The sequence below is a fragment of the Mercenaria mercenaria genome, chromosome 14 (assembly GCF_021730395.1).
Source record: "Mercenaria mercenaria strain notata chromosome 14, MADL_Memer_1, whole genome shotgun sequence".
NCBI lineage: Eukaryota > Metazoa > Mollusca > Bivalvia > Venerida > Veneridae > Mercenaria > Mercenaria mercenaria.
The window spans coordinates 13,533,381-13,605,469 of NC_069374.1; the positions used below are offsets into that span (position 1 = coordinate 13,533,381).

General features: G+C 32.3%; 1 protein-coding gene across 2 annotated transcripts; it reads left to right on the top strand.

Annotated features, from left to right (window-relative positions):
• Window positions 1–21,057: 21,057 nt before the first annotated feature.
• LOC123526424 (uncharacterized) lies at window positions 21,058–40,937 on the top strand. Of its 2 annotated transcripts, none has more exons than XM_045305560.2 (4): window positions 21,058–21,522; window positions 36,454–36,615; window positions 38,011–38,173; window positions 40,625–40,937. In XM_045305560.2, exons 2-4 carry the CDS (start codon window positions 36,481–36,483, stop codon window positions 40,687–40,689), a joined length of 363 nt encoding a protein of 120 aa, XP_045161495.1. In that variant the 5' UTR covers window positions 21,058–21,522; window positions 36,454–36,480; the 3' UTR covers window positions 40,690–40,937. The 2 variants fall into 2 exon arrangements, with proteins under 2 accessions (XP_045161495.1, XP_045161494.1); XM_045305559.2 differs by having other exon boundaries at window positions 21,066–21,522; window positions 38,011–38,176.
• Window positions 40,938–72,089: the final 31,152 nt, after the last annotated feature.

A 72,089-nucleotide genomic window follows, 5' to 3' on the forward strand; every position in this document is an offset into this window, starting at 1 on the left:
TTGAAACGTACGGTGCACTTTAATCATGTTCAAATAACTCAAAACTAAAAGAAAAATGCACACGGACCTATATATTTTATTTTACAACATTATAGATCATTATGTTTACTTACGAGTGTGAGAAGTTTTAATAAAATCTACATTGAAGGAAACATTCGCGGAAATGTTATGAAAGTTATATTATTATTATTATTATTATTATTATTATTATACCAGATTTATATTGCGCCCTTTTCATGATCAACACGTTCAATAGCAAACGCAGCCACACAAGGTGCGAAATTCAACCTCTACTAGTACAGACACAGAGCGATCCGACCAGAGGGAGAGAGTGAGATAAAACCCCTAGAACAGATAGAGAGAAATCAATTTTAGACATAGGTTTGTCCGACTAACTTAGCCTACCTCTTTGCGAATAGACAGTCTGGTTATTTAACGTGCCCGGTGTAAAGCACCGATACACGCGAAGCCGTCTTTCCTGGGAAGAACCAGTTCAGGCCTCTTAGTTATGTGGGAGACACTCAAGGGCATCTCAGAAATTTCCAGTGCCTGGACCGGGATTGACAGTCAAGCGTGTTACCACTAGACCATCGGCCCATCTAAGTTGTTATTTTCCCATAGACTCTCATTATGAAATATTGCGTGAGGTTTCAATTTTTTAAACCAGTGTAGCAAAAATCAAGCACACGACCCTATCTTTTCTATTTACTGAATTTTCTAAGTATATGAAGTTTTGAAAAAATCAGGGTTTAATCAAATTCTAAATTGTAGAATCCGAACGTGCAGAACTACCTTAAATAGGTTGAAAGCGTTGTTTCTTTCTGTAAGAAATGCGTATAATTTATCTGATAGTTGTCTAATATATGACAGATTTTTAGCACATACTTCATTTGATTATTCACAACTGAATAAAATTCAAAGTATCATCAAGCTTCCAAACTATAATCTAATTTGCCTTATTGATATACTTTACAAACAAAATGAGACATAATTATAATGGAACGTCTTCAACATTACTTTCTACCAGAAATTTGTCCTTGAAAATAAAAACAGTGTGAAAATTTAATGATTCCAATTAAGCTGGTAACAAAGTTACATGCTGAATATCACTAGGGCTTTATAACACATAATAAATTATACAAGACCGCATACTGACTGAAAAGAAAGTTGAAAAATGATAGCTAGTATTAATTTGAAAATGCAGGGAGAAAATCCAACTGCTTTTCTTTGAGTTTGTCAAGAATTCAATTCATTGCTCTGCATGATGTTTTTTCTGTCTAAAGCTGGAGAAATGCATTAGCAAAGGAAACCAAACAAAAAAGAACAATAAAAAGAATAAAAAAATGCTGGTTAATCAAGTCAAGTATTATTCAAGAAATTAAACATTGCTCTATATATCTATTTTCTATATTATTTGATTATATACGTACATAGATCATGTACACATTACAGGATGAATTTCGCAAGTAATATAAACAGGCGTAAAACAAATTCCATACTGTACTATGTAGAAATGCAGTTCCGTATCATGCATGTGACCTCTTTGAATAGTTCACTCAAAATTGAAATCTTACAGAAATAAATGGCGATCGACATGGCCCTTCGAGTATAAAATTTACTGATAAATGACTGCTTTCTTATTCATATACATGTATACATGTTATGATGCCTTTCAAACAATACGGTGCGTGTTATTTGATATAAAACATTTTCGTATTTGAAAATATCTTATAAAATGGTCTTTTATATTAGCATGCGCAACCCAGGTTCTGGCACAATCCGCTCGTGCCGAATACAATATCCCGGATATAGTTGATACTGTTATAATACCATCATATTGAGTAATATTTGTTTTGATTTCGCTTCTCGATTTTGAAGCTATTTAACTATCATGATAAATTAAAACCTACTAATATGCAAATTAATAATACCACTTGAATAATAGCACTTTTATCCGAAACAAAGAGTACAGATGAGTTCGGATATTTATAACGCGGCTTGCTTTATTATAATTTCAAATGATAACTGACACTATCCAAAAGACACATCCAAACAACAAGGACAAAACGAACAAACGAAGAAACACCATGCGCAATACCTTTGAACAATCGGTGCAAAAACAACGCTGTGAAGCTTATGCCATTTAATATTTCGTATCAAGCCTTACTGTCAACCTCCACCGTGCTCAAAAGATCATCCCCGCCAGGTTATTCCCTAACGCAAAGCCCATATGAATGGCGCGCGATCTGGCCAGAACCATTTCCTTAGACTACTGCCTCTATTACCATTGACAGACTGGCCGCGAACCGTCTGCTCTTACTCGGCCGTTGCGCCATTGCCTCATTGGCATACATGTTGCTTTATGGGATTTTTCTATATTTATATTATTTGTCAATGAAATGATTCATTTATGTTTATTTCTTCCCTCCCTACATTTCAGCTTAAGATTATTCAAGCGGGTCTGTAACTTTTCGCATGTGCAATGCATGGTTCATCATATATTTTGATATATTTTTGTCTGCAAACCTTCATTTGAATAAATTCAAAAACTCAATTACATCATAATCTATTGTTTTTGTTAAACGTAAGATTTTTGCCAAAATCAACTGTTGTTGAATCAGATACATACCTAGTTGGTAGGTTATTTTGAGTAAAAATGATTTTAAATCAGACGGTAGGATAAATAGAACATTAGGTTACTGCCTTATAAATTTATAAGAGCATTACTTCCTATCCACTATACGTGGCAACGTTTTTAAAGAAATGGTGATTGTTATTTAAAGTCAGCAGTAATGATGCATTATAACGTGGATAGATTCTGAAGTAAATAGACTAGGTTAGTTTTGCGCTTATGTTTTGTGGTATTCCGCATGACCTACCCTTTTTGGCTTGGAGCTACGGATCCAAACCTATGTATTGTTTCTGGGGGTTTTTTTTGGTACCAAAGTGTGTGTTAGTATGATACGAAAAGCCGGGAAGCTGCCGCAAACCGAGATCAATATGTTACGAATTCAGTGATTGGTTGAAGCAACAAGTGACCTGTGACGTAAGCTGCGCAATGCGGAAATATTGGAATTTTTTCCGATTGCAGTTGCTCTTTTGTTTGTCTATTATTAAAATGGGGGTGTACAGCAATATGAATATAACTACAAAACAGAAGTCTGTATGATAAAATGACAACTTCTAAATTTTGACGTTTACATTATTCATGATTGAGTTTACATTTATCCATTGTAGTAATTGTTAAAAAGATTTAACGGGCAGTTGTGAAATTTGTTAGAGTACACCCCCGTGAATGGATGTAACCTGCCAAAAGGTGTCTCAAAAGACATTTTACCGCCAATTTTTGACAGAACTATTATGGTTGGTTCGATTATTGTTGTAGGCGTGTTATTAAAACAAGTTTATGCAACACTCTGCCTGATTGGACGAGAGTGTCAATTTTTTTCACTCTGTTGATTGTGCTACGCTGAGTGAAATGTAGACAAAGCGTTTATCCTAAACGACGCTGTTCACAGTTTTAAAACTAACTTTGGCTCAGTATATTTAGCAAGAATATTGATATATCTCAAAATGATAAGTTAGTTTAATAAATATGATAAAAATCTGTTCAAATACCAACATATATCAAATTAAAGAAAGAGCTGAATACGGCCTGCGTATCACATGAATAAGTGTGTGATAAGAGTCTTTTATGTAGAGAAGTGCTTTTTAAAAGATTTTCCTTGTTACAATTGTCGTCTGTATATGAAAAGGTTTCTTGCTTTTGTGACTTATTCAGATTGCATATTAAAATGAGTACTTGTTTGCTTTGATATATTTGTTATAAATTATTTAACTGATTTATTATATATGAATATTTTTTTTAGTATGGTATGCAAATATTGAACTCAGTTGAAATCTGTTTCATTATATATATGCTATATAATGACTGAATCTCATTACACTGAAATGAAGGTACGCTGCATACGGTTTATCTATGCGATATGACTACGGTCAAACTTTGCTTATGAAACAGAAATATTGAAATAATTACAATTGTATGTTTTGCTTGACCTTCACTTTTTATAGGCGTGACGTCATTGTCCAAAGATTCATGAATAGCGAATATGCATTTGTTAAAGCGAGATCAGTTGGCCTATTTTAGACATAAATAAAAATAATAAATAAAAAATCCTTTGATTTTTTCTCATGTATTCAAATCAAACTTGATTTGTAGCATCTTTATTAGGCCCGCAGCCAACTTTGTTCAGCTGGGACATTTGACCCCTTTTAGGGGCTGCTAGAGCTCAATCTAGAAATGCGTTTATACAGCGTCTCATGAACAGCTTGGTGGATCTTTGTCATTCTTGGTCTGGAGCATCATTATAAGGTCCTCTTCCAAATTTATTTATATAGGAACTTAGGCCCTATTAGGGACCACTATAGCTAAAAGTAGATATGCCTTTCTTCGCATTAACCACTAAAATGTAATGGATTTTTATCAAACTCGATGTGTAACAATATCGTAAGGTCTCCTGCTATTTTGTTACAAATGGGGATAGGGACCCATTTAGCTAAAATATAAACACGTTTAACGATCTCTTCTCATGAACCGCTTCATGAATCTTCATCAAACTACTGCTGTAATTATTCGTCTAAGGATAAACGAAACAAAACTGCAACCCTACGAAACCTTTGCGAAAAATTAAAAGAGAACCATTTATATTGCTTAAGTGCGGTGTTTAGTTTTGCAATTTGAAAAATGTTAGATGAAAGATGAATGTTAGATGAAAAATTCATAAACTTCTTTCCTTATTACAATTCGCCGACCATCATTTTAAAAGATATTTCTTGTTTCACAATACCACCGCATTTTGTATATCAGTATTTATATTTCTGTGTTCGTATTGTAATTACTGGTGAATGCCACGGCAAATCTGGGTTGTTTTTCGTACGTGCACCCTTTTGTAAGGAATAGACCATACCCTTAGAAAAAAATGGCGGGGAAGAGCAGAACAAGTGCTCCCATGGAAGCAGCAGTAGAAAATCGCAATCATGTTTTGCATAGAATCTTATGTAATGACCCCTACCCCCACTTATCCAGTTATGTAGACTATGCCAAAACCAGCCAAGCCTTTCCTTTTTAAAAAGAAACTTTATTGACTATTGAATAACTAATTGATACGAATTGTGCCTATTATCAGTGATTAACGGATATATCCATATACACTCAACATAAACTCTATTTCTTATCACACCACATGATGTTTATAAGAGAAACTCTATTTTGTACTCATTGTAAAATGCAAAACCTAAAGAAATGCAGAGCGAGTGCTACACTACACAATAAATAATCTTCCAAGTGATATTTTTTTCTGTCCTGTTGAATTTACAAATATATTAGAAAAATGACGGTGCTTATTAATATGTTTATTATGTGGTAACCTTATATGTGTGTGTATATAAACTTATAATTACTGGCACAAAATAACAGTGACTGAGTTCACTTATAAAATCCATTTTCGTTGAAAGCAAAATAGAACAGATTTTGATAATTTGTAGGTATAAAGTTTAACCCCGATCCTTAAGTACGAAAGCAGTTTTAGATCTAATGTTCCACCGTGACATAAGACATAAAATGTGCCCTCATCTGTACGTCTCTTTTGGCCTGTTCATTATATATCTCTAACTTCTCATAAATGCTTTGGGGAACACATTTCTGTGAAAACACATATTTAAGTAACTGTTATTATTTGTTTGACAGTACATTACGCGCCACCAGAGAGCTGTATGACATGGCATTTGCGAGGCATTTCAACTCTTGGGGAACATTTATCTGTTGTCTCTATACAATGATTATTCTGCTAAGGACCTAAGGTATATTGAATATGAATATTTTTATTTAAAATTGTCGTATTATTACATGTACCCTGATAAATCTAAAACAAAGAAATAACTTTAATTAACAATAAGGATTGTCACGATACACTTGACATTATGTTTTTTAATAGCAAAAGCTCTAATACGTAGTAAACCATACATATGGGCATACATTTTTATTAGAAACTGGAGATTTATTTCGTTGTCATTTACGTACTAGTATTAATCAAGTTGTATGAAATATAGAAATGTTAAGTGCTGAGCTTACACTCAGAGATGTTACCAGTCTCAATACTCCGTTTTGGCTTATGAAGGACTGAGATTTGGTGCTCAGTGCTTTACCATTCAACATACCATATTAAAATTTAATATATTTTCATTTCGCGTATTAACATCTTGAAAAGTGTGTTAATTCTCATTTCATGGCAGTGCTAGTTAATATGTTATCTTTTTTAAAGATTACGTAAAATACTTTAAAAACGATGTTCCGACATTCTTTTTTATGTTTAACTTGAGAATGAAATTTGTCTAAATTACGCACCTTCTTTTTGTTAAGATATGTCGTCGTTTATGACAAAGAAATAAGGAAGGCTTCGGGTTAACCAGTGATATTTCAATCGGATGGGAATGCAAGCCGGAAGACTTTCTCACAGAAGTTTTAATAAAGTGTTTCGCTAGTTCAGTATCCGTCAAAGCTTTTGATAATCAGATCCTTACTTTCCAGAAACAATTATAAAGAACGAATCATTTCAAGTGACTCCTGGCGAAATAGTAGTTAAACATTTTAAATCAGAAGGTAGCTTCAACCATGTTTATTTATTTTCATATATGTAAATTCCGTTGGGAAATATGCGTAAATTTTATCTTCTTAATATAAAATTAGAATCGGAAATTTTAATAGAAAAGCGTTAAAGTATGTTGATGCTAATTTAGATATATTTTTACTTAATAGGATTGAAAACGATATAAAAAGTAGAATCAAAATGCCAGTTAAGACACGGAACTGTAAAAGGTAATGATAACGTTTCTAAGAACTTACACACAAAGGACGGAACAATTATTTCCTTCAACAAATTTCTACCCTAGAAAGTAAAGTATAAAGTATAAACGTTAATGTTGACTCTCCATGACTCGATTATTCAATATACATATTTGCGAAACCTAGATTTTTCCATCTTTTTTATATAATCTTATACAGTATAATACCATTTTAGCTATAAAACCATGAAGTTCAAACCATGAAGTTCAAATGTAACACTTGGTCGGATAAAAGTGTTGCCACAGATTTAAATGTTCTTGTCTAATATGATAGCAGCTTGCTAAGCTTCTGCCGTCAGAAACATTGTATAATAAAACATTTCTAAAATTAAATAACTTTTCTGTAGAAACAAATGTTTAAATCTCACATTTCCGAATTCTGATATTCAGAATCAAGAACTTTCTGATGCTTTCAAAGTCTCATTATATTCATCTAACCGAATCGGAGACAAATGTAGAATGAATTCTTGCCTGTGCAGAACATATCGTTTCCATTGTTTAAATAACTATTAATGAAATGCAATTATTGCACATGATTTAACCATTATCTGCGGCATTTATTTTTAAGCGTTTAAATCATCCATAAGAAGGGAATATTTTTTCTTTATGCTGCAAAATTCAATAAGTAATACTTACGTTGTATATCGCTATATTAATATTGTGTAATTCTATATTTTGTTCTGAAATTTCATATATTTCTCCTACATTGGCAATAACTGTTGGAAATAACGTCACGTGATAAATGTAGTTAAATGCCAATAATTGAAGGGATACAATAGAGGGATAATCGTGTTCTTTAGAGAAACGTTTTGTGTTTAACAAAAAGTGAGATAGAAAATAGGAAAAGGTATATAATTAAGCCTCATGTATAAACATGTTGAGAGCTGAAGGCCCAAAACGTTTATAAAGCTTAGGTGACAACATTTTTCTGAAAAATAAATTTTTATACATAATTGCCATTGATACTGTTGACCAATTTCTTTAGGTCCTGCTTCGTCATGGAAATATGTCAGATTCTGTCATGTTAAAGTTTGTTTTTCAAACTTGACTTTGACACCACGAAGAGTAACATGGTAACTCGCCTGTAATTTTGAAAATAGTTCTTTCAAATTTTCTTTTAGACGTTAATATTACAGACAATGCTAATAGGTTAGCAGGATCCTTTTCATAAAACAAAAGGACATGAATGTTGGCAACTGATCAGTCGGAAATACCATGCTTTTTGGACAATTTACTGAATTGAAATTACGCGTTCATTTATAAATGTGCAAGTTCAAAGCAGTACAGAAAATGAGAAGTGGAAACTAAAGTTACAAATGAGGATGCTTGACCTCGATCCTCTAGCTTTATGCATCGTTTATGCGTCAGACACGTTATTGTCGATCCTTTACATTTCTGCATCGTTTTTGCGTGAGACGCGTTATTGTCGATCCTTTACCTTTCTAAATCGTTTTTGCGTGAGACGCGTTATTGTCGATCATTTACATTTCTGCATTGTTTTTGCGTGAGACGCGTTATTGTCGATCCTTTACATATCTTCATTGTTTTTGCGTGATACTCGTTATTTTTCGATCCTTTACATTTCTGCATCGTTTTTGCGTGAGACGCGTTATTGTCTTTTTATGACGGCAAATTGACAGCGGTTTCGAAGTTCAAGCATGCGAAAATATTCTCGGAGATACACGATTGTCTACATGTATACCGCAAGGGCATTTAAATGCAATGATACATTAGGCTAGTGATTCACTTCAACACGAGATCTATGATATTTACATTTACGAGATAAAACGTAAATCATGAAAGGTATTGATTTTGATATGTTGTGACTACAGTTTGTTCGGAAAAGATATACACTGTGTAAATATACGTAAGATGAATATATGTATTTGCGTTTGAGATTTTGTAAGGAGATTTCAATAAAAGATAAAATTGCCATAATTGATGGTATACTTTTAAGACTTGATATGTTCTCGATTAAGTGTGTTGCGTGTCCCCTTTAGCGTTGATGATTAAACAACTGAAACGCCATTTTAATATTGTTTCCGATTTCAGTCAAGTGACGCTATGTATATGCTTTTAGATATCGTTTCTTCGGAAGAAATGTGACTTAAATTAAAACTTTAAAGAAGAAAGAGAAAATAAGAAGTTAAATTGAATTCGCAAATACATTTATTTGATAGTTGCAAAAAGGAATTAAAAGCAATACACTTACATAAAACTGTAGCAGTATTTGAATATGCTAAAGTGCATTTAAGATTGACATGGAATTTGTATATTTATCACCATTGTATCAAAATTATATATGGGAGACTAAAACTGCGTCAGATAAATTCTTTTAATAGCGTCTTTCTGAGACATTCTCATGTTATCGCTAGGTTACCAAACATCAACGGAAACAAGTAATAACGAAATATTATTGAGCCACGCCATGGGAAAACCAATATAGTTCATTTTCGACCAACAGTCTGCGCAGTCTGGTCAGGATTCATGTTGTTCGCTTTGAAAGCCTATTGGAATTAGAGAAACTGTTAGCGAACAGCATGGATGCTGGCCGGACTGCGTGGATGCACAGGCTGGTCTGGATCCATTCTGGTCGCAAATGCACTATGTTGGTTTTCTCATGTCGCGGCTCATATATTTTTAAACTATGATTTTGTTTAATATAACACATATTAAATGGCCTACTCGCAGTACAAGTAACGGAAAGATTTTTCAAAATTAATAATTGCATTTAATTAAATCGATATCTAGATAGCACAAAATGTGCTGGTTTCTAATTTGCAAAACTCCTTTATAAATTTTATTCTGTCTGGCACATGTAAGATACTTGAAATGCACAATGATGATGGCATTAACCAGTATTTAATCTTCAATTAGTTTATTGATGACAACGAGATCAAATTGGGGTTGATTAAAGAAATGAGGCCAAATTCAGGCTTTCAGATAACTTGATATAAGTGAAAAAAATGATCATTTCACATTTAAAGATTTTCAAGTATACCGTACTCCAGTTACAGAGATACTCTTAAATGTTTCTACATAGGGTGCTTCAAAACACGTTCCGCAAGTTTCCTTGTGTACGCTTAATATGCAAAATGAAAAGGGGAATTAACCCTTGTAGTGAATTAAAATAACTATTTTGTTTGCTTCATTAATGGCATATATATCTTCCTCGATTCGTATACTTTTTCAATACAGCCGGCGCATATCAACACTGACTGAATCGCCTCTGGATATTTCTCCGCTGTTGGGTATAATACATGTTGGGATAGTCCAAATTTAAAGCTCTGATAAATGTCATATTTAACATGAAGACGAGTAAATGATGACGTTTGATAGAAAATATTTCGAATGTATCTATGGCAAATTTTGCTTTTGCGCAATGGTTACGTTTGCCTTTGTCTGCACTAAGGGCATTAACTGAGTAAAACTACATAAAATTTAATGTGAGTTATGCCGTGTTTTGTCTACTTATCGCGAAAACGCATAAAATAATAAAATGTATCTGCTCTTTTTTGTGTTATGGTGAATTGTACTTCCTGTCGTGAGCTTAGAAAATAATATTCTCACGAGTGTCTTTCACAGAACAAACAAATATCCTCTATAAATTACGTACGCCGAAAATAAATAACACTAAGACAACCATTTAACATATTGAAATTATATACTATAAATGAAACGTCATAAATACACTACGCATCTTCGTCATCAGAAGCAATACAACAAGATAGATAATGATATCAACTTGTTGACAGCAATAACCACCCGATAATAATGCGAAGTTAAAGAGATTAAGTAATACAAACATGCAATATACTGTACTGTTTATTGTAGAAAACACTGTTTCACCAATAAATGCAATTGAACATCAGTAGTAAATACTTGGCTTTTATGACTCCACTAATGGTATTACTGGAATAAAACTGAAATTAGCAAGCGGAATTGACTGTAGGAAATTATAGGAAAAGTGTCTTTCTGAGGCTTTCATATACTCACCAACATCAGACCAGTAAAGGCCGGATTTTGAGTTTATCTTATCAAGAAGTACATTAGTAGCAATCGTCTAATGGGCTTGTCGGAGACTGAGTCAAACACTTTTTAATATTCAGAGTAGAGATTACAGCAAACCTTTAACCGCGGCATATAGGAATTACAATTATTCATTGACAACTACATGATATAAAATTACAATAATTCTATACTTTCTAAATATAAACCACATATTAATCGTATGTTTTCATTGTCGTATTTCTGTGTTCATTTGTTTCATATATTTTAGAAGTTGTAGATTTATAACACACTTCAGCATATATTTGCCTTTTCTGTTTTATATAATGTTAAAGAACATTCAATTTGTGTTTGTACGAACAGCAGTATCAAAATCATTCATGATTATGGCCATATGTACTTTTTTATTGTTTTATTGATCTGATCTAAGTTCCTACGTTATGGAAATGATAATATTTAGCTCTTAGAATATAAGATCTTCCCATACCTAAACGTGTATGGACAAACACAGAATTCTTATAAACTGTGAAACGTATAAAACATCAGCTTCTGAAATCTGCAGAAATGAAGCGCATTTGAAATATTTGTCGAGTTTTGTTTCAAATGTTCATATTTACAAAAACAAAGACGGAACAGTTTCTTCCAATGCGTTTGTCAATAACAGAAAAAGGACATAATATCAGAAATTGATTCAGGCAACGACAAGTGCTCATTATTGTTCATTATTGTTCAATACTTTCTATGGCTACATTGAAATATTTGTAAAGTTCTAGGATTACGTCGTAACGGAATGCTTTAAGTCCTTGAATTATGAGCAATATTATGTTATATTTACATTCACAACAATAGAATATTTAAAGAAGTAGTATAATCATTATGAAAGTCCGTCTGGCTAGATAGTTATTTACAACTACAGCATATGTAAGTTTAACATTTCTTTGTCGGGAAACTAAAATCATCACTGTTGTGTAAAGAGTAAATACTAATTCCATGCCAGTATGTGTGCAAAAAGCAATCTGTTACATATGTAAAGAAACACACACATCGCAGCCCGATTCACTTTATCCTTGGCAGGATCCTTCTTGAATGACGGGTCAATTAAGCAAAATACAAACATACGTAAGTAATAGATAGTTTTAGCGGCCTACGTGGTTGGTACTCTGACCATTTATAAGTTTTAATATTTTCCTTGTAATAACTATATAATGAGAAGTTTTTTGTATTTTCCATATGACAACAGTAGCTCATGAAAATAAGTAAAATAATCATTTCTGGAAGTTGTATACTATTAATAATCTGTCAACAAAATTATATATATCGTCATTTTTATGTTCGAAGTGACATAAAATTAACATTAAAATATACCGTATAAAAATCGTTTTCGGCGATAAAATCAGATATTTCTAGTCACCATTACCAACCTAGGTGTTACTATAAATGATACATAATATAAATGGTGTTGTCTTACGTATAAAATGTAATCAAGACAATTCCTCGTTACAGACAGGTTGCCTAAACCTTTACGTACTAAAAATTCTCAATCGCAACTAGCTGCTATTGATCAAGCTAACAACTTTTTTTATTGGTATACTTAGTCTATTTACTGCTTCTATGGGATTTTCTTGCACGTACATACATTTCTTTTCTTTTCATTGTACAAAGTCATTGATATAAGCTTTACATGCCATATGTCCGCTTCTATGAAGATATCAGACTTATGGAATCAAAAGGTATTTTCTCCGGAGTGCATTGTAGTAAGCGCTGTTTATTTTGAAGGAACGATATGGTGTAGTTGTATAGAGTCTTGTTTTGATGAAATTCAGAACACAGCAGTACCAATAGTTTTGCTGTTACGCATAAATCTCATCTCAAGATACGTACAGGAGATAAACTAAAAGCGTGCAGTTGTCTTAACAGTCCAGCTTATTGGAGAGGTCTATTAAGGCCTCTCCATAGCGTTGGCTTTCAAACTATGAGGATTTAGACTAATGTACTAATTTTACGGCGTTAGATTTCACTTTCTAGCGCAAATTACGGTGAGCCAGTCTAAAATGGTCCAATGCGCTTGCCCACAAGTAAGTTTTGAAATCCTCTAAGACGAAAACAATTTTTCGTTTAAGATAAAGTACTGTAGTGTAATACTACTGTTACATATGTTCGAAACGGTTCACTTATTAACAAAAAAATATATAGATATATATATTTACTATTCTTTGTTCGCAGTATTCAAAGATATGCATATGAAGTGAATAGGTTAAATGTATTTCGTTCAATTAAATAAATTTATTGTTTAACTGGCGGGTTCGTTTGCCCCCGTTCGGAAGATCTCCCGGAATAAGAAGAGTTCTTTCGAGCTTCTGTGTCTTCCACCCGTAGTCGGAGATGTTAATCACGTGATAAAAACAAGACGGAAATTCGACATATGAACCTTACAAATTGATTAATAAATTTAAAAACAAATAAAATGTTTAGAATTTCTTTTCACATAGCACATTAACAACAAAAATCTCTGAAAAAAAAACATTAAAAAAAAAAGAATGATATAGTTTTCACTTCCGGCAGACTTCCGTTTGATTGGGATTTTCTTCTAAGCTTTTCTAAAGCTTCTCGGAAGCTATTCTCTTGGGCCCAAACGAGCGGGGCTGTTGACAAACAAGCCTGTCAGCTGAGGTTCTTGCAAAAATGGCAAGATGCTTATTTGGCAGCTTTCACCAGGGCCAAGTTCAGTGTACAATTATTGCAGTGGTAGCTTTTGAACATTTTTAAATGAATTCATTTAACTAGGAAATGTTTGGGGCTACAGTCCTCGGACTGGCGGAGGTTAATCATAACCCTGAAGATGACTTATTGATTTTAAAGGTCATTAGGTCCGGTCACAGTGACTATGTCCCTAATAGGTCACAGTCACCTGCAACAGGGAAACTGTTTTTCGTTTATAACACAACCTATGATATATCACAATTGTTATCTATGTCTCTGATATAACTTTAAATGGAGCAACACTGGACCTCTCCTAGGTTTCTTTTTTAAAAGAAGATATTTACTCAATATGGGTGCTGTACTTTTACATCTGTAACCTTTATCCTACTTAAGGAATTGTATATTGGAAAACAGAGGATTATCTATTTTCTCACATACTCAATCCCTTATTTGAAATGGAAAATTGTCTTCAACATCATCTATTTTTTACCAATGAATTAATATACATGTATGCCAAAATCTCTATTATATAATTCCTGCATCCGACATATGTAGCAAAAGAAACAAATCTTGATACAGTGGTATAAAAAGCATTGCATGTATTTTTCCCTCATATTCCTTTTACAAATCTAAAAGAATGAGAAAAGTCTAATATTAGAGAGATTTTATGTGGATGCTTTCCATTAAAGTGGCATTAGTATAACACTTACAATAAAAACAGAGCTTCAACTTAATGTGAACAAAATCGACATTTTATATAAATACTTTATGCCGTCAACAAGATTGTCTTTCGCTATATAAGATGTATATATTACAGCAACCGAGAATCAAACAAGGATTCTGAAAAGTGTTCTCTATCTGTGAAGAGGAAGTCTTTACGACGTATCGTTTTAAAGAAATAAAACAAGAATTTGTAACAGGATTACCAACGTCCGCCGCCTAAGGACATTTTTTCACAAAACATACTGCATGCCAATACAGCATCTTGGCATGAACAAAAAAATAACCATGTGTCAGAATGTCACAATATACGCCCGTCATGTAGATTCTACAGTAAAAAACATATTCTTTATAAGTTTGGCAGACAGTAAGCCAAAACAATGACATATCCAATTCTAACAACCATTATCTTGTTATTTACGTCTGCAAAAAATAGGTGCTCTCATTTACAAACAATCATCAGACTATTGTGTACTTAAACTGAATATAATTGTCAGTATACTTCCACTTCAAACAGAATATGGCCTGATCTGATAACATCAAACTGGTCGTTTATGTAATTTGTATTCGCCTGGTGTGAAAATGAGTTAAATTTATATTGCAACCAATTGAACCCATGGCGGTCAAAAAGGCGTATAATATGCATGAAAACAGTTATGTTAAATCCGATTTTTCATTTAAAGAATTGGTAAACTTTAAGTTAATGACGTTACAAATATACACCTTAATTACTGTTACAAATAGATCTTTAATGAGCGATCTGTGATATGACTTTTCCAATTGGTCTATGCTTATTTACAGTAGTTTATGACAGCATTTCGTTGAGCTAAATACTTTTATACAAAAACTCAACATTCTAAAACAATTTATTTCTTTTTGCATACTCATTGATCATGGCAAAAATCTATCATACCGTGTGCTATTGTGCTTTTTACATGCCACATTATTAAGTCATACACAATAGTATGCCTTTCAGCTAGATATCTTTCTATATTACTGAATGTACGAATATGTAGAGGAAACACGGTAATACATTGTATGTACAGTGTAAACTCGATTGAAACCGTACAGTTCTTCATGCCTTGTTAAAAATTATGTGGTCAGCAATACGGACGGCTTTCTCTGAAATAAAAATTACTATCTATCGCCTCGGGTTATATGTCTCACAGTCAGGCTATATGCCCACCGTAAATCCCGTCAAAAACCTTTATAACTTATAATAGGAGCATAGAATATACGACACACCTTACTAAACAAAGTAGCAATTTTGTTTCCGTAACCGACCCCTCCCACCAATCCCCCTCTCGTCCTTGTGGTATGATATTCATTTTTCAATAAGATATTGTTATTCTGAGTAGCTCATGCGTACGAACATTTTAGTCAGTTTGTAGCATGATTTTGAAATAGTAAAACATCAGCAGGTTACAAAAAGCTGGTTGTATTGCGGTTCTACGAAAACATGTTAGAAATATGTAAAATTTATGGAACTTTCATATAAACTAACAATCGTAGAACGAACGTTATCCTTATCTGTTTTGATGTTTACAAACACATTCCTTTTGTTAAGTGCAAATACATTGTAGTATCAATAACGTTCCCTTACTATTAGACACTATTCCTTATCGTGCAAGAAAAAGCTGTAAAGCACACGTCATTCTAGATATATTCAGGACAACCAGTAAAACGTTTTAAAGCAGTTCTGTACGTTTGAAAAAATATTTCTACACTTCAGAATTATATTTAATCATATTTTTCATAGGATCATAGTATCCGAAAAAAAATTAGCCAATAAAAAGAGAGCTGTGTGCTTGATATTTTGTTGGACCAATTTAAAAATATTGGTCCTCCGGTAAATTTTCACAATGGGCTCCTACGGGGATATTGCTCTTTTTATTTGACATGTTCGTGCATAAAGAAAATCCATAAGATAGATTTTAATGAAACTTTTCCTAGTTGCAGATATACCTATTTTCAATCATATGACCAAATAAAACAGTTTACCAAAAATCAATTAGGGTTCTAACATTTTTGCTTATTTAATGTTATTATTTTGAATTATTTTACATAAAAACCTATCTATTCTAAAAATAACTCTAATAGAGGCAGCAACGCTGACTGTTTAATTTTAATACACCTAACATAATTTATGACCGCCAACTTTTAAGCTATCCGTATAACGGCTACCTGGCATTATCATAGTTTTCCCGGATAAAAGGCGTACTGCGCTACTTCCGGTTAACAAACATGTAGACCTACCGTAAAAGTGCAAAGATATTTTTCAATGTAATTACATGTTCGGAAGTGCATATGGCATACAGAAATGCGTGAAAGTTGTTCCTTAAAACAAAAATCGAAACGAAAATCTTTATTAAAAATCTTTTAGTGTTTGGATACTTACTTTGATATATTGCACTCGAATGACCTCCAGTAAGACAACAAAAATGGAGTGAATTTGATTTAATACAAAAATCTTAATTGGTAATGATTACACTAAAACATACTCGAACACAGCGGATTTAGATGATAAATAGAAAGCTAGTTAAGAGTGTTTACGAAGATGAGAAATTCCTAAATCAATTATCTTTAGGTTATTTTAAGCATAGTTTGACATCAGCATCGTTACTACCATTAATAAGAATAATTGACAACACACCCTGTAACAGACAATATGGATAAAATTCGAATTGCAGGGCTATGTTGTATCATTAGAATTACTGATTACATACTAACTAACGAAAAAGGTAAATTTTATAAATTTCAGTTGAATCTCGCATGGAACTTGAATTTTCAAAATATATTAAAATCAATGTAATTTTAAACCAACGAAAACGACACAAAGCAAGAAAGACTTGTAAAAACACTATTTATGATGTGTTTTATGGTATTACAAATGCCATTAAATCTGCAAGACGTCCCAATCTATCTCATTATGTCTTCGCTGAAAAAATTTAAAGTTCAGCAGCATTTATACAACCGGAATTGACTATGTCTACTGGTAATACGCTCAGGAGCTCATATTATCGTGATTTACACTGATTTTATCACGACTAACGCTGTCAGAAAAGAGCTAATTCTGTTGCTTTTCAAGCTGCAAGGAAACATCTGATACTTTCATGACTCACGCTGTCAGAAAAGAGTTAAATCTATCGCGATAACAGCTGATTCTATTACGATTCATTATGTTAGAGAAGAGCGAACTCTGTCGCGATGCACACTGTCAGAACAGTTGATGTTATTGACCAAACGTTATGTTTAAACTGTTTGGAAGCACATTCTAGTATTTTATCAAACATAACTTTCAGAAAGTGGTAAATAAAAACTATATGAGCCGCGCCATGAGAAAACCAACATAGTGGGTTTCGACCAGCATGGATCCGGGACCAGCCTGCGCAATCCGCGGCAGTTGGTCAGGATCCTTTTGCTGTTCGCTTTTAAAACTATTGGAATATGAAAAAAACTGTAGAGAACAGCATGGAACCTGACCAGACTCGCGGATGCGCAGGCTTGTTGGATCATGGGTCGCAAACCCAAATGGGTTTTTCATGGCGCGGTCATATGATGATTTCTGGAAAAATTTAGAAAGCAACATGCAAAGGTAGTCGACTCGGTTCTTGAGAAGTAATAAAATTTTGATCGGCTTTTTTCTTGTCACTCCCACTAGCCCCGGCTATTATCCATAACCATTAATTGATTCCATGATCTCAAAGGACAAGAAAATATTATAACTGCCTTTATTAGCCGCCACATGGCACATAAATACTGCTAATGTGATAGTTAGTAAAATCTGTTGGAGATCTCTGGAAACATAGAGCGCAATCATACAAAGCAATAACGGGATTCAGTTGAAGAGTTGTTATTAGAAAAGTAAAGAAAGGTTCATCGCTTCTCAACACCCTCGTTGATAATTGTTGTAAAATTTCTGGATCACGGATCGCAAGCTTTTTAATTTTTGTTTAAACCTTAGAAGATGGGCACTATCTGTTCAATTTAAGTTGGGCTATTATTTCAGGATCTGTTTAATACGAAGGAATGAGAATCTTTAAACCCTTAAAGCAGAAATGACTGTGTGAAAACTGATTGATTTTAAAATTGAATTTGCGTTTGTTTGAGTTGAGGATTGCATTTTTTTGAAGTGAAACGAATATCTTTTTGAGGATTAAAAAAAAACAGTTAAGAGAAAAAAAACCGGGAAAATAGCTTTTTTTCATACTTTGTGTTGTTAACCCAATTGATGTCTAGTCCACCGATCCGGACTAGTAGTCACGCAAGTTGACAGGGTTACAACAAAAGAGTATTGGATTACTATTTGTTTGTTCAATGGTTTGATTTTTCTCTACAACGAATGTTGTTGTACTGTCGGTCTGGAAGGAAAGGTCTAAACTTTGTAATTGGAAATGGGCGTTCTTTCAATAAGTGTAGGATAACTTATCTTATTAGAGATCCATACAACTGAAGAATACCTACAAAGTAAATAAAAAAAAAGCTCATTCTTACGGGTTATTAAATTAGTTTACAAACAGCTGTATGACTGATAAATTAAAATGACATGAGATGCACAATGTTCTTTTTGCGATCATCAGTTCTTGTCAACAATAGTTCCATCGCTTCACTACTTAAACAATGCATATGAATAAGAAGACTACAATTTAAAATCATGGCTCATATACTACATAAATGGTAATATATGCTCTAAATTTGATATTTGATTTATAAAAGACTTATCAGTGGCAGAACATTTAACGATAACGAGACTTGCTTTATTATCTGTGAGAATCAAAGCGATATTTTTTAATATCTTCCGATGAAAAATGCGAAGTGAAAGACATTAACTGACATACACGTATTTTTTAAAGAGAATTACATTTTTACCTTTAAGAATAATTTCCATACAGCAAACAAAATTGTGATATTTTTTATGTTTGCACTGTAGACATGAGTTGAATCGGAGTCTTAGAGAAGTGCTCTGAAGGTTTGAAATAATCTTACAAATACAAAATAAAAGGAAGAACAGAGCATTCCAAACACAACCATAAAGTCATGCCTTGTCAAATAGGTCTGCAACAACAAAAACCTGTAACGGAAAAAAAATAGCAGATGGGTTGCTTCGAACATCCAAAAACAAGTGCATTTTGATTATATGCAAAATACAAAAATAGGGTAAGGTGTAGATAAAAGGGTGTGGGTAAGGCTAATAAAATAGTCATAAATAAAAACTATAGAAAGGCCATTTTGAAGCATAGAAAGCAGCGAACCAAAACGATAGCAGAATCCCTTTGGGTAAATTTTAAACATCTGTTCTTAACACTTTCTAACTGCACTCTTTAAATGGTATTTTTACTTGATTTCGCATACAATTCATATATCTCACATTTTGTATCAAGTGGATATTTGGATATTGCTAAAATTGTATACCTCACAATAAATCATTTTGCACTGCTTGTTTTTATTTCATTCATATAGTATCGTGTTTCTTCGCATATAGTGCGTAACTAAATATTAGATATAAAAACATAAATTTAATTAATGAAAAACTGGAATAATTTTGACAAACCCACAAAGAAAACGCTTATACTTTGATAATCTCTGTTGTTACGTTACAAAACTATTAGACCTATCCTTATCATCAATTAGTACATATTTATGGAGCACCCATAAGAGCTATTTTTCATATCTGATGCTAAATTGATATTATTATGACATTAATGTTGCCATTTGTCTGTAACAGTGTAGTTATCACGATTGTCATATTTTTATTTCAACATGTAGATATTCTATTATCTTAGGACGGAAACAAATAGCTGATATTTATAAAAAAAGCTGTGTAAAACTAGCGCGGCAGAATATTTGGAAACAAGTGGCAAAAATTGTGTCACTTATTGCAGGAAGAAGACACAGACTAAGAACACTTCCTCACATTGGTTAATTACATGTGACTACTGCTCAGAGACGAGACAAAGGCACAAAGACGTACATTTACGTGTACTGATGATGTATTTTAACAGACACAATATTATATCAATTATGGTCCAATTACGTGAAATACCAATTTTGTCATAGCGTTCCGTAGAAAGAATATTTAGCAGTTATTAATGACGGTTTGATATCTTATTCAATATGTGTACTCTTTAGATCAAGTAGGATTTTAAATGACCAATAAAACCATTTGAGTACGTTTCTGCATAAATTTGAAAAATTTAAAACAGTTTTTCTTAGATATCTATGTTCGTTCTATTTTCAGATTACGATTTGTAGTCAAAGTTATTGAAGATAAAAACAATAAATATAGATTTATGATCCAATGTAAAAAGCAGTAAATCAGGGTTTTTCTTTATACAATACTTTATACACTCGTTAAGCGTTAAACATTTTACTCAACAATTACACAACCTGTGTTTAGATTAAAGTTTTGACTTTTAAAACGAAATCGTTTAACATTTTTTTCCGAATTGAAAAGACAAAACCCTAATAATTTAAGATAATTCACTTGTGCTGTATAAGTAATGTAAAAGACCAGAAATGATTACTCCCTAACGAGTTTATTCCGAATAATGTACGAGCTCTTGTTGTACAGAAAAGCCAATAACAAAAAACAGTGTAAATTTTACAGCACTTTCTAATAGCTTGGTATAGCTTTAACTGAGCGTATTTGATCAAACTGCGTGCCGCAAATCAGCGAATGAACTATTGAATCTCTGCTCTAAATCATCAGCGGATCTTCGATACCACGCATTTCCCGGTTGGTTGAACCTTCCTTCCTACAAATACGTCAAGATCTAGATGTCTCCTTTTCCGATTGACACGCTATTAATTCTCTGCCTCGGCTTCGGATTTGGTGGATAAAAGTAAAACCCAATGACGACAACTTTCATTGCTACTTTGGGAAATACGTAGTTTAAAATTACCGCGAAAACTGAAGCATCGTTATCAGAGTTATTAATTTGGCGCTGTTCACAGGTGTATTACGGAACGATCGACCAATTAATGATTTTAGTAACTACGCATACAAGCGAGTCCAAGTTAAAGGTGACATTTTACAATTGGTTCCACAAATATATTGGTTGTTAATTACCGGAATTATCCGCTTTCCTGTCGACGTATTGATAATTGACAATGGGTATAAAATAAAAGTGAGTGTATGAGTAGAAATCAGTTGATGTAACGAAGTGGTCATTGGATTCATAAAGACATACTCAGGTAATAGTTTTACAATATTTTTAGGAAATACGACTACAAATTTTACTGGAACGGTTAATGAAGGTTTAATTATATATTATCTTCAGATATTTTTTAGAATTATGTTTGGCTGCTTTGTATTTTTTTTATCCTACATTTCTTAATTCATACGAATGGTAAAAAAATACTTTCTTTGCTTGTAAATAAAATATTTTATTCTGTTAAGGTACTGACAAAATAAAACAAAAAAACACACAAACAAAATAAATAGACTTTAATATTTTTATACATTAAATTTTAGAAAAATGTCACAAAGAGTTTGATTTACGAAAAAAAAAAAAAAAAAAAAAAAAAAAAAAAAAAAAAAAAAAAAAAAAAAAAAATAAACTGATTTTTTTTACATTACGGTTAAGATATTCTTTAATAATAGAAACGAATGTTACATTATGTGACTAATTTTCAAACTATGCCCAATGAGCCAAATCGCTAAACAATTCCAATGTTTTTTTTAGCACTGGTTCTCTGTTAAAAGCTTTAATGCGTATTTCATTTTAAACCCCTTCCATTTTTTGCTGTTTTCAGATGTTTCGGCTTGCTTTTAACCCGGCGGCATTAAGATTTTAAATCAGTAAAGCGAAAGGGAAATGTGAGCAGTAAAATAATTAATTGTGTAACAAAGTTACATTACATTAATTCCGAAAATTTGCGACGCGACGTGTTGGGTGAAAATATTTGTGCAAATAAAAATAAAAAAAAAAAAGAAATTGATTTTTCAAATTAAGAAGGAATAAGTAATTTCAGTGTATGCTGTCATGTTATATGACATAATCACAGCATTAGTTGTTGTCTAATTCATAAAAGGATCATAGCTTTTGAGAAACAAAAGACACTAAAATACCATATGAAAGAGCGGATATTCCATTACTAATGACAAGAGTATTATGCATGTCACGTTAAAGAAAGCTGACTTCGCATTTAATATCTTGGTAGCATACTAATTGAATAGATTTCTTAAAAGTGAAACAGTATTACCACCTATTAATATCAGTATATCTAATGAAATAGACAATACTGATAGTCTAAGAATGCTATCAAAAACAAGAAGGACATGATAAGAGGTAGACGGAATTTTCTATTATTAAAAAAAAACATTTAAGTGCAAACGATTGCATTAAACTTTCAATAGCTTTGTTACTCGTAATCGCAACTGATAAAGGGTTAAAAGAAACCCAATTTGAAATTTGATAAAACACATCTATCGGTATATTTAATCGACATTTTAAAATTGAACTAGTGTCTATCTAAACACATGCGGATGCAGAAATAAGAGAAAATCAAAGTATTATGAAGCAGGAATGTTAGATACATGGTAATATTACATACCGTATTAGCCTTAAAACGCAACAGGAGCTTTGGAACGTGTAATATGCCATTAAATATTCCAGGATAAATATAAATAAATAAAGGTTTATATACAGATATTAACAAAAATATCAATATGTTTTGCAAAGTTGTACACACGCACACATTTGCCAGTTAGATTAATATGACAACTTTGCAAGCAGGAAAATTATTCATAAAGAATAAAATTCAGTAGGATTAAGAAGTTCATTCTACTAAATTCAAAAGAAAGAAATCGACATAACCCGTATTTGAATAGTCAGTAAGGACAACATTAAAAACCATCTTCCAACAAATGAGACTGCAAAGCATATAGTCTGCCAATCAAACATTCTCATAGTCTGTACAACCAATAATTATTAAGAAAAGCGCACACTGTTTAATATAGATCATTGACAAAATATCTACGATATGATTGACGTGTTGAACAAATACGGATAATGTCAATCTTAATTGAACATGATAAAACATTTAAATTTGTTGGATATTGGTTTGTACACGCAAGCCGTAATATAAGAAAAACTAAATGGCAAAAATGAGAATAAATTCTGATGGGCATTCAGAAAAGAGAGTATTTATTGTAGATGAAAACGATTTGAAAAAAATTGTCATCTATATGACTGCGCTTTAAAGAAAACTAAGGAAATTTGCTTAATTGAATTATGATCCCATGATAGTTAAGCCATAGGCGTCTCTATAGCGTTTTGAACAATTTCCTCCCACGGGACAAGAACTTTATAATTCAAGTGCATAATAATGAATGCCACTGAACCTTGATGCTGTGGCGTTTCGTCTGAATGTGTATAGCGAAGTGAATTGAATAGACACACGTATTGTCCATATAATGATTTTTCAGTCCATCGTTTATATCAATAATATCAAAAGTTATTTATTCTATTGACCGTTTCAATACCTGCAAAATGTCATTAATTTTAACGTTAATACCTTGGAATTAAAACATAATAATTATATGAAGTCGATAAATTGAGGGATCTTTCCTATTGCAGGAAATGTTGAAATAAGATAAATACTAGATTGACATATTCGCCTTCTATCTGAAAGTACCAGGCCCCAATTTCACGAATATGCTTACCATATTAATAAGTAATTGTTTAGCTAAGTCTGTTATTTCAAATGCTTGTTTTTGCCCTTTATTTGTCTTCATTGTTGACTTTTTCATCTATATTAGAACCATATATAACTCTTTCATAGATCAGAACACAACAATTCTAAATTTTACAGAAAACGAAGTATAGAAATAAGAAATATAATAAAGCAAGTACTTAAGATCATTATATCGTGTCTTGATGTAATATCATGCTTGCGCGTCTGAAATAAGTACTGCAGATAAATACTACTTACTATACTATAATTTATCTATAAATAAATTGTTATAGAAAAGGTCAACATTAAATATCAACTACTTAAGCAATAGCACGATTTCGAAATAACAGACTTAACTAAGTAATTAATTAAGTTTTATTTCGTGAATTTGGGGCCAGATACTCAGAACTATCGTTCAGTGACTTATACGTATCATGAAAATTACGTTTTATTCATTTACGTACTTTCATTTAGCGTGCGCCCAAAAATGTTTCTGTAAAACATGTATTTTTATAATTGTACAAAAGTATCGTTTTAAAATAGGCCCCAAAAAAAGAAATCTCTCCAGGAAATAATGAAAAAGGTATTTTAAATTTTTGCAACTGAAAACGCATAGCAACAAACGACAAAAATGTCATTTAATCATCGGTTTTTGAAGAAATCAGTTGCCATTAAGGCATTGTAGGTTTTGGATCCAAGTACACATACTTGTATGAGTAGAAATAAGCATTCGAATACGTTTCCACATACAGCAGAGTAAAAGTCAAACTTAGGTTTATATAAATTGCCCGGTATGTCCCTGACAACATCTATTTCTTCACCAATTTACAGACATGTTCTTCAGTCGTTATTTATTGACAGAAATTAATACATTTGATAATGTTCCACGCTGTCCAATTTACACTTGATATAAGTGTGTCCTTTTATGAACAAGAACCAAAGTTCCGTCTTTGTCTCCACTAAAAATGTTACTATAAAGAACTTTTTGATGATGATGATAATAATAATAATAATATTAATAATAATAATAATAATGGTCAATCTTTCAGGAGGATACCTTATAATTGCAAATGAAATAAGAAATTTTTTGATAGGTCTAACGACAAGTCGTGATAAAATACTGATTAAAATGTTAAGTAAATCTTATTCGAGTTCACAGTCTTTAAGGGATATTATATAGCTGTGATAAGATATCGACGTTTGAGATGATACGTCTGTAGAACTATTTTACTAGAGCTATGTTCTCACAATGTTGGAACATGTAAGTATTTATCTAAAAGTTAAGAATTTAGATATGGAAAATGGCGCCAATATAAGGTAAACTGTCAAGGCAAACGTCACTCTGTAGAAACTAATATTTCAATAGCCTTTGTTCAATTGAGAACTATTAAGATTAAAAAAATTATACTTTATGCAAAAGCAATATTCAGGTTATCTTGAAACTACACCAACGTAATCACATCAGTAAAAACTTTGAAATGCAAGTGCAAATGACAACAACAAAATATAAAGAAATATTGTTGTACTCAAGGACTACTTTGTGATGCATAGCTCTCCGGATGTGTTTGGGGTTTTCCGTGCTTCGGGGAAATCTACCCGCACCTTACATTTTTTGTTGTACTCAAGATTAATTCAAAACCGTTTTTAGCGGTTTTCGTGACACTTTTGCATTAAATAAGACATTGGCTTGATTTACTAATCTTAATTACATTCAAACATCTATTGTGTTAAAGAATTAATGAGGTTATTGTAAAAAATGATTAATGTTAGCATTTTCCCGTTATTTATAACAAACCTTTATGATATATAGCTTAAAAAAGACGAAAATAGGAAAAGTCCAATCATTCTGAATATACTGAAGGGTAATATGTGTAATATATATTGCTGTCATTTGTCTCTAACAGAAGCGATAGAAAATACACAATGTTTTATTAAAGGTATTTTAAGTATACATTAAACTGTTGATGAAATAAGATACTACTTTTGTCAATGCAGAATTTTTGGCAATTGCAATGCAAAAACGAGCAATTTTATAAATAGTTATCATTATATATCACGACTGTTTCTGAAAATTACCTTCTTTTTTTCATTCGTAATATCAGCCCCCGCACATACGGACGCGTAGCTAACACTCTCGACATAAAATGCATTTTGGATTCCATGTTTTAACCACCGCAAGGCTCTTTATATCATTTAACCATTTCTCTCTACAATTTGTAATTTACAGGGAAACAAATTTCACATTTATTAGACAAGCGCGAAAGTGTAAAACTCAATTAGAGTTGTAAAAAGTGTCAGTAGCATGCTATTTCTTATAAAAAGTGTGTGGTTATTTACTTTAGCTTTTTGAATTATTGTAATTAGGGGAAAAAAGCGTAAATATAACTTTCAAGGAAATGCAAACGTGGCTCAAGTCTGTATATGACAGTTGCTGGCAGATACTTCGCCAACTCCGTGATATTATGTTTGTTTTATTGCATGTTTGCCAGTTAATCCTTACCCTGCTAAATTTTTATAATGAACTAGTCCAACTTTCAATTTGGACAGTGCCATTAACTGTTAAAACGGGTGCTTACCAAAAAGATACTGAATGGTGAACTGATCATGATCTACACTGGTCGCAAAGGCAGAATCAATCGTTTATCATTAACCAGAAGTAATATATATGTATAGATTTCATGACTCCAAAGAACTCTTTTCAGTTGATAATTAATTTTTAATGAACTTAAATGTTGCGGAAATTACAAAATAGAAAATATTAATCACACACAAACTAATGCACCGATAAATTATTGATAGCGCTAATCACAAATGACAACTAAAGGCGAAGCAATTATTTTGCCAAACCCAATGCGAAGATATAATGTTAAAATCTGATTGTCGATATAATTTTATTTGGGTCCAGTCCTGTCTTTGCATGGACCAATATTTAGTAAGTAATAACTAACTACTGTATGATCCATTAATTCCCGGAACAAATTCAGTCACGTTTTCCTGAATTCTCATTACATTAAATATCAGACAATACCATTGATATTATAAACAGTCTTAAGTATTCCAAGGGTGGTGATATGAACTTTTTGATTTTTTCAGAATATCTTGATAAGCTTTCAACTGATCGCCAAAAATGACAGGGGTATTTTCAATTGTAAATTCAAGCAATGTTTTGAATGGTTTGTTAAAACTTTTTGGATATCTTACTTATCACTCTAGAAACGTGTCCGTACACTGATTTGTGAGGAAGCCATCCAGCTGGCTTACGGAAGGTCGGTGGTTCTACCCGGGTGCCCGCTCGTGATGAAATTATGCACGGAGGGGCACCTGGAGTCTTCCTCCACCATTAAAGCTGGAAAGTTGTCATATGACCTAAGATTGTGTCGGTGCGACGTTAAACCCAACAAAATAAAAATAAAATAAATAAAGTACACTGATTTTGTAAAATGTCTAATACAAATATTTAGAATGTGGATATGTAAACTAGTTATTAAACATTGTCATGCTTGAAACATGTGTTACGAAATATACAGAAACTATCAATAATAACATTCAACTGTCAAAGACTGTTTCTGCCGATACCGCATATTAATATAATGTATTAAAGCTCAATGCAAGCATCTGTTACATACATATGTTTAAGAAATAATCAGCTTCACGGTTATTTTTAAACCGCTTCGTGGACATTACATTTTATTGGTATAAAATACATTTTATTGGTATAAAATGATAATGAAAAACAAAACATCTGATAGTGGAAACATAGACATTAACAGACATCTCTTGCATTCACCAGTAAAATAAGGATCGTAACAAGGCATGTTATTTGATACCATACCGGAGCTCAGGGGCCGTTTTCATAAAGCATCTTAAGTATAAGTTTTGACTTAAGTTGAAGATTTTACTTAAGTTTGTGGTGATTTCAGCTTAAGTCTAAGTAAAAATCTTAAGTCCTATTCATAAAACAGCTTAAACTTAAGCTACGTAAGAAATGATTAAAGCCAGAAAACAAAATGCCGTCGTGAGTACGACTAAAGTGTTGTTTTTCAGATAAAAGCACTTTAAACATAACTGTGCATGTTGTATCTGTAAGTAAATATTCAATTTCTTATACTTATACTTAAGGTGCTTTATGAATACGGCCCCAGATCAGTATAAGAATAACTAAAAAATCTAGTACGTTTGGACCGAAGCTGCATGTGTTGGGTGGGTATATTGTATATATATCTTGGTTCAATTGTTACAAATTATTATTATCATTTTTTTTTTTCATTTTCAGATTGGATCTTAATCGCCGGTCCGTCTTTTTAGTTTAATCTGACATTATTCGCATAATTATTCTATTGATACAGTGAATCTCTTTCTCTCTCTCTCTCTCTCTCTCCCTCTCTCTCTCTATCCCCTCTCTCTCTCCCTCCCACTCACAGCACAGAGCAATTTTTTTTTCCAAATATATTGAAAAAACTTATGGTACCTAGGTTATTAATGATAAATAAGATTCAATGGACAACTATTATCCTATGGTCAGAAAACAAACAGCTATAAAGCTGCTGAACTGAATAAAGAATATATTTATATATACAACTGAAATGTTTCCCTTGAAGTATCCGGACCAGTCAATGTACTTTATAGGATAAAGAAAGTAATCCTATGTCAACGACTCAATTATTTATTGTCTAAAGAAGATTTAATTAGGTTTAGTTCTTAGATTGATAAAATGAATCACAGTGGTTTTTCCCGCAGAATTCGTTATGTTGCTATCAGGCGCAATTGAACAAAACATATAGGTGTTCTATTGCCCACTTAATTGATTATTTCAATTCAGTTACCATAAAAGGTATTGAATACAATTGTCCCTTTTTCGGGTAGAAAATTTGAGGTTTAAGTGATACATGTATAAATAAGGATTTACGCACATTAAAACTGATCCAGATTTAAACCCGAGCCTATTATATAATAGGACAATAGTCACTCATGCTGTAAAAGTACAAATATTGCTAAATAAATCTAATAAAAACCTGCATGTCACAAGAAGCCGTTACATACAATTGTATTTATGCTGTTCTACAAGGCATTAAGTGTTGCAGACGCTCTCTGTCAGACGTTAGTATCAAATTATAGAATGATAAGCACATTATACATTCTTTAAAACAGTCGGATGAAATACAGTTGAGGGAGAATTCAATAAATTGTCTGCAGAAAAAAAGGCAGGGTTTCTCTGCACTTGAGATAGTTTGAACGGAGTTGGCAGTTAGAGCGTTACGTTATTATCATACGTTTGGCGTTTTTGTTTTTTTTTTCACAAAAAATTAATTTTATCATAATTATGTTATTGCATTTGATATCCTAGGATCAAACTTTGATTACTGTGTTCGCCATGATTTAGACTGTACATATTTGCGTTTTATCTAAGCCAGACAAAATAAGTAACTAATATATTTTGAAAATATATTACCCTGTGTGAAATATAAGTTTATGATCATCGGAAAATACTGAAAAAAAAATGTTTTCGTTTTCTATCTGTTGCATCGAGGGTTGTAAGAAAAAGTAAGTAAAACACTAACAGAGATCCAGTAGAAAACAACTATGTTCAAAGATAACATACTCCCAAAACACCACAAAGCTTACAATGACGTCTGGATGTATACATAGATAAATACAAAGAAAAAGTACAAAATAGACAAAAGACAGAAAATATCAAAGTTACACAGAGGTGCACCGTTATCAAATGGTCATTGCCAAACAGCAGTATAAACCGGTTGATCGTTTTAATCCTGATCATATTCTAAAGTTTCGGGACAGTGTAGATAAATATGTCTTCCACCAGGCGAGACCCTTCCCTTACTCACGGATAAGAACAAAAGATACGGCATGTAAACCACACATATGCTCACATAGATATCTCTTCTAACGAATCATATAGTTACATGTATATGCTCAATACCTTTGCAGAAAACAGAGCAACAGGAGCAGCGCTTAAAAGGGCCTTACAAAACAGATCAGAAAACAAGTATATCAAAGCAGCGTCATGCTAGTTAGTAAGGGTTTCTATGATCTAGTCCTACATGGTCAAAGAATATCAAAACTTATAATGTTGATTGTATATGATTTAAAGAAGTCTATGATTTGGAAATATAAATATATTTATAATATCAATATATTATTGCTAAGAAGTTAAAGAACCATTTTATCGTGGATACAAAAACAATTATACAAGAGCTACTTGTAAACGGACATAAGGTCTATAAGGTTACAGATTCTTGAATTCGATTATGCGAGCCAACAAATTGTATTTATGCCATATATTTAAGCATTATGCATGATCACACGCATTGTTATACCCTGTTTATTGGACGGGCTTGTGATAAATATTATATTTTCGTAAATATTGATTTTAAAATTTTCATACTTTTTAAGTCATCAGTACGTAGATTGGGCATGTAGTTTTCTGGATCAGGTAAGATGCTCTGTCCTCTATATATAATCATACTCCGGTCTCACCCTTTGATGCTTTTGCTTTAAAACCAAGTTAAACTATATTATAAAAGCAATTCTAAAATATTTAGTAAAAGCTATATACCTTTCCGTAGAAAAGACAATGTAACTGATTTATCTCAAATGCTAGATCATACAAAACGTGTTTCCCATTGGGCAATAATCAGTATCACATTTTTGTTTGTATTTTTGTCGGATTAAAGTACAATAACCTTTCTGATATGAAAATGTTTCGGATAATATTTGACAATTTTGTTGAATGTAGTTATATGTGATAAATATTAGGTTGAAAATCAGTATACTGGCACTTTACAAAAGAAATGATTGCCGATACTACGGCTAATTAAAGATCCAATACTAAGGAAAGTGAACATTTTAATTTCTTTTAAAAAAGAAAAGAAACTATTTCATTTTATTGGAAAATGAAAGTTGGTATGTAGAAATTCGAAATAAATCGCAGTATATGTACAATTATTTTTCTATGAAGTAAGAAGAAAGTTAAAAAGACCTGGGGGGTCATTCTGTCGATTCATTGAAATTTCAACATAATACACATACATTTCTTTGAGTTCCAAAGACCTTCTGTAAATTTTGACCTGCCAATCTTCATTATTTAGTGTCTTGCAGAAGTCTATGCACTGGCTAGGAAAAAAATTGCCAACTCACTTTTCCTTAGTAATGGACCTTTAATATTTGTATCTTCAGAGATTCATTTGATTTAAAGCAGTAAAAGGAGATCTTTGGTAGAGTATCTGTTCAATACTTGTAGACACATATTAAATACAAATTATTAGAAAAAGTAAATCGTAATCTCAGTATGAAAATTTTATTGCCAAGAGCGGCAATTAATCAGATATGATTTTGTTTCTCTTCATTTTCTGATAGAAACAGAAACATCGTGATGTGCTGAGGATCTTTAAAGCCCCATAATGTCTTTTGTCACATTTTGCATTTGAACGTAAAATACATTTCTTTCATAAATCCTATTTCCAATAATGGCTTTCTTAACATTACTCAAAGGTATGAATATTGCGGAAGATGCTAGAATGTTTTATTGAATCTATCTATTGTTTTTTATTACCTCTCTTTATGTCTCTAACTATAACAGTTCATGTGCAATAATAAATGTAATGCTTTTCTTATCATGTAATTAAGCATAACGTCTACTTGGAAAACAGTTTAATCAGTTTTTACGATAAAAATTTAAAGCAAATATGGACCTTTAACAAATCAGTATTTGCGAACACATTCAGAGAAAATCGGTAGCTTAGTTTGCCTTTAATAATTTCAATCAATTTATTTTATGATTTGACTGGTAGTTTATTCTGAACACGATTACCAAAGAACCTATAACTCATTAAAACTGTTGACGTTTATTTAATTAAAACAATCTATTTAAAAAAAAAAGCTCTGTGTTGTCATGAAAACATATTTTTCTGCTATAATGCTGCATGACGTTATTTTTTATATAAACGCATCTTGAATCTCCTTATATATTCCTTTTAAAATATATTATGTTTACAATGGTGTCACTCATAGCCAGACTTCATTTTGATTTCAAATCATAACATTAATTAAATGACCTGAAAAGAAGAGAAAAGTAAGAGCCATGTACCTTCAGCGAGAGATGTTACCTTTCATATTTTGCTTGCTGTAAAATCACATCGAAATTACATGGCTGAGCCCTGATATTACTACATAAATGAAAACTGAGATTTACGCTAACCAGTACAACATACCTTATTCCTTTTTTACTCTAAAAATGTAAAAGATACATCAGCAATGGAAATATAAGTAAAAAGAACGCATGTTTTGGATCTTTATTATTTTCACAAGTGTTTCATGGCTCCTACGCAGGTTTCTTTAGTATCGCATTAGATTTAATGTCAGAAATAAACTAGTGTTGTTTCATAGATATTACATTAAGTCTAAATATTTCCATGCGATGTTTTAATGTCAGCTGAAATAAGGTCATTGTTTTCTGACATTTTGCTTTCATAACTGTATATGTTACAATGACTAATTGCACTTTGTAAATCTTTTAATGACTACGCGATTCCATAGAGATGAATTATCCCTTTTTCTGTATTGATCCGTCCGAGTACTCGTCAAGATTAAAATAGGAATGACCTTTTTCTGTTATTTGCGGGAGTAAGACACATTGTTTGTAAGTCAACAGAAAAGGTTAAGCGTATTAACAAAATACAAATTGAAGATATACAGGGACATTGCTAAACAATTCAATAGAAATATTTATAAATATATCTAAAGTGTAATGTCAATACACCTTTTAGAGAATCTGCTGGCGTTATACTAGTATCTCAAGTGCTGCTGTGGTGTCGTTTGTGCATTAAACAATGAGTAGGTTACCACATGTTTTATTTAGTTTTAGTCAAATCGGTTTTAATGAAATAAAACCTAAATGAAGTTTTATAGACCTTTTATTCGTGACAGAGATAAAAAAAATATTTTGCAAATTTTATATGATATTGCGATTAATTTTTATCTAGGAACATAGGGACAATAACTAGAATTTGTATAGACTATCTATTCTTGTGCTATTTCCTTACATACATTTTGCAAACAGTTTAACACATTTTAAGTATTTTCTACAAAACAGTCACATAGCAGTTCTGAACGAAGGTTTAACTTAATAACAAAATGAACATCTCGTATAAAACATTCTAATAACACCAACAATGCTCTAATCATCACAACAATGTTATGCTGATTTCATGTCGGCGTGATATTTAGCGCCATGCACGCATCGAGTATTAGCGCTTTTAAATTTGATCACTTATTTTACTTAAAAACATGTTTAAATAGCATAATTAGCATAACTGTTTTAATTATTTTACACACACACGGAATTGGTCATTAGCTGTGCAGAATAATCCGCCATCATTGGTGACCTAATGGAACTATTTCGCAAGACGTATTACCATTTCCAGTCCTGGCGTGTATAATCAAAGGAACGTGGCAACCTACCATTTTGTGCCATACATGCGCCAATAAACGCATCTATCATATTGAATGTAAATGTTTCAATAAAAGAGATATTAGAATCGAAATAATTTATAGCAAAACTGTGTTTGAACACAATTTATACACTAGGACGGTTATACGTCGTACAAAATAGTTTCACGAGGGCGCATAATTACACCAAACGTATAACCGCACATCGTGTATAAATAGTATTAAAACACGCTTTTGCTGCAAATTATTACTTAAATATTATAACTTAAGCATAGATTAAAAACTGTCAAATGTATCAGATCAACATATTTCAAAGTGTTCTCTCAACAAAAGGCATAAAGAAGGCAACCTCTGTTTGTTTGACAAAGGCATAGTTGCAATCAGTAGAATCTTCAGACGCATGCAGAATGTATCTATTTATAACTTTTCTAAATTTTATACACCATTGACCTTCATTCAACTTTCCTCTGACCTCGGGGTTGAGTTTGGGTGCACGGCGTTTGCCGCTTTGGGAAATCCGCTGCTGTATCTTTGGTAGCTGACTGTTATAGGGCGGTGCTCGGCTCTGTTTCTGTGTTTGTTCTTATCTTCTACGTTATTTACATGTTTTACTTTATTTATATGAACGCGTTTGTGTTAATCTTGTAAACACCCATACAGACATGGGAGGAAGCGTCCGTGAAACTTGAAATAATTAGATGCAGATTTTGCTGTTCAACTGAACATAAGACTTACATGAGTGGAGATAGCTATATATTTAGAATATATACTCGGTATTGTTACAATTAAAACATTATGTCATGTTGTCACCGTTTCAAAAACAATAGCATGCAAAGTTGTACTCGAAAGGGATCGTGTAAAAACAAATTATGGCATGTCTTTGAGCTGTACAACCAGAGGATGCGCATCGTTTAGCTTATGTCATATAACACAAGTTCAACCACGTGCATGAAACCTATGACTGTGGGAATATTTTTTTCTTTTGCATGGTGGTAATTATGTGTAGTTCAAAAGCTACATATCTAAATATATATCTCTACGTGATTTCCTTAGCGGATTTATAAATACGTGATATCTCCTCTAAACTATTGATTTATAAGAAAAATATGCCATTCACTCCTATGAAATCTCTTTAACGAGACTAGAATAAAATAATATACTATCACATTTATCAAGAACTGAACATAATAGATCGTATACACTGTCTGCAAGTGATTTATGCAGCCATTTATGATGATACTTGTATAAACAATTATGCAATTATAGTGCCTGTAATATATTAACCTTTAGCCTGCTGGCAGCAAGTGTTTCTGCCTTTGCAACCAGTGCAGACCAAGATCAACCTGCACATCCGTGCAGACTAATCATGGTCTGCACTGCTGGCTATTCAGTCAGTAAATTTTCAGTGAACACCGCTTTGATAAACAAGCGGTACTGCCCAAATTGAATGATGGACCAACCCGTTTTAGAAATTTAGTAGGGTAAAAGTTAAGATAGATACAACTATGGGTTAAGGTAAAGGAATGGACAGTAAATTGAATCATTACTTGTATCCCTGAACAAAATGAGGAAGGAACCGGTCTGATACTCAGCATATTACGTATATGGCAGTGCGGATCTCATATTCAATACTTTTCACATTATTTTTAAAATTATCTTTCCAAAACTGTTCAAATTTTACAAATTCTAACTATATATACTTTCCGCTTGATACCACTGCAGATACCTACTGACATGAAATAAATATAACGTACAATTTTGATGACCTAAATGACAATTATTACCGTAACGTATTTTGGCCTTTTATTACATCTTTATTATGAAAACAGTACAAGTACAAGGAAACACTTAATTTTTGTATTTTATTACAAATTGATGGCAAGCAAATAGTTCTAATTTAAAATTGTTATGGCGTGAAACATTTATCTTTATGCGGATCTCTGTGTAATATACATGGTGTACATTTAAACACGGTGTGTTACTGTACTTTACTTAAAATCACTTTCCATTCTCATAACATAATTGCTTAGGCATATAAGACAGATGTCTTTAAGCACACTTTGGGTAATTACCGTGTGTAGTACACTGGCTATTGATTTTATATATTTGAATTGAATACACATATATGACAGGGATTTGCATTCTTTACTTAATGCCTATTCTAGTTGACTATTCTAACTTGGATTGGCTTGTTGTGTGTTTCCTTTTCTCAACTGATAAAAATATTCATACAAAACTTGATGAAAGAAGACCTGACTGTAGTTTTGGGATCATAAATCTAAACTCACTTGTATACTATTTCTGCCATTACCATTTATGTAGTATATTTACAAAAATAGGCAGACATCCATATTCAAAGATATTCTATGCATGAAAATAATTCGTTATACATGTAAAAGAACAAACACATGTTCTGTCGATTGCAGTAGATACTCGTGTAAATTTCTTTAAAACATTTAAGACTGACAGCATTGCTCACGAATTTTGAAATGTATATCATTTCAAACAGTCGTACTGTAACATAAATTCTGTTAGGTCTTGTACATTAGTAATTTCCTTACATGAATTTGATCTCACTCAAAAAGTATACCATTTTGATTTATATGCGATCAATTCTATCATATAATCCAGTGTCAAGTTATTTTTTGTCTTGTAGTTCTTCCATGTAGCAAGAAATGATAGCAAGCCATACATCGAGCGATTTATCATTTGAGGTCCAACGAATATTTCGTAACTTCTGTTTTCAGATCTTGACTTCAACCAAGCAAAATCTAGTGTTGCTTATGGACCGATCATATGGCACAAAGTATGGATTTATATAAGCAGTCACGATATATAAACATACATTGAAAAAATGAAATACAGTGTTTGCTGAAAAAGATGAGATACAATGTTTCTTTAAAACTAGAAACTATTAATGTTTTGCCCGATATTTTCCCCTTGCTATCTTTTAATCTTGAACATTTGATCATATATTTTCAGGTAGTTGTTAAGAAGGAAATATCAAAGATGAAAGTAACCACCAAAGTGTGTTGTGATGTCTTATCCCTGGTGATAATATCTCTAACGTTATTCAGTGCCTGCCTAGCTGCTCCATTAGACACATACTACCAGACAGACGATTCGGAATTAATAAATCCACAGGTAAATACTAGAAACGTTCCGAAAATGAAACAGATTTGTAAGTCCTTCTAATATCTTTAAATTATTGTGCGAATTCTTATTTGATGAAAGTTTCATTTGAAGTAATAAAAATATTTTTGAGATAGTTGTTATATCTAAACGACATTTCGTGCCAATGTAAGGAATATGTAAGGCAACAATATCAGCTGTGTTTCCGTAATACAGACGAGTGTGTAAGTGGTGTTTATACATGTATATAGAACGAACATTGTTTAATTTGATTACGAAGTTTTATTTATAAAAGTGATTATTTTTAGTTTTGTTAAATCATTATTTCACAAAACTACTAACTCCAGTATAAAATATATCTACTCGTAACATATTTATCTGAAAAAATGTTTAATAGTTTGCTCTATCAATCTATTTTTTAGCTAACGCATTGACGCTTTGAATGAACGAAATGCCGTTTTTGTTAATTATTGCATCTATTATAATACAGAAGTGACTCCGTTATCATGTGTGTCAATTTAGGTTTGAACAGTGTACTGTTTTCTGTATAAATAGAAATTTTGCCAAGCGGTAATGAGTTTAAATGGACTTAAGAGCAAACGGCTAGACGTTTTCCCCATGTGCATATTATGAAATGATAATGGAAGTGATAGGTATAGGGTGTCAACGTCTCTCTTTTGTGCTCATACCCTCCTGTTACACATATTTTACGACATGTTTTGATACAACTACATAGATACTTGAAGATACCAACTTTTAAGATAAAATAGATCTCTATAGGCCGTTTCTGACAAAACCTGTATTAGTAACAAAAGATCAAAATTGAGATAACATAATATTCATAACGAACATTCGTTTACCTGTCAAATCTGAAAATTTGAAGAAATCATCTTCATTATTTCAAGATTAACAATGCTTTTAAATAAGTCACTGAAGGCATTTAGAGACATGACGTTAAGAAAGTCATTAAAAGCAGTTTGACGTCGTCTTTTATGACGCGAATTTTTCAGATCATTTATGTAACAAATCATGCGAATCACTAACTAAACAGTTTAAAACGATTTTTCTGAAAAAATAAATTAACCGTGTATTCTTGGTTTCATCATAGGCTTTTTATCAATATTCCTCTATATTGTACATGGGTGCTTTAGAATGTCTGTCGCCCTGTCAATACGAATAACATTTATTTGTAAAATACGGTAGAATGTGCTTTCATTTAGATAACTGAATTATAATATACTAGTTCCAAGTTTCTGCATGAACATTAGTAAGCAGTGATTTCCCAGTATTTGAAACTACTTATAAATTATGAATAATCATATTATGTCACTAATACAGGTTTTCTCATGAAACGGCCCATATGTATTCATATATGATGCTGTATGCTGTGTTTACGTTATTTTCCAGAGATTGCAGCTTCTCAAAGAACTTAAAGATATGATAGAACTAGAAGAAAGAAACAAACAAGAGGAAATGGGTAAAACCTTTGTACAAAGTAATGACGCCACAGGGCTTATGAGAGTTATGCCACAGAAGAGATTTCGACCATTCCGGACACAGACACGCGGAGGTAGTTGTATTTTATCCATGTTTCATATTGATTATTTTGGCTGACTCACTTCAATCTGTTTTAGTAATGTAAGATAGATATGATTCGCAATCTAAATGTAAAAGATGGCAATCGTTTCTGGTTGATAATATATTCGTACAGTATAACAGATTAATGTATCCGATAGCTATTTTGGAAAAATTATGCAAAAGATTTTAATTTTAACAATGACTATTCTAATTTCATTAATTATTGATTATAATTTATTATACCTTAAACTACTTTAAGTGCTATTAACAAGAATTCTTCAAACTCTTAAGATAACAATAAAATAACAGATCCTGAAATTAAATGTTTTTATAATTTGTTTTATCAGCAAAACTGATATTCAAAAAGAATCGAATTCTTATATTTTTCTCTGCGAAATATAATGAAAAAAGTAAGACTTAACATTTCAGATTGAGGGGAGATAAAACTTACAAAAAAAAGCAGTACAGTATTTCCATTTAAACAATATCAAGTTTGAATATCAATAAAATACTCCCAATATTTGTATTCTATTGATTTACGTAGACAAAAATCAAACTTTCCCCATAGTGTTATAAAATAGTTTTGATAAGGATAAAAAAAATTCATTAATCATTTTCGTAATTGCATCCCAACATTCATGAACAATAAGGGAAATATGATTTGTTTATATCAAGGCGATTCTTTTAAATATTTCTTTATGTTGCCTGTTTTCATGATGGCTCGAGCGTGACTTTACTAATCAATTACTTAATCCAGCGAATAGGGCAGAGGGCAGATATGTCTTTTTATTCAATGTCAGCTACTCCCACAAAGTAAATCAAGAAAGCCGGAAAATGTTGTGTTTAATGATTAAAAGAACGTTCAGTTTCCGGTTTCTGTGGTGGGCATGTTGAGAAATCATGAAAAAAGATTGTACCATTATATGTGATAAGTTTACTGACGTAAGATTTCTGACAAATTGGCTTGTTTTAACAGTTATCTCGGTAGAAAATGTATTTGCAACAATTCTTTTACGATGACTATAGAAAGCAAGTTATAGATTGGGCAAATAAAACAGAAGAAAAATGCCTTATATGTTCGTAAATTTGTTACTACTACTCCGTAAGGATTTATTTTTGGTCATGGTAAATTACCAATCCCTGCAGTTTAGGGACTACATCATCATTTAACATGTGACAAATGTTCTGACGTGAAATCCCATGTACCGTTTTGATTCAGTTTATTTAGATAATTTAGACCTTGTCGAAAATATATAACAGTAAGAGCTGACAACTAATGGACCTCACAGGAAATATTTTATCCTGCAATATGCTCTGTGTCACATTGTCTCCCGATAATGTGGGCTAAAACTGTCAAAAGGATCTTGCTAAATGAAAAGATTATTGTAATATTAAATTTGTGTAGGGAGGTGAAATTCTTAGAAGCGCGGAATCATCCTTTAGATGCGCCTAATCTAATAAATAACAATACTAGACATTGTAATTATATCAGAACACGTTTTTTTTCTGAAAAGGTGATTGACCTTCCTGCTAACAAGTTTTGTAATTCCTTTAAAATAAATCTAACACAACTGAAACGCATATAATGACAGAAGATTATTCGTAATTTCACAAGTTTACTTGTACGAATTTCTTAAAAAGAACTAAATTTAAACCTTGCCTATATGTATTTAATACGAAATTATTATTGTTACTAAAGGATCTTTACAAATGGAAGCATTTTTTAAAACTATGCCCCAGAAAGGTTTTAAGACACGGTTACATATGTCTAAAAAAGAAATAACCATGATAACTGACGGAACAAAATTGATTATTAAGTACAAAATTATTCCGATGCCGATAAGTTTAGAATCCATTAACATCCTTACAAATAGAAACAATGGTCCAGAATGGTTGCCTTTAATGTGGTAAAAAAGAAACACAGTTTGCGGAAATAAATTGATGATGTAGTGCAAATATATGCCAATAGACAAATGCCGATAAGATTAAAAAAAAAACAAAAACAAAAAAAAACACACACAACAAAACATTGGTCTTAAAGATCATGTCTAAGACGTGGCATAACAACATAAACAATTGAAAAGTAATATTTCAATAGATTAATATCAAGCTTTTCTGCTTGCCACAACATTTGTGTTCATGTTTTATTATAGCTGAACGGAGTTCAATCGTCTCACATGTTACTACGGAGAGAAAAGCCGGATGTGTTGATCATTATAACTTCATAAATTGCAACAGAAGTGTATCGTTAATGACAACATTGTCACGAAATTACATATTCCAGACAGGTGGTTTCATTAGTATGTTCTAAAAGTCTGCGCAACAATTTGTTACAAAATCATGACATAATTCCATTATAATTAGTAAAGCTGTAAAGTAGTCTGCAGTTTGCATTGTAATAGCAAGAACAAAATTGTAAATATATATACTTTTCTATTTATAGGTGGTGTAGCATTATGTCTTTGGAAAGTTTGCCCTGCTGCTCCCTGGCTCGTATCAAAAAGATGAGCACACATTTGCCTCAATGAGCGCAACCATGTGCTTTCAACGGTGGTACCAAAACACCTCCAAATGACTTTAAAGTGATATATTTTAGATAATAAAATTGTTCTCTTAACAAGATTAGACTTTTAAAACATTTCCCTTTTCTGCCTTTTGGACATACTATAAGATACAAATAAAATTTTTTACTTGTTTCATATTTAGAACTATGTAGTACAATTCATTATGAAAATAAAATCAATAAATATATATATGAAATAACATAATTGTTGATTATTCAATGTTTATTACCAGATGTCAACGAACAAGAGTTTTATTTACTGTAAAACATACATTTGTTTAAACTGTATACTGATATTTGTTTAGTAAAATGCAAGGTTATTGCAATCATGGTTACCGTACATGTTCTCCCTATGGCATATGATAAAAGCGTATTTTCAAGTAAATGAACAATAATCTGCAAATAACAATACATGTACTAAACCAAAATCAGTGAGGATTAATTTTACTGTCTGGATTTAAGTATTTAGAAGTCCGTTGAGATATAATCTCATTTAGTATTGGTCATGGCAAAATAATAATTTGTAAGATCACAGAAATACATTGTTCTAAAGTGAAATCGCATTTATTATTAAAATTGTCCAGACAATATGCAAAACACAATGGATTAGACTATGTCTACAACCTACGAAGCCATCGAAATGCATATTTGTTAATGTTGGTCATGTGCTAATTTATATACAACGGTAATGTGTGCTCTTATTTTCAAACTTCTAGATAATTATATTTTTATACTTCAGGAACTAGAAATCATAAATCATTATTAATTATTAAATATCCAGTAAGTGTACGGATAATAAAAAAAACTGTGAAAAGATCCTTTGCAAGGAAAGAACGCAACCAAGCGGAATTCTAATATAGTTAGAATGAATAGACTCCATATTAACAATGAAAGCTTGCATGATGAAGTAAAATGTTTCTGTTAGATAATTGTCCTCTGGAAACATTCAGGTTAAAGACACTTGTATTGTTAATTTTCAATGACTTGATATTTTTTGCGCAAGGCAAGGTCTAACTTCTTTCAAGAGCTGAATAAACCACTTTCAAATTATTATTTCTTGGCGGTACTGTGATAGTGTCGCTTTAATTGCTGTTACTGACATCACCTAAAGTATCAGATGAATATAACTGCATCTAGCCCAAGACAATTCAAATACTGGCATTGTTACTTAAAGTCTCTCGCTTTGATAAATAATGTTTGAATACACTTGAAGGAGAGTGAAGACATACTTATAGTTTTACTCGTGGCTAAACTGAACTATTTGATAGTTTCATTGAAAAGCAAAGAAAATTATTTAGAGCTCACTTATAGCTCATACTTTAACTAATGAATAGATTTGGATTGCTTCTTTGTGGTGCCTTACGGTGTTCTTTCTCAAATTTAAATCAAATTTTTCTGAATTCCCCTGGTAACAAACGACTTCCTGGAATTGTAGGCTGTTACCAGGGGAATTCAGAAAATGTTGAGACCACGCGCTTCTGTAGAAAGCACGATTTCGTCCCAGACTTCTAGGAGGTTTCAATAGCCATGTACAATGAAAATTTCAATGCAACTGGTTTTCTTATAGTTGTGTTGCAAGTGTTTTCCACCCCAGACTCGTATACACTGAGTAATTTCATCGTAAGCATGGTGGCTCCAGGTAGGAAGGAAATTAAGGCGTTGTTCTCTAAATATACCAGCAAAGCAGATTAAATCTGTGTACGGTGATTCATCCTAATACAAGGCCACTGTTTGCAGGTGGATAATATTGGTATTTAATAAGGGAGAATATAGAGCCCAAGATCTCCTTTGTGTAGGACACGTTAAAAGCCAGTATCATTTCATTTCATTGCTGTTAAACCCACGGTTGTAGCAAAAGACTCTAAATATATAGTTTCCAGGGAATTGTTATGAAATTCTGACTAAACGGTGTGTGCAAGGTGGGTATCCCATCTTTTGACAAAGGAGCAAAAACCCAAACGTTTCAATGCTGCAAAAAAAACTTCTAACGATCAAAAAAAAAAAAAAAAAAAATACAGACGAAATGAGATTTTGTGAACTTCTCACAGGGAATGAGACATGGGTATATTATTTCAAATCACAAAGGCAGCTGGACAACAAACAGTGGCTTATGAAAGGGTATTAACGACCAGTTATCACAAAAAGAACTAAAAGCTGTAATCGGGTTCTTCATATATTTGTTTCATATTCCAAAGGCCCCGCTATGCAAATACCAAGTGATCCCTGCAGATCTATTACAGAAAAGTTTTACTTGGAAGGATTCTAAAATCAGTTAAAAAACATTGTAAAAAAGTCGTTTACAAACCAGTTTACAGGGCATATTCCTTATTCACAAAAATGCATCTGCACACGAGAGCAATAGTGTATAGCGCTATTTACAGGACGAGCGGGCAGAGCAATTGCTACACATCCTTCGTACTTGCCTTACCGAAGGCCCTGTGATTTTTTCCCTCCTTCTTTTGTTAAGACAATGCTGGCTTGGCGTTGCTAAAATACAGAAGTGCCTTTGGTAGCGCAGTGTATCAGTCTCTGCATAGTAAATCAAGCTCAGCCTACTTTGAGGCTTTCAGGTCAAAGATATCCTGAATGGAAAAGTGCACTTCCTTTAAGGGTGAACATTTTGAGCGACTAGCGCAAGCGTATATGCTTTAAATACAGGTTTTTGCTATATTTAACTAGGAATTCTTAAATTTCTCCTTGTATTATGAATTTTCCTCAAACATTCTTTTCGCACCATTGTTATATAGCAGTATAAGACAAATGATGGTTTTGTTTGATTCATTGATAACAAACGACCTAATTCTTTTCAAGCATTAAACGTCTTTTAGATATAAAGATGCTTTTTTTATCTTAACTGTTAGTTAAAACATACTTTAACACAACAATCCAAATGCTGTAACTATTGACAACAATATATATATCATTAAACAATAACTTATTTTATGTTAAATTGTTTCAAAGCGTTTGCAAGAAGGCGTACTTAATAAGTTAAAATGGAAAATGCACAAAGTCGTTCTGGTACATAACAAAAGGAGTAAGAATAGATACAACATATTCATGTGAAACTCTCTATACCGATACGTTATGATTGTCTGCCTATACTTCAACCCATACAATTAATGTGATTAGATATTTCACATTTGTTTCATTTCCATTCAGTTTATTTATTAGATGATACATACAACGTCCTTAATACATCATATTAGAAATGCAGAGCATGTCAAAGGAATTGTCTCAAAAGGTATGACAACTGTCATGACTGGTGTCAAATGTGGGCAAGGATCCGTGTCACTGCATTATAGCTATATTGGATCCATGTTACGGGCTAGACAATTTTCAAAGTAAAGAATAAGTTCCAATATAATCAAATTGGGCAAAATTACACAAATTGTAAAAAAATTAAAGTATTTTTGATTATTACATTAATAACTAAAGAGGCATACAAATTAATTCATGTCTTTCAGTAAAAAGGGCAGTTATATTCCCCTGTCGTATGACCTTTTGACTTTGTTAATACGTTACTGATCCAAATATTGGAGGTTTGTAAAACGATGTTAATTATTATCACTCTGCCGTTTGAAACAAATTTAAGTTTGCAAACATCACTTTGAACAATTCGTTACATAACAACAATTGGTGCTATAAAATGTGAACAGAAAAACATAACATATGCCTTTAAATTATTGATCTTTTATAGAAATGCATTAACAGTGATGAAAACCTATAAGTTTCTAAACCTAGAAGCTACAGCAAGAAAGAAAAAAAAATGTTGCATAGGTAAGCTTTCTACGTTGTCCCGTCTAGAACATCGATATTTTTATTCCTGAACCCCCACTACTCGGAAATCGAAATAACGAAACTACGATGGTGAAAGCCGAAATCTCGATGACGAAAACCCGAAACCCGATATTTTTTCGCATTTTCACCATCGTTTTCGTTTTCGTGTTTTCATCATAGTGATTTCGATTTTCACCAAGGAACTTTCGACTTTCGTCATCGTAATTTCGACTTTCATCATTATGCTTTCGAATTTCGATGGTGGAAGTTAAAATCACGATGATGAAAGTCGAAACTACGATGTTGAAAGACGAAAACAAGATGACAAATGTTGAAAGTAGAAAGAACAATTATGAAAACACGAAACACGAATCAACGATGGGAAAAACACGCTTAATGAAATCGCGTTTTCATCATGGTCGTAGTTTCGTGAATCCGACTTTAACCAGCGCAGTTTCGGATTTTCACCATCGTGAGTTCGACTTTTACTATCGTGTTTTCGACTTTTTTCATCGCAGTTTCGTGATATCGACTTTCAAGGTTTTGGTTCGGAAATAAAAATATCGGTGGTCCACACGGAACACCGTAGCCTACAGCGGGCGACAATTAGTAATCTTATAATGGCGCCCAGTGCTTTTAGTATTAGTATTTTAACATTTTAGACGTAGTATCTCGTAAACGCTATCAAAGACTGAGGTTTGACAGTTTCTATATCGGTATGAAAGGCATTGACGAAATGAAAGTGTGTGGATGACAAAGTGACTCATTGGAGCCAAATGATGGAAATTACAGAAACCAAAAATCTTATCTTGTATATACAGTTTTATTTCTTTTTAAAAACACATTGTGTTTATTGATTAGTATTATAAATTTATGGAAAAAAATGTAAAGATAGTCATCAGTTACTAACAGAGGTTGTTAGCATATATAGAAACACGTTTTAGCTTAAGTATGCACGGTTTCCACAGGTTGGGCCTTGTGAAATGTGCATATATTACATGATGATTTGACATATATTTCATGGCATATACAATTCATGACGTTAACCTTATCAAATAATCATATTAATGCTCATGCCCAGCCGGTTGATCATACAGCTTGAAATCAATCATTTTTCCTCATCAAAATATCAAATGTCAGTTAATGTTATATATTATTTAGCAGCAATATAAGATAGAAATGAATAATCAAAATTTAAGAGATAATATTACATGGCAAAAGCTTCCCAACGGACAATGCCATGCTAGTGCGTTCGTCCAATTATTGTTCTTATTCGATAGCTTCATTAAGTACTTTTACTTTGATGCCCTTATTACAAAATGCCTGTTTCAATGTTGATTTATGTTGGCTACATTTGTCTATTTAAATACGCCAAGTATTGTGACATGTAACAACTTTTCGTATAAATATAACAGTCCTATTGGTACAAAATAATCACTTTGGAGATGGCCTTCACGCTTGTATATTTACTAGGAAGATGATGGGTAACCTTTGTTTATCCTTCATCAGTACAGAAGATGCTAGTAGAACCATTTTGATATACAAACTATAATTATTATAATAATCTGGTTGTGGATGTAGATAAAAAAAATTACGGATTTAGGGCAAAAGTTTCGGTGGTAACGAAGCTCTGCCAACTTACCATAAATACAGTTTCCCGAGTTGAGAGCCACATATTTCCATTTGCATCTACTACAAGTAGTAGAGTTTTCCCCTGTATATAGTTATTTAAAACATTCTAGAGTAAATAAAGCGAAATGACATACTTTCTTTCTAGCGCTCCTTCAAGTTCAGTCATTGGTTTTGGTGTAATGCAATGTAGTTTCTTTTTTTTTTAAATCGAGAAATATTCGAAAATGAACAATGAGCAACCACTAAGGTATTTAATTTTTATTGAAGTTTACATAAACAATATAAAATCAATTCACGAATCGTTAGTTGTCATTAACACCATGAGACATCTGGCATGTGGGTGCCAGATTGGATTTGCTTGTCTGGTGTACAAGGAGTAAAAATTAACGAATGTGGGGCAATAACACATGCATTTAGAACAATTATAAATATATAACAATATAAACAAATGAAATTGCAAGACAAAATATTTAGTGTTGTTGCCATAGTTGTGTCAGAAGCAATTTTACACAATTAAGTTTACGTTTAAGACTGTAACTCTGCTTTGTAAATACATATTACGCTTAGAATTAAATCAATACGGTTACACGTAACGTTGTTAAATCACTTACATACGTATTGACTGATATATTGTATTGTTTAAGCAATATTATCTGTCTATAACTCTATGTTTAATTGAAAGAGGTTTAAATTATTTAAGTCAAAAATAGAATTTATATACATATTAAAAGACTGTCATGAGGATGATCATGTGAAAAGGTCGTTCAAAAGTATTTCTAAGTTTAGCTTCAAATGCCCCTAAAAGGGCCAAGCGCCCCCATTTGAATACATTTGGAGAGAACCTTTTAATCTTACAATTATGCTATATACCAAGTTTTATGAAGGTCCATCAAGCAGTTCATGAGAAGAAGTGTTTAAATGTATTTTTGTCTTAAGCTCCAAAGGAGGGTTCTATTTAAATTGCTTCAGTGCTCTAGTGACAGTAACTTGACATACTTTAATACTAAAATTGTAAAAGAAACACAAGGTACACACATAAAAATACATATAATTAGTGTTGTTTCATTATTTATTATTTGTTTCACGTCAGTAATTGCGGACACATAAAATCAACTATTGACTTAAGTTTCATATTACTTCAAAAGTGAAGAATAACAAATAAACTTTAATCCGAAAACATGGAGAACAATTGAAAGCAGTTTGTGGCTTTAGTTACAGTAAGGACATTTATTGTAGATTTAATTTGTTGATATTCACAAACTCAGGATTAGTATAGCATTTACTTTATAAAGGAAAAGACGGAAAATATCATTGAGTAGAAGTTATAAATTTATACTTTAAATGTTTAAAATGGCATTTTTCTCCAATGTTCTTTATTCCTATTATCGTTATTTCTACTGTAAAATACCCCAAAAGTGAGAACAGTTGATATTTTTTTTCAATTAATATCGATTTATGTCCTGGTCATATTTACTTTTGTTTTAACGAAAATTTACAATATGTCGTTAAATTTAGACATAGAAGAAATTACGTATTCAAATCTGTTCTGTTTAATAGTATTTATGAAAATTGATTAAACAATACTTTTATATTCCAATTAAAGATTTAAAAAAAATTGAAAAAACATCTTTATCTAAAGTACATTTGTACCAAGGTCGCTTGCTTTCGTTATAAAGAATTCCCTCGAGTTACCATATTATTACCACATATCGCCTCCACTTCATTAAACTTAATTCGTTGATGACAAGTCTTCTCTCCTGCCGACAAAACGGAATTTACATTCCAAGAGGGATATTTCATAAATTACTGTTTGTGCAAAGTTACTGCCGTCCTGTTTCTACGGTCGATGATTACTGCATATGTTATGAAAGATTTTATCCATTACATCTGAGTCTTGTAATTTCAATATGTGTATCTGTGTTCATACGTTTATGACATTCAATAAATATATACATATAAATAAGCAACTACAAAGAAATAGACTGATAAATATTGTGGCTCACTCCACGCAAATAATTATGCACAAATTTTGCTGGCGAAATAACAAATGTGTAAATCACATTGCAATATTCTGTAGTTTTAGACAGCACACGCTTATTGCTATAAATCATCAAATTCTACATGTTCGGAATCGTACAGGAACCTCTCTTACCAATGTTGTTTTTTTTTGTTGGTTTTAATTATAGCACCCCAAACGTGTTAACACGTTCTTAAACACATATTAGCAAGGGTTCAAACCAACGACACCAAGTGATTCAGTCGCCTTAACCGCCACTAAACTAAAGGCCCGCCCCCGGTAAATAGATTCAATCAAATGGACGTACTTCCAGCATACCCTACATTCTTATGACAGTTAGAGGACATTAATAACTTCTGCGGCTCAAATGTTTTGCCTGCGATATTTCTAACAATCTTTTTTTTTACTTTAAAGTAAAACATGCTTTAACAAATAAGATGGTAATGATGGTAGTCATATCACCAGTATCATTTCGATCATAACTGTAGTAGTACGCTTGCTTTGTAATTAATGTAATATGTTTTGCTTGTTTAAATTGGTCTTTTCCTAGTACAGTTTCAAGGGAGAATTCTCATGCTTTGATTTTACGTAGGCCAGAATGTCATACTGCTGCGGTAAAGTATTTACATGTTTATTTTTTCTCTATACAGTTATTCTAATTGTTATACATATATCAATCTTTCACGACTTCCAACAATATATACGGATATGGTAAATGTCAATAAATATATACATACACATATATGAAGAGATATTGGAAAACAAAACAGTTCTTATCACAGCAACTCACTGAAATGGTTACTTTGTTGATTTTTTTATTGTTACAAAATAACTATGTATGACGCACACATTGGCTAAAGATACGTATGGGTATTCGGTCTTGAAATTACAAAAATGTTCTCAATAATTTACTCTGTTGTTTCAATTTACTTAATTGATCAAAGGAAAGAAAGTGAAGCTATGTTATCGAAAAAGACTTTTTTATATGTCTTTATCGATATTACAAAATCGAAACATTTTGTGACAAACTGTCCAATATCTATTAAGATGTATGCAATAACAGTTGTGAAGTAAATTGATAAGAAAATCTAAATAAGAAATAAGGTACCGTTCTGCAGAAAGTGAAAAATATCGGCTCGGTGGTACTCGAAATAGATTTCAACTTTTGTCCAGAATTCTGCTATGAAAAGGAATGTCATCGTTTCTGAAGAGTATCTCATTAGATCAGACGTCGGCGTAAAATATAAGTTTTGATTACATACAATTATCTATTTCGTTAACTAAGTAATGAGGTTAATGATAAAAATAAGCATTTCACCCTTATTTATTACAAATATGGATGGAATATGGCTAAAACGACAGATCAAGTCAATTTGAACATATGGCAAATTGATGTGTGTATACAAGATGAAGTAGAAATTACATATTATTTTATATACAGTTAAATGTCTTGAGTATACTTCTCAAAGAAGGAAAGGGGATATTGCTTTTGATGTTGCTGTATTAGTGACGATGAACAGATATTAATATTTTTAATTATCAGTACTTGTTCTGGAAATAGCTGAGAGTCGTCTTTAATTCGTGAAATCAGCCTTCAGTTTAGCGAAACAAGCAGCTCACATTGTTAACTTTAAGGCATTTGGAATTCTATGTGAGGAACACCCACAGGCATTTTACATTATTCAACCATTTCAGTTTGTTTTTGTAATTTATTTAAGCAAAACATTCAATTTCATTAGACAAACGCGAAGGTGCGAACTCATTCTTCGTAATTACAGTAATCAGAGCTATAAAAAGTAATAATAGCATGAAATATCGTTAAAAATGGTAAAAATATTGATTTTCATTTGTTTCTGAGAATCTAGTATCTAAAATATTTTCGAAACATTGAAATTACGACTAACTTTCTAAGAAAAACGAACGAAGCTTTGCTTTGTATGTGGCCCTATGTGGTCTGGGACGATCTATGAATGAAAATAATTGGAACCACTGTCTTACCCTTGCATGATCGTAAGAGGTGACTAATAGGGTCTGAACACTTTGTTTGCTTATCTCTGTGATTCCAGCAGGAATAAAAGTTTTGATTTCGTACCTCATATTTTTATTTCGATTAAAATGAAATGTGAAATAAAATATTTTGTTCTGTTTGGCGCCCTTTAACCTATACTGTGTCGGTGCGCTGCAAATCATATCAAAATATCTTTTATATGACATTATGACTGTCAAATACTTTGTTAACTTTGCCTCATTCCAAGTTTTCCAAGGTCAGTTCCTGTTCTTCCCCGGCGACGATTCAAACGATATTTGGTTATTTATCATGTGTCTGTATTCACACCTGTAAAATGCATAATTAATAATGTATGATTACCCGCCGTGCTGAAAGTTCACTGCTCCATCAGGACCAAATATAACAGAGTAAAACAGTTTTAAGAAGAAAAAAACTGCTCATAAATAAAAGAGGCGAACTAAACTAATAGTTGGCATACACATCACTTGATTAACACATATGTACTGCACACTGACCCTAGTTACAGTTATAGAGTAATACACTTAGCAAAGAAATTGTTGTAACAGTTGTCAATTTGAAATATGTAATTATTATTCCGAGAGAAATCTTTTGGTGTATTTAAATTTTAATTCTACCCAGCAGCTAGTTTGTATGGAGAGGATAAATAAATAAGCAGTTAATTAAATGCAACATGCGAAAGTGGAAAATCATATATGTGCTAAACGCTATATACAGTGGTAAAATGTCAATAGTTAGCAGTCAAAGATACGTGCACTTGCAGGTGTGTTTATGACTGATACTTGTCTTATTTCGTGCGTGTGATTGCTTTCTGGCAGTCACAACATTTCCTATTTGAATAATAATGTCATGCATTGCAAATACACGTGACCATTTCAAAATGTATAACGTATAACTGGAACCGTAGTAAGGTGCAATTTACAAATGTGTTTACTACAAGTCAAATCGATATTTTAACGTCTAATTGGCAATGACATGAAATAGGAAAAGTTAATGTAACAGTTAAACTAAGCAACAATTGCATAAATCAACTGAATGGAATCTCCACAAAATAACATTAGAAGTACAAATCACATCTACTGACACACTCCAAATAAAATTATGTATTTGCACGTAAGGCGTTGTAGCTATCACATGTTGATGAAATGCCAGAATGTTGAATGCGATTATTAGTTTGTATTAGATAAACTTGTAAATTTATGTTCCGTTGCATTATTCGCTTTACTTCGCAACGAATTAACATTAGAATTAATGTGTGCAGTAATGGAGCACATATTTTATAAGCGTAAGTAGTGAAGGCCAGTATGAGCGTAAGTAGTGAAGGCCAATATGAATTCTTTCATCTACATTAGTTTAACAAGTGATTATCGGTAATCATAAACAACCAACATATTTCCAAACTAAATTATCTGTTTAATAGAGACACTTCATACGTACTGTGTAACCAATGAATAGAAAAAAAGATGAAAATCTCTGGTTGCTGAATGAATGTTTCAGCCTAGTTAAACTATTAGGTGATATATACATATGAAAATATTGCGTAATTGCAGCATAATACCTACACACGAAAGCTGGAAGTGTATCAATGCGAAAGAAGTTTATGTGCATATAAATAAAAACATATTTAGACTTCTTTACCATTCTCCACTCAAGTTTTAGATATTTAATATACCTGTATTCCAAAAACGAATCAAATACTGAGCAGAGTGTTGACATGGCGTTAAAGAGACACTTTGATCTGTATACCGTCAAAGTATAAGTGTCGTAAAAGTCACAACATGTTAAAACTTTATATGGGTTAATGTAAGAAAGCAACACAATATTTGGATATGCTTGCACAGTAGCCTAGTGGCTTTTCTTTGATGTTTGCAGCGCTGTATTGCAATATCTAAAAGTGCACCGGGTATGTCTAAAAGGATGAATTGCAAAGCAAAGGAGTGCTATATCTTGGGCATGCAGTATTATATACGTGCACTTAGATACAAGTGAATAGACAATGCATAACAAAATTAAAATTGTTTTAATTGTTTTAATCAAAATAGTGTGCTGTCCGTTTTAATAAATAAATGTAGTTTTATCCGCGAGATTTCAAAGAACATAGGTGCTCAATGCTTATACCAAACATCAAGAGAAATATAATACCATAGCTGTATCTAAATCAGATCCAGTGAATGAATTTAATCTTTGTCATATGTTCAAACAGCGTGTGATATATAATGCAGACAACTATTGTTCTGTTTTTAGTAAGATTGCCATTATTTTCTGAAAATATCTGCACTTCGTCTTAAACCAAAATCGCTTAGTATTCCTGTAAACCATTCTGCTCAAATTATTTAACACTGTCACAATTTTAAAAAATAGCTCACATGACATCTATCAATTACATAGTCTGGGATTAAAAAATGAGGTGCTGATTGGATCTATTGTGTATGCAAATAGCACATATGGCATTTTGAATAGCTTTGATACAGATAATACAAAGCATTGATATCATATTGCACGCATGTCAGAAATACACTCCCTGGGCTACGACCCTCAAGTGTTTTTCAGATATATTGTGTCAGTCTTGTTATATATTCTACTTCAGTTCGCCAAACAGTTTGTTTTGTACATAGCCATCACGATAGTTTTGTACATAGCCATCACAATAGTGTTGTACATAGCCAATCAGGATGAAATTTGACACCAGCTCTATTGTTTATTATATTGTAAAAGGTTTTTGCAAGTCCATCAATTAAAAATGGAACAGAACAGCTCCAAATATGACATAAGAAACAAGTAGATATTTTTCCGAAATTTGACCTGTTACCTGCATTTTATTGGTTTTCTTGATCGAATGGAAATTATGGAATGAAAGTATTGATTTTCACCTTTTCATCACTGGAAAAGATTCCTACTTTTTCCCGATTTCATTTTTTTTTTATTTTAGGTAAGTCTTGATGATGAGGCTAAACAGAACAAAAAATAAAAAAGTAATATTTAAAAAAAATGTAACCTGGAATCAGCTGTAGAGAGATTTATTTCATAGCAAAGAACAATGTAAACTCAACTGGCAGATTTATTAAAACACATGTCAAAGGTTTATACGTGTAAATTTGATAAAATATATTTGTCAGTTTTATACATTTTACAACAAAGACTGTATTAGATGTATCATATAATTTGATAAAAAAAGTATTAATTTTTAATTAGCAATTTGTTATATGGCTGGTACAAAATATCAATTTCAACTACTCATAAATATTAAATAAAACTATCTGTGTGCACGCACCAGAAAATGATATTTTAACGAGGTTATTAGAGATTGTATCTATTTCAAAGTTTTAAGAAAAATCGCTAAACACATTTTATGCAATCTAGTAATTAGACTAACCTATATATTATTAATCTTTCAAAAGTTTGTGACATTTATCATTCAGTTGTCATAAATTTAGATTTTTGTTTCTGCCAAAATCCTTTTTCAATTTACATTTTTACAGCATAAATGTACTTGTAAATAGATGATAGCACAAATGTCAAGTAAAAACTCATTTCATTTCATTTTGCCAAACCCGCCTATGAAATTATATCATAAAATTTGGAAGCTTGTTTATCGACTCAATTTAGCAACTTAATAATTGGTGATACAATTGCTCCGTATCATATTTTGCTTGAAAATTGACTACAGCTTCAACAGCTTTTTTCCAAACCAAATAAAACAAGTACACTCCTGCTCCAACTATAAAATTTTCACATCACATAATTACAAAACAACGTCGAGCTATAACTTGAGCTTTAGTTGGGCTGAGTCGGAAACAGTCATATCACTCAAGTTTAACATAAAGATTATACGACTTTTTCCGTTTGAAAATAATCATTGCCTATAAATCAGTGCGACGAAAACATCTGACTGCCCTCTTTTGTTTGTCACATCAAAATATAAAACTAAATTAAAAAACAACAAAAAAAAAACCCAAAACAAAAACCAAAAAAAAAAAACAACAACAAACCGATAAGTCTTTTGAAAAATATTGCACATCTACCAAAAGAGTAAATGGTTAAAAATTGAAACCGTCGTTTAAACATCAATTTCAAAATGAGATGTTAGTTATTTAATCAATTTCTTTCGGATATACCTTGTTGTCAAGGCCCATTCATTGAAAAACTTGATCCTGGCTGAAATGCCGTAATTGATACGGAGAATTCTTTTAGTACCAAACTTTTTCCATCGTAATTTCAGTATTTTTTCTGTATTAAATAATGATATAAATTATACCAGTCAAAGAGGATTGAGAAAATGTGTTTAACAATTGTAAGTGACATCAATAAAAACAAGAGGGCCATGATGGCCCTATATCGCTCACCTGTTATCATTCCACTTGAGGACAAAAAGGTCCTCAGAAAAAATATCTAAGTCCAAAGGACAGGAACAACAAAGGGAAGAAATTTAACCAAAAAGAAAAAAAATTCTTACAAGGTACAGATATGTCAAAATACACCTAAAAATTGGAGGTACAATCCATGTTGTACCACAGAAAAGTGGTCTCGGTTTTTCCCTACGGCCAATAATAAAAAAGTTACTAAATATAAGCTATTTATAGTAACATAAAAGTAAAGTAATTAAAAAAAATTTTATTGTAAGTGAACAAAAGAAGTATCGACCAAATAAATCTGTTGACATAAATGAAATTTCAGATCAGTATCTTCATTAGTTACGGAGATATACCCATTTTAATTTGAAATAAAGGGAGGTAATTTGACATAAAATAAGTCCATAGTTATCTACCCTGATTGGCTCAGTCCAACTAATGACAATAATGAAATTTCAAATAAGTCCTATAAGTACTTACTGATATAAATCCATTTTGATTACAATCAGGGTAATCAGATATAAAATAACTCTGGAACCTACGAATGGATCTGATTTGTCATGGAATCCAAGATTTATTGTTGTTGAAGATATTTTGGAAGTTTGTATCAAATAAAACCATAAATGAAGTCTCTATATGGCTGCAAAAGCCAAAATAGCCAATTTTGGACCTTTAAGGGGCCATAACTCTGGAACCCATGAAGGAATCTGGCCAGTTCAAGACAGGAACCAAGATCATATGGTGATACAAGTTGTGTGCAAGTTTGGTTAAAATAAAATCATAAATGAAGCTGCTATTGTGCAGACAAGGTCAAAATAGCTAATTCTGGACCTTTCAGGGGCCATAACTCTGGAACCCATAAAGGAATCTGACCAGTTCAAGAAAGGAACCAAGATCTTATGGTGATACAAGTTGTGTGCCAGTTTGGTAAAAATCAAATTATAAATAAAGCTGCTATTGTGCAGACAAGGTCAAAAGAGTTAATTTTGACCCTTTCAGGGTCCATAACTCTGGAACCTGTAATGGGATCTGGCCAGTTCAAGAAAGGAACCGAGATCTTATGGTGATACAAGTTGTGTGCAAGTTTGGTTAAAATAAAATCATAAATGAAACCACTATCTCGCAGACAAGAAATTGTTGACGCACGCACGCACGCACGGACTGACGACGGACGACGGACGAAGGGTGATCACAAAAGCTCACCTTGTCACTATGTGACAAGTGAGCTAAAAATTAAGGCGCAGGTAAAAAATGATCACTGCCATTTTATAGGAGTGTTAAAACGCACGGACTGACGACGGACGACGGACGAAGGGTGATCACAAAAGCTCACCTTGTCACTATGTGACAGGTGAGCTAAAAATTAAGGCGCAGGTAAAAAATGATCACTGCCATTTTATAGGAGTGTTAAAACATCTATCGTTTGAGGACAGGTTTTACAAGAAATGCAATTTACAGTAATTCAAACATCAAAACAATGAAATATGTTTAAACCCCATTGCAATTTTACATGTACATGTATACACATTCATTTATAGTCAGGTTCTTGTGAGGGTCAAAGTCAGGTCAAATTGTAAAGCTAAGATCTATATAACTAAGAATACGTTGAAATGAATAAAGAAGTTGTACATAAAAGTGTTTTTACACGTGATCCGTTTGCTCTCAAAGTATCTAGACCAATCAATGTAAGTTACAGGATAACTGAAGTAATCCGATGTCAACGGCTCTGTTTTACGTTGTTTTCGAAAGAATTAACTAGGATCAATCAAATGCCTTTTCTCTTAGCTTGTTAAAACAATTCAGAGCGAATCCCCGAAGAATGCGGTTTGTTATTGTATTTCTCAATAGCAAAAATTAACAAAAGCTTTGTATTATTCCACTTCTGTAATAATTATTGTAACTCCGGAGAGTATAGACATATGTCACATTAGGGGAGAACTGAAGGACAATGTTCAATTAAATCTTATATAATGCAGTTTTAACAGTTGTATTTTTTTACATTTATATTGATTTAAGTATACACAGATAATTTTAACACTTGCAGATTTTGTATATTAACAATAATATGTTACAACGTTAAAAAATAAGCGTACTGCGTAACATTAACATGCAAATACTAATATAGTGTGTAATCCGATAAACTTAAACGTTCTTTTTTCTTTGTTTTATGATGTGGGTATAGAAATATATGTGATGTCCTCCCTTTTGCGTTTTTCAGGCGTAATATTTGGACAACTGATGTAGCTGTTTCGATATAAATAAAAAGCCTTATGGAACTTTCTTATTTCGATTCATGATCAGCTCTTTAACGTTAAACTGTAATATCTTTTTAATATGGGTTACCTGATTTAATTTACAGTTCCAGTTATCACTGTAACATTAACACTTTAAATACAATTCTAAAGATATTACCCAGTTTTGCCATGGCAAAATAAAAAAAACTGAGTTATTGATATGAAACAACATATTTCTACCAATACATTCGTTTGGAAATAGTTAAAATCACTTTTTAAGAAAAATGAAGCGGTTTTGGCAAATGTAATTTTCTCGTACTGATTAACAAAAAACTAGTAATGATATTTTATCATGTGTCTTTCTGGAAAAGTCGCCACATGGCCTTAATTGTACAAGTATGATTCTGAACCCAACACAAAATCTTCTATCCATCTGGAAAAGTCACCAGATGGCCTTAATTGTACAAGTACGACTTTAAACCCAACACAAAATATTCTATCCATCTGGAAAAGTCGCCAGATGGCCTTAATTGTACAAGTACGACTCTGAACCCAAAACAAAATCTTCTATCTATCTGGAAAAGTCGCCTGATGCCCTTAATTGTGCAGATGGCCTTACTTGTAGAAGTACGACTCTAAACCCAACACAAAATCTTCTATCCATCTGGAAAAGTCGCCAGATGGCCTTAATTGTACAAGTACGACTCTAAACCCAACACAAATCTTCTATCCATCTGGAAAAGTCGCCAGATGGCCTTAATTGTACAAGTATGACTCTAAACCTAACATAAAATCTTCTATCCATCTGGAAAAATCGCCAGATGGCCTTCATTGTACAAGTATGACTCTGAACCTATCACAAAATCTTCTATCCATCAAATTAACGCTTTGCTGAAAAGAAGCTATACTAGAACAAGATCACTTTAACAAATAATGGCATTACCACTAATAAAATTAACATGTGGCATTTCAAGTCATTGACAACGTGTTTAAAAATCTAAATAAGTGCAATCGAAAGTTGAGTAAAGTTTGAATATTTTGAAAATTGGACAGGGTTGTCATTTCTGTCTGTACAATACTACAACGCGCATGATATAGTACATGCTAAGAAGTAACACAAACACTAACATTGAATTGTCGCCATCTAGCCTTAATCCTGTCATTGTAAGGCGCCATCTAAACACAATCCTCAGGACTCACTTGATTTGAGGAAGCATTGTCGAAGCCGAGATAGAAATTGTGTAGATTTCAAAAGCTTTATCAATATATTTGGATTAGATTTCCTTGATGATTTTGTTAAATGTATGGTGCCCAGTGGTCTAGCGGTAACTCGCTGGTCTGTCAAACCAGAAATCGGGGTTCAAATATCGGTCCAGGCACTGGACTCTTGAGTGTCTGCCCCTAACTGAGAGGCCAGCACTGGCCCCTCACAGGAAAGACGACTTTGTGTTTATCGGTACTATACACCAGACGCGTTAAAGAACCAGACTGTCAATTCGCAAGGTTTTATGTCACTCTCTGTTCTTGGGGATTTCTCTCGCTCTGTCCCTCTGGTCAGATCGTTCTGTGTTTGTACTAGTAGAGGATGAATGGCTGCATTTGAATGTGATTATCATGAAAAGGACGCTGTATATATCCTGTATGATATATCTATTTCATTACTGGTACAATTATCATTCATCTAAAAATAATATATCTTTAACGAGACAGGAAAAGAGCTATATACTACCAGTAATATCAAATTCTGAATATAACGAACCTAATAAACTGTCTGCAAGTAATCTTAAAACTATTGTAGATTGCGCTTGTCAATTTAATAAAAAACGATACTGAAATAATAATATAAGAATAAGAGAAAGATACAACTATGTTTTAGAATGAGAAATGGCAATGTAATCAAATGCTTGCTTTTATTCATAAACAGTTCCTTGATTCCGCTTTAAAGAATTTTAACTTGAACAGAGGACAATTTAAATCATTCTATTGGATTTGCATTTTTCGAAGTGCGCAAACTAAAGAAAAGAGCACGGTTTCAAATTTGTCCATTTGTTTCTTTAAGCTAATTAATAAATAAGCAAAATAAACCAAGCCTTGCTATAAAAAATAAACAAAAAATGAATATTACAATGTGGTAGTCAAAACAGAGGTTGATTTTGTATAAAAGTGTGTTAAAAAAGAAAAACAGACAGCACACAGATTTATAACGCAATAACGCCCTTTAGAGATGAGTTTATTGTAGGAATACTTCAATAACTATCAAAGCTAATTGCGATGTCTTTACTCTCGTGATAATATCTCTAATATTTTTCAGTGCCTGTCTAGTCGCTTTATTAGACACATATTACAAGACAGACTATTCGAAATTCATGAAAGTGCAGGTGATAAAAAATTGATATGATAGAGATTTTGTGATTTTTTACTTGTAGGTGCCCGCTTACGAGTAGTAAATCGCAAAATTTATCTGTTCTAAATGAAAAAAAAGAGCAAACCTCGATTGATTCACGGACAAATTGAAAAATATTACAAGTTTTACCAAAGTGAAACCGTATTAACTGAATAAAAAGTGTGGTGCAAGATGATTTTCTATGAAACCGCGCAAAATTTAATCAGGAATAGACTGTCTCACAACTATTCCTTATCTATCCGTTGTACAATATAGTTCAATGCGGCATGATTTCCACATCTGACGTCATTATCGTTACAGACCGGAAAGTTTTGTCTACTCTATCACCATATTTGAGGCAGCCGTGGACTTGATCACAAACCTACACGTACTCATGCCCAGTAAAGAATAGTAGAAATTTACTACCAATAGCTATCGACTGCATGCCTTTACTTCATATATTTTTACTTTACAGGGGGTTTGAATGCATAACTGTTATTATCATCTAAGCGCAGTATCATACTGATGATACAGTTAGCCGAATCATATCCTATAATGTATTTGGTTTCTAACTATCAAAGCGCTGGTAGCGCTTGTGCCATTCTTGGAATGGATTCTTTTCATACACGTACTAACATAAATCACCTTCCATCAGTACTGTACTGTGATTCTCTTTTTTCCCAGTGAGCTATCAAAACGGAAATGAAAATTATTAGTAAATAAGATGTGCGTTGGCTATGGTAGAACATGCAGCAACATTGATGCTGATTTCAAGGAAGCCATACTTTTTTTATTAACACTTATTATACAATATTTCTACATATTTGCATACAATTAGAAGTTATGAAAAAGGTGACATTTAACGGTTTTAAACATATAAAGCACTTAAATCTCTTGATTGTTTCGCTAATTACTATTCCTGTAAAATATCTTTCTTTAACTTTACTTCTTATAGCACCGTTTCGAATGGGTAAAAAAACATGAATGAACTGAATGAAAGAAATAATCAAGAGCCAAAAAGTAAAACATTTGTACCAAAAAATGATGCCATAGGACCTACGAGAGTTATACATGTAACACAGCAAAGATTTCTATAATTCCATACACGTCGATGTAGATGTTTTTGATCTATGCTTGTTTCATCGATTTTAGAACTGAACAACTTCATCAATTTCAGAAAAGTTCTAAACTACAATTGGCAAATGCATTGAACTAAAACGGATCCTTTGTAGAGTTATATTGAACGGTACAAAAAATAAGATTACTTCAAAAGCAATAATGCATCTTTCTTTGGTGCCTTCCAAATCTGCTTAATACTTTCAATAGACATTGCTCAAAGGTATGTTGTGTCTCGCTAAGTTTTACGAATGTAGAAATATCTTAATTAGTTTTCAAGAAAGAACCTTTAATGAAATTGCTCTTCTATCCCTTAAGTTCTTAAGCAAAAGCATTAAACTAAATGTATAAGACAGCTTGTATACATACGACTTGGGATCTACTTTCCAGATTTTATTGTTCTCAAATATAAGCACATATTTGTTTTTGTAGTTTTAGTTTGGAATAAGAACAAGGCTGGGCCAGGACTGTATATTGCACGGGAGAGTATTCCACTGTAGGATTGTTCTAAGACAAAAAAGGAATTTGAGTAATATTATTTGCGTGAAGCATTTCCCATATAAATTACATTTGAGTACTTCTTTTAATTCTAAGTTTATTCCTCGTTTCTCGCAGATGCATAGCTCTAATAGAAAAAAAGAAAAATAACGTTTAATAAACACCTATCAACTTTATTACTCTGATAATTTGTGGTTGCCGTTTGTAGTAAATTATCAATTATTTAATTAAGTGAAGCGGGTAGTTATATCTTTTCATCTGCTGACTGCATATCCCATCAGATTACTGATGAGACACGAGGGGACATGTACTCCGTAGCATGGTATTTTTACATGTCTTCACATTGTCAATGACATTTATGTGATGATTTGGTTTTGAATGTAGAAAGCGTAGATAACGCCTGCATAATAATCACAATGCTGCAGTTAAATGTCTATAAGACATTCCCGGACATCTCAAACACGTTCAAAAATTCAAAGAATACCTCGGTCAAGACAACAGTCACGGTAAAAGAAAACATTAAATATACTTTTGTATATTCTAGTTCAACGGCACGCTGACGGCTATAAAAGTCTGATTGAAACTGACCATTACTTAAAAAAATATATCCGTACTCAGAACGTTTATAAATCCATCGCTTCAGATCGTTCAGTATGACATATATGTTGTGTCAGGGTAAATACTGTTTGATTGTTCAACTTGACAATTTCGGCTTGGATGGCTTAAACAGCTTTTGACATTGTTTAATCACCCCTAGGCTATGTTTCCTGCTTTTTAATTTTGTCTTTTGACAGTTTTTGTGATATTCATAACCTCAGATCCCCTCTCTACATTCCAACAGTTTGCTAAGTTCTGCCCATTTTTTCCCGTTTAGGACAAACCCATTACATGTATTTTAATTGGGGACCATACGCCGCTTCGAATGAAATTACACTCTGTGTATCATTTAAGGTACAATGTACACCGCCGTGTGAATACATCTGCAGGTGTCTCTAAATGTTATTTCGGTACCTTGAACATGTGTAAATGATTGATTCTGCTCAACCTGAGGCTAGAGGGCGTCGACGGTAGCTTACATTTCCACTACCGTCCTTGAACAGGCTCAGTCAAACCGAGCCTGCAACATTTTCATTTATGCTGTATTGGGCGACCTGTGATTTCCACGTTTTCTATTTTTTTTAATTTAATTACGCTAAACAACAGTACTTTCGTCATTTCGTGAATAGAATATCATAGTGAAAAAACATGCAAGACAGTGAGTATCATGCAGCCTCATATGCATAAATGTTACTTTTAAACTGAACTCACAATACTTAATCGTTAATTTTGTATTATTAATTATCGTGTTTTGATGCAAAGAACCAAAATTAGATGAATAAAGATGGATTTGTCGCTTGCGATATCTTTAAACTTGAAACTGTTTTATTTGATTAAACACCTATTTATAGGTATTTTTTTAAATTTATTTTGTGGGGGGGGGGGGGGGGGGGGGGGGGGGGGGGGGGGAGGTTAACATCGCACCGACACATTTATAGGTCATATGGCGACATACATTCAATGGCGTTTTACAAACATAAAAAAGTTTACGTCTTAAAATCAAAACATTTTAAAAGATGTAAGAAATAAATGAGTATAAATATTATTGTGAATAAACTATTAAGTAAGTATCAAACAAATGATCAGGCATCTTAAAACTTAAGAAGATGAAATTAATAAAATATTAAGATATAGTAAGATAGCTGTTTTGTAAGTAAGTAAGTAAGTAAAACGTTAATTATAGTGACATGTCCATAAGTTATTACAAACAACTGCACTTTTGTATTAAACAGTGATGAAATTGCACATATTCGAATGTATTTACACAGTAAAAATGATCCAGTTCATGTTACCACAATATCTTAAAAATCACAGTCACGGGCTCTAAAAGAGTGCAAAATAATCTCTAAAATAATGAGTTTTCAACTTCTTTTTTAATACTTCTATTATAATGTTTCTGAGTTCCTTATTTCGAGAGGCAATGCATTCCAGAGTTTAGGTCCAACAGTACTAAAACATTTCTCACTTGTTGAAAGGAACAACGAAGCGCCGTGTAACGGAATTTGAAGAACGCAAGTTCCTTGTCTGAGTTTGTTTTATGAGAAGTTCTGAAAGATATTCCTGAACAATTATACACGTAGGTGAGCATCTTGAATGTGCTTCTGGCTTTGATGGTTAGCCAGTGAAGATTATAGAGCGCTTGTTCGTACTGTCATATTTTCTTCGATTTATGACAAGTTTTGCACACATGTTTTGAATTCGTTGCATTTTGTTTACCCTTTTTAAAGCAATACCATACAAAATGACATTACCATAATCTAAATGGGATATCACCAATGACAGCACAAGTGTTTCAGCAGCTTCTTTGCTTAGATATTTCCGAATACATTTTATTCTGAAGTAGTTGAGCATTGCTGTTTTACACTTCCGTCTTACATGCTCTTTTAGATTCAAATTTTCGTCCAGGTATGCACCTAGATATCGAATAAAGCTCACTGATTTCAGTTCATCACCTACAATCCATATTTTGTAAGTTGCACACTTAGAGAGCTGTTGCCTACTACCATACATGATGAACTCGGTTTTGGAAATTGTTGAGTATCATAAATATTTGTCCCAAATATAGTTTGTAACATGTAGTACTAAATGTTATGCACATTTTTATATACTACGCAAGTTCAAGAAATTTCCAAATCTTTATGAATTTTGAAACAGTCAAGATAAAAAACGTGTAGAAAATATCTAAACCTTACTGCACAGAGCACAAAGCAAAGGGAAGACGAAAGCGCGCTATATAACAATTTGATATAACTAGTCCGCAGGGATTCATTTTCACTTGCAGTAATTTAATAGTCAGCAAAGTTAGTAGACTACATCATCGCTTAACTTTTGACAAATATTCTTGAGTGAAATCCCGTGTACCATTTTGATTTTGTTTATTTAGATGATGTAGACAGTGTAGAAAGAATATATTGTAAGCGCTGACATTTAAAGGACCCCGGAGAAAAGATTTTACCCCTCAATATGCACTGTGTCAAATTGTCTCTTACTAATGTGGGCTTGAATTGTTGAAATGATCTTCCTATGTGACAAAATTATCGTTATATCAAATTTGTGCCGCGAGATAAAATTCTTTGCAGAATATAATTACATTCTATATGAATTTAATATAATAAATAGCAATACAAGGCTTTAATTGTAATTGTGACAAGAATTGTTCTGCAAAGCAAAACGTTTTTGCAAATACTTTCTTTGTGGAAACAAACAGCAGCTGCGATAGTAATATATCTAACACAATTTCAAGCCTATATATTTAGAACATAATGCATCCAAATCAAAATCACATTAATATATTTACAATTGCACTTATATTTTGTACAGTAACTAAGGGATCCGTACAAATGTGACAAATTAAGCTATGCACCTACAACAATTGATAGGAAACGATCGTTATCGTACAAAAATGGATAGTTTCCTCTAAAATATTGATTAAATTTGAATTCAGTTCAATACAGATACGATACAAACCAGTAACATTGATCAACAGCAACGTATAAACGATTATACTCTGACAGTATATAATTATATTGTAGCTTAAGAAGTCTCAAATCCTGCCTTAAGCGTGCTCTTACAAAATCTAATATATATATAAGATTGTATTTAAACATAAGATTCAATAGATTTATTAGACGTGTTGTTGCTTTCCGCAAGATCTGAGTTTATTAATTTAATACGCGAAGACTGGAATATACTATTACCTTCTGTACAATGCGATATTATTTGAACGAGACATATTGGACAATAATATTTTTCGGATAGGTACGAGATATCCTGTATTGTAGAGGAACATGTCAATCTTTTTATTTTATGCTTAGTTTTCTCTATCAAAGGAACCCACGAATCCGTCTATATTTCACATTATCATAACTTATACACAAATAACAGTACCTCAAACGTTTACTGATGCGGGACTTCTTACGGAAATTTTAATCGGTCAACGGTTTTTATTGCTTCCTAACAGTTGCATCGTACAATAAGGAATTTGTTGTAACCGATACGAATATAAAAGTCGAAAGATTTCCTGCGGCCATAAGTTATACAGACCAGAAATTGTTACGGATGTATGTGTGACCACTCAGCCTAATAAGTAGCTAATGAGTGAATAACGTGCTTGATATTTTTTTATGATACCATTACGCTTTAATGTAGGAAATATTACTCCATTCTACATGATATAAAAATAAATCTATGAAATATGTTACAGTATTTCCTTATTCTGAAAGTTATTGTTTTGAGCAAATATAACTACTAGTATATTTCCCTTTCATGTATAACATAACTTTTAGCTCAACTGGTCACATTCCTTGACTTTTTAAATACTTTACTAGAGCTATCACAAATGTGATTCGTGCCTTCACCTGGACTTCGTTGACATATAGAGCAAGACAACACAGAACCATAATCCAGGAAATTTAAGAGCAATTCAAAAGAGATCCCTTATGCACAACTAGGTATCAACATTGATCATTGCTGAAAGTTTGAATAAATTATATGAACTAATGAATTAGGAATTCAGTTCACAAACATTTCTCTATATATCAAATAGAGTGCCAGCTATATTGCATAAACGGCGTTCCATAAATGCAATAAGCCAATAGCATATCGGTAAATAGTCATGTGAAATCATCTAGTCCCCATGTGCTACACTACTTGTTGTATTCTAATATACCTGCGGGCCGCAGGTAATAATTCACTGTCGGTTGCGTGGTACGAATGCAGATCGCTTACTGGAAGAGAAAAATATGTACATGTATAAAAATGATACTTAAACATGCATCTCTCCATACTGTAACAGACTGATATATGACGTGTTTATAGTTACAACTAACAAACTATTATTTCGTTTATGATAGTATGGTCATGTATTAAATAACAGCATTTTCCAGACAGGTGTTTTCTGAAGTTGGTTTCGAACAATGAGAAGACCTTTGTTTACATGTTGAAGCATCATGAAATAGATCAGGTGTTCTGAATTTTGCTTTGTATGAATAACATTTTAATTGTATAAACTTAATTCTTTGTAGGTTGTGTAGATTTATGTCTTTGGAACTTTTGCCCTTTTGTCCATTAGTGGAGTAAGAGAGTCAGCAATGATCACTCTCATGTTCTATCAATATCAGAAACACAAGATCCAGAGTTTCTGAACTTGAATTAACGTGTAAAATGGCTTGCCCCTGATGAACAGACTAAATCAAACCGAGTCTGCTTTAATTTTTGCATGGTTGCATTTTATGCTTCCAAAGTATCTTCTTAAGGATTTTATTAATATCCAAATAAATTAATCTTTTATATTATCGACTCTACATCTTTATCATGATAAAAGTGTCAGACAAGTAAAGCAGAGAAAATGTCGAAACTTAAACATGGACAGCTCAAATGTGAAAGGTTAATAGCAACAGAAAAAATGAATAAGTAAAGTAAAGTTCTATATCTAGCTTTTTGGATTAAAATCTCTGTTGATTTTTTTCTGTTGAAATTCAGTCTTATTTGGAACAGATTTTGGTAAGGTAATAATCTGTGAGAATGACATTTTTGCAAATGATTGAGAAAGAAATTTCATCAACCATTCCTTTTAGAAGTTAGACAGTTAAGGGTACGTTAGACGATATCTTAAACCATAATTGAAGAACTGACTTTTATAAGCAATTTGAAACTATTAAGTTGAATCATAGGGCAAGTTGTACTGCCTGTATTTATCACACTGCAGACGGTATAGATAATGAGTCACATATATAAGCTTAGAGATACAGGGCATGTAAATTCCCTGCGGAGAAAATTTGTCTTGCAGACATAATTTCTTCCAAATGCATGCTAGACTTGTCAGAAATCTTATCCGTGTAACTGCGTTAAATGGAGATTAAAGTTATGTCTCGGGCTAAATTTCTGAATAAAAACGAATCAGTTGTGGTATAAATAAGTGAAAAGTATATAGATTGTAATAAGAAAGGAACCGGTGTAGCGACAGACAAATGCCTGGAGAAACTTTCAAGTCTATGGCACTGTTAGTAAACTACTTTTTGCAGGCATAGAAAACTTGTTGTTCCTTAAACTTTAGCCCTGAAAGTAATGTCCGCCCGCTCAGCTAAATAGGGAGGGCGCAGATCCACAGAATGCGGTCTCGTGAGTACGAACATTTAATGCAATGCGCAGACATTCACATGTTATTTGTTACGGCTGAAAAAAAGTACAACATTTTTCTCCCGTTGCATCAAACTTTTATGCCTTGTTGAACAATAGCAATTAGGATATGAACAGTTCACGACGTTGGCCTTTTAAAATAATCATATTACTGCTCATGTCAAATCATTTGATCATACAGCTTGAAATTTGTTAATGACTTTTCACCAACACAATATCAATATTATCAGTAAAAATTATATATTATTTAGCAGAAACGTTGAATTATAATTGAATAATCAAAATCGAAAAGATAACATTACAAAACATTACCTTCCCTATGGACCAAATAGAGTAAGTGTTATCGTTTTCGTCTGTTTATTGCTCACGTTCGATAGTATCACTTACTGGGTTAACCTAAGTATAAAAGCTCTGTTTTCACAATGAATGATGTTGGATTCAATTGAACGATTTAATATTTTAAATTGTGTAAATAAATGCTATGTTCATGTTTCTGATAGTTCCACTGGTGAAATAATAAAGATTTTTGGAGCCGTCATTTCGTTTGTTCAAGGACAAAAGCAAATCCTATTGCACAATGCTAACAAACTGTATGAAAAACGCGAAGACGTTGCAATTATTTTGCAGATTGTTTGTCTCCATTATTAAGATACTAAAAATAATCTTAGAGTTTGAAATTTTTGTCAGAAGTCATAGTCATTCACATTGGATCATTCACAAGGCTTTCCTGTACAACTCTTTATGTGTGTATTACCGAATTTGAAAGAGGATTAGATGGCTTTTGTTTATCATAAGTTTAGCAATAGGTTTGTGTAACCACATTGATTTATTTATATATGGTATTTATACAAGATGATACATTATTTCTAATATAAATCGCCGGTACCTATGTTGTGCTATTGGCCTGTTTATAAGTAGTAAATATTTCTAGGTTAAAGCTAACACTTGCAGAAAAACATAATAACCAAAATTAATATCTGATGTCATGTAAGTAAAAGACTGATAACATGCTGGTCAATAGTCAACTATTGACATTGGATCCGTCGGACCTAAGGCAATTATGTTTACTATTTGCTGGTAAGTTAGGGAAGTGTTTGGTGTATAACGACTGTGAGAGAAAAAACAACACAGAAACTATTTACATATCTCATTCAAACTTGAAGTATTGCGCTACTGTTATCCTTCATGACACTGTAAATTTGTGCGAGCTTAGCCCTAGATTAACAGGTTTACATTTGTTGCTATTGCATTAGATTAATAGGTTTACACTTGATGCTATTAATGTGTTTACTTTCTATCATATGTTGTAAATTTTTTCTTTGTATCAAAACAATTAATTGACATTTACAATGATAATGATACAGCCAAATTAGCTGTCTTTGTAAAAAACGGTTAAATTTTGGTAAATATTTCAGTCTAATTGTTTTGTTCCTGAATGGATATCCTGACTGATAGATAAGTCCTTGTATTATATTGTAACTGCTGAATGCGAAAGGATATGAATAATGAATAATTGGTAATGCTTACCAAAATATTCTTAACTGAAGACATAAAAGTATATAAATAACAACAAGAACGTAAAGATCGATACGTTCGATCGCAATAAGTTGTCAAAGGTATCTGTTCCCTTCACATAGTCCGTGCACAATTTCTCAACATAGATATCATGATGTTATAACATTGTGTGGCAATAACGCAATGCATGTGACGTCGCGCGGGAAAATTTGTTTGAAAATACAGAAAACAATTTGTTTGTTTCATTGACGGTTGAAACATATTTTACTCGCGAACAGAATTATTTACATTTTTTTTTAAATATTGCATATCTTACTCATTCAGTGGAATAGTTTTCGGTCTTACACTAAAACAAACAAATATCATATCCAGTATGTGTTTCAAATATAATTTACCAAACCATTTAAAGATGAGTATAAAACATTTTATTAATTGATGAAAATCTTTTCATGAAGCGATTTCCCAAGTGACTGGTACTATATTAGTCATTACGTCCGCTCATGAAAATTGAATTAAACAATATTTTACGATCAACGCACAGAAAATGGCATTTTAACGAGTTTATATTGAAGAATTATTTATTCAGGGGTTTCTGTTTTTAACTTTCAAATTTGCAACAAATTAGAGTACTACCATTTAACTGAAATACCCTATACAATATTTATCACTAGCGTTCATCATAATGTGTAATTTGCTATCCACCCTTCGTTAAAATATTCTGTAGTTTCTATGGTTTGAAATTGTCATAACACTTGGTGTAGCAAAATGGCATGCAAGAAGATTACCATGTATAATAATCTGTACTAACCAATAAATAAACGTAATAACACTTAAGTCAGTTTTTGCTGGGAACTGGAAATAATGTAAACAATACAATACAATAAAAACTCTGAATAAATAAATATGTTCGGCTGAAGTTTCATATGTCAAAATTAGACAATGAGGATTTGATTTCCCATATCTGCATTAAACTTTGAATCGATAGTAAATAATTATTATTTAATACATTGCTATTTGCATTCCATTAATTGATGGCAATCAATGTTACATAACTGATAAACGTTGTCTTGCCTGGATGTCTAGCCTGAAAATAGAAATTGTTTTGCAATTACGACTTTACGAAACAACAACAACATAAAATATATAGAAAAATAAAAAATAACACCCCCCCCCCCCAAAAAAAAAATATAGAAAATATCAATGGCAGAAACTGTTTCTATAGCTACGGCTTTTGATTTTAATGAAACAGACAACCAACAGGCATTTTATACACAAGGAGAAATAAATGGTTTTAATTTGATTTTCAATTGCTTATTTAGACATTAATAATTAATGTACACGTAAACTCTTATGATACAACGCACTCAGGTACATGGTATTTCCATGCTGGATCTATTACATATATTGAGGTGGGGGCAGAACAAGAGAGGCTCCGGACAAAATTGTTCATGAAATAGAACGTTCTCATTTGTAGCGCCCAGACCAACAATGGGAAATCCTATCATCTTAATTTTAATATCAAGAAAAAATGTAAAAACACGTTCGGTCGAAAAATAAAATTTACTGTCAAAATCTATGAGCCTAATTTGATCGAAGATGAAATTTTGGAAATATGAAATATTTGTTTGGGCATAACTGTTCTTCTTTCGTGCGAATTTTTACCCGGCCTATTTATTGAATTGAAATCACTAAACAATAAATGATAAACCTAGATCTTTTACTTATGTATTATACAATGGCAAGAAATGATAAACTGTTGGAATTATCTTCCTTAGTCTTTTTGTTGTTTTTCATTGATTCGATCCAAATACATGTAACAAGAATTCCAAAAAAATGTCACGGAAATAAACTTAGATCTTTTACTTAATAATATGTATTATACAATGGCAAGAAATGATAAACTGTTGGAATTATCTTCCTTAATTTTTGTTGTTGTTTTTTATTGATTCGATCCAACTACATGTAACAGGAATTCCAAACCCCAGCACTGGGCGGATAACATAATTTCTATAAATGGCACCCACATAATAAAAAAATAATGCATCCAAATACAAGCACTTCATCTTAACAGCGATTTATATGGTTTCAATTTGTTCTTTGATATTATCCACATGAAGATATTCAGTTTATAGTTATTTCAGTTTTGTAATTACGCTTCGTTGATGATAGTTTTCTCGTCAATATTATTAAGAGATTACTTTTTCACATTTTTTTTAAAAAGGTCGTTCGATCGTTTAAATACAGTTTCATATTTTGTGTGACTATATCTAAAACATCATAAAAGAGAGGGCAATAATTGCGTACTTGTATGTGCTTGATGATTTAGATTTGCATGTTTTATATTACATGAAACAAGTAGCTCTGTTATTTATTTCTTCAGACCTTTATTACTGCATGTACGTAAAACGTTTCCTACACACAGGCGTAATCGTGTGTGTCGTTAGTGTTGAGCTCAGTACTTCTGGTGGATCTTTTTATGTATTTCATTTACCATCACAACTGCCATGTAAAAGTTCTCCTTACAATGATAATTTTTGCTTTATTTCTTGGTGGGTTTCGACCATGGCGTCCATTTAGCGTACAATATCTGCACCGAACGGTTTTGAAAACACTCAATCTTAATACTAAGCCAATACTTGTGGGAATATTTTAAATAATAATTTAATTTTTGTACGTATATCCGTGCTTGATAACAATTTTTTCGACAAGGTCATGTGTTTCAAATAACGACGAAATCTAAGCAACATGTGAGGTTAAACAGAAAAAATACCTTCTGATATAACTGCCAGGCTAGACAAAACACTTTCATTTCATAGATTTAAATTTAATGGCAGTATTTTCCAAGGCACACGAAGGATGATTTTATAGTGCAAGTAAAAATGTTGAAGTACTTTATTTAGAGGAATTGTGTAACTATACCTTTATATGTTTGAAAAGATACATATTTTTTCTTGTAACCTGTTTAATACACCTGTAATTCTAACCGCCTCTTTCTCCACAACAGGTATAAGAGCATTCTGTGATAAACACCAAAATATTCAAAATATGTTTGTACGGATATATGATACATTGGCCTTAAAACCGTTAAATTGCCATTAACAGTCATTCTAAGATTTATTTTGACGATAGGAATATGCTGATACGCTTCAAATATCAGGTTTAGGCTGGTATCTCAACTACGTGTGTGGCATTTTGTGGAATTTATTATCGAGAGTCTCTTAATGAAGACAAAACCATGATTATACGTTTCTTTCTTTTGAAATTGAACGCAAATAAGTGTAGGTTTTAGTGTTAAGTCAACAGATAAACGTTAACTGAGAATGTAGTTATGGAACTGATGATATTTAGAGCTACGTTAGGTATGTGTTTTAGTTAAAGCTGTGTGTATAACAGAGACACGCTTCTGCCGCGACAATTTAGGGAGTGTGAGCGGTTTCTAATAGCTCCTAAACCTCCATGAATAGACTCAACCAAGCCGAGTCATCAATATTGTTGGATGGTTGTATGTTATGCTTCCAATGATTCTTCTTGTAGAATTTTTTGAAACTTCAGACTTCCTGCCAT

What these genes read in the sequence shown, in the direction of transcription:
- LOC123526424 (XM_045305559.2), top strand. Translation starts at nt 36,481, where the DNA reads ATGAAAGTAACCACCAAAGTGTGTTGTGATGTCTTATCCCTGGTGATA. An exon ending in CGGAATTAATAAATCCACAG is followed by an intron (nt 36,616 to 38,010) that starts GTAAATACTAGA and finishes GTTATTTTCCAG; the next exon opens with AGATTGCAGCTTCTCAAAGA. An exon ending in GACACAGACACGCGGAGGTA is followed by an intron (nt 38,177 to 40,624) that starts GTTGTATTTTAT and finishes TTCTATTTATAG; the next exon opens with GTGGTGTAGCATTATGTCTT.